The sequence below is a fragment of the Styela clava genome, chromosome 3 (genome assembly GCF_964204865.1).
Source record: "Styela clava chromosome 3, kaStyClav1.hap1.2, whole genome shotgun sequence".
Lineage (NCBI taxonomy): Eukaryota > Metazoa > Chordata > Ascidiacea > Stolidobranchia > Styelidae > Styela > Styela clava.
The window spans coordinates 19178634-19239581 of record NC_135252.1 but is presented as its reverse complement, the minus strand read 5'-3'; the positions used below and the strand labels follow the sequence as shown (position 1 = coordinate 19239581).

General features: G+C 33.5%; 6 protein-coding genes and 1 long non-coding RNA gene across 20 annotated transcripts; 4 read left to right on the top strand and 3 right to left on the bottom strand.

The window, feature by feature from the left end:
• Positions 1 to 3062: 3062 nt before the first annotated feature.
• On the bottom strand, positions 3063 to 16574 carry LOC120343471 (heat shock 70 kDa protein homolog). 2 transcript variants are annotated; one of them, XM_078110985.1, is made up of 19 exons: positions 16207 to 16573; positions 15640 to 15769; positions 14989 to 15095; positions 14187 to 14438; positions 13367 to 13493; positions 12681 to 12807; positions 11653 to 11800; positions 10846 to 11034; positions 10182 to 10217; positions 9572 to 9769; positions 9151 to 9234; positions 8394 to 8456; positions 7940 to 8023; positions 7697 to 7798; positions 7119 to 7175; positions 6327 to 6428; positions 5905 to 5976; positions 4501 to 4572; positions 3063 to 3926 (listed from the first exon to the last, which is right to left on the bottom strand). In XM_078110985.1, the coding sequence occupies exons 1-19, from the start codon at positions 16270 to 16272 to the stop codon at positions 3891 to 3893; spliced, it is 2052 nt and encodes a 683-aa protein (XP_077967111.1). In that variant the 5' UTR covers positions 16273 to 16573; the 3' UTR covers positions 3063 to 3890. The 2 variants fall into 2 exon arrangements, with proteins under 2 accessions (XP_077967111.1, XP_077967112.1); XM_078110986.1 differs by lacking the exons at positions 3063 to 3926; positions 4501 to 4572; positions 7119 to 7175 and adding an exon at positions 4588 to 5360 and having other exon boundaries at positions 16207 to 16574.
• A 2260-nt stretch (positions 16575 to 18834) lies between these two features.
• Positions 18835 to 23494, bottom strand: LOC120343194 (uncharacterized). Its single transcript, XM_039412329.2, has 3 exons — positions 23116 to 23494; positions 22578 to 22619; positions 18835 to 21149 (listed from the first exon to the last, which is right to left on the bottom strand). The coding sequence occupies exons 1-3, from the start codon at positions 23426 to 23428 to the stop codon at positions 20974 to 20976; spliced, it is 531 nt and encodes a 176-aa protein (XP_039268263.2). The 5' UTR covers positions 23429 to 23494; the 3' UTR covers positions 18835 to 20973.
• A 1758-nt stretch (positions 23495 to 25252) lies between these two features.
• Positions 25253 to 29652, top strand: LOC144421035 (uncharacterized). 6 transcript variants are annotated; one of them, XR_013474896.1, is made up of 7 exons: positions 25278 to 25439; positions 25718 to 25767; positions 26224 to 26277; positions 26446 to 26505; positions 26785 to 26838; positions 27922 to 27981; positions 28353 to 29652. It is a non-coding gene; the product is annotated as an uncharacterized LOC144421035 (long non-coding RNA). The 6 variants fall into 6 exon arrangements; XR_013474900.1 differs by lacking the exon at positions 26446 to 26505 and having other exon boundaries at positions 25258 to 25439; XR_013474899.1 differs by lacking the exon at positions 26224 to 26277 and having other exon boundaries at positions 25261 to 25439.
• A 3449-nt stretch (positions 29653 to 33101) lies between these two features.
• LOC120343255 (major heat shock 70 kDa protein Bbb-like) lies at positions 33102 to 35907 on the top strand. The gene is made up of 5 exons (XM_039412391.2): positions 33102 to 33224; positions 33672 to 33801; positions 33996 to 34102; positions 35044 to 35295; positions 35755 to 35907. Exons 1-5 carry the CDS (start codon positions 33159 to 33161, stop codon positions 35905 to 35907), a joined length of 708 nt encoding a protein of 235 aa, XP_039268325.2. The 5' UTR covers positions 33102 to 33158.
• Positions 35908 to 36802: 895 nt separating this feature from the next.
• LOC120343254 (uncharacterized) lies at positions 36803 to 41455 on the top strand. The gene is made up of 4 exons (XM_039412390.2): positions 36803 to 36930; positions 40290 to 40437; positions 40777 to 40965; positions 41393 to 41455. The coding sequence occupies exons 1-4, from the start codon at positions 36827 to 36829 to the stop codon at positions 41453 to 41455; spliced, it is 504 nt and encodes a 167-aa protein (XP_039268324.2). The 5' UTR covers positions 36803 to 36826.
• Positions 41456 to 48538: 7083 nt separating this feature from the next.
• Positions 48539 to 53048, top strand: LOC144421034 (uncharacterized). Of its 8 annotated transcripts, XM_078111118.1 has the most exons (7): positions 48539 to 48839; positions 49538 to 49587; positions 50058 to 50111; positions 50358 to 50411; positions 50848 to 50907; positions 51209 to 51271; positions 51695 to 53048. In XM_078111118.1, the coding sequence occupies exons 1-6, from the start codon at positions 48802 to 48804 to the stop codon at positions 51238 to 51240; spliced, it is 288 nt and encodes a 95-aa protein (XP_077967244.1). In that variant the 5' UTR covers positions 48539 to 48801; the 3' UTR covers positions 51241 to 51271; positions 51695 to 53048. The 8 variants fall into 8 exon arrangements, with proteins under 8 accessions (XP_077967244.1, XP_077967248.1, XP_077967247.1 ...); XM_078111122.1 differs by lacking the exon at positions 50848 to 50907 and having other exon boundaries at positions 48556 to 48839; positions 51215 to 51271; XM_078111121.1 differs by lacking the exon at positions 50848 to 50907 and having other exon boundaries at positions 48567 to 48839.
• Positions 53049 to 53197: 149 nt separating this feature from the next.
• LOC120342945 (uncharacterized) lies at positions 53198 to 55759 on the bottom strand. The gene is made up of 3 exons (XM_039412002.2): positions 55403 to 55759; positions 54824 to 54865; positions 53198 to 53511 (listed from the first exon to the last, which is right to left on the bottom strand). The coding sequence occupies exons 1-3, from the start codon at positions 55713 to 55715 to the stop codon at positions 53351 to 53353; spliced, it is 516 nt and encodes a 171-aa protein (XP_039267936.2). The 5' UTR covers positions 55716 to 55759; the 3' UTR covers positions 53198 to 53350.
• Between the last annotated feature and the right edge of the window lie 5189 nt (positions 55760 to 60948).

Below are 60948 nucleotides of genomic sequence, written 5' to 3'. Positions count from 1 at the left end.
TACAAATTAACTTAAATCCGGCTACGATCAAAAAATTGAACCATGGCAAATTATTGACTCTCAATGGCATAGCAATATCATTAGGAAGTTTTTTACGTTTTTCTCAAAACTGCTGAAAATGACTTACGCAATTCGGTTATTAGCGTGACGATATGCATTAGAAATATATGGTCGTTATTTCTGTAATATTAATCTTTGAATATTTCATTGAGCAAAGTTTTATATTTATTTTTGTCATGGTAATCCTTGTCTTATGTAAATGATTGAATCTGACTTGAATTAGTATTAAAATAAGTATTCAAGTATTATTGAGTATTAGAATCCAATGATATTGAGTATATGTGAATTCAAGATAAGAGAAATGTGGAAAGATGTTGATAGGAATTTGTCTGTCTGTCTGTCTGTCTGTCTGTCTGTCTGTTAGATGCACGCGATATCTCACGAAAACGAGATTGAATCTGCTCCAGATTTGTCATGTGCATTTATCATATCTCGGACCAGAAACCTATTGATTTTGGGCGAATTATGCAGTATAATTAGCGAGTTAATTAGTGATTAATTAATTAGTGATGAGACACAAGGTGTCACTATGGAGTAAGAGCGCTGTTTTGGGGGATCCCCTAACTTTTGATCGATATGTCCTCGGTGTCTGAGCAATATTCTTGTTATTGCTTTGATTGGTCCGGCAGAACCAAGGCATCAGAACGCACGAAGTTGTCGTGTTCTACGTTTTGGCTGAGACCAAGTGAAAGTTGATTTGCGCTTTGATAAGAAAAGATCTTTTCGCGTGATCATTTTATGTCTGCTGTGTCGCTTTATCTTCTATTTGTTGTTTGATAAAAATAAAAAAGTCGAACCTTGAGATCTTCCGAAGTTCACCGTAGTTGATGACGTTTTAAAAAAATATAAAAGAGGCTGCATCCTAATTGGCGAGCACGCCAGGTTCGATAATTCGGTGTGAATCATAGATATAAGTAACGGGGGAAAATGAAGTTTTTAGTGGCACCTCCACGATGATTTTGACGAATTTGTGAGGGAGTTATTTATAATTTCAATATTTATAATGTCTTGTCATAATAATTTATTTGAGTTCACCGTACTCCAGTTGCGATTCACATTACTATAACTGAAATAAAAGATTACTATTCTAAAATATCATCAAATACGTGCTAAACTGCCAAATATAAATAGATTGGAATCGTATTTTTGTCGAATTTTTTTTTAGCTCTCAAGTTTATTTTTAAGCAAGATATCGCCATTACACAAATCCCAAGGTCGGCGTGAAAATCTCAATGAGTACAATTTACATTTGAGCAATTCATGACCGATGCTGTTCATTGTTCATTGGTTTAATTGTGTTCGATGTAGATGCCAAACTTTTTACGACATAATTACATGGCCCCCCAGCCTAGGTGGGCAAAATGTTTGGCCCCTAATCCAAAAACCGTGCCTACCCCTGGTCTAGCGTATAAAGTGAAGTTCAAATCAATTTACAAATATAAATTGTTGATGTAGGGAAGAAATATGGTGACAGAGAGACCTAAACCAGCAGCAACATCGACGCCATTGAGAAATGATGCAGATTATGATAAAAAACGCGATCGACAGGTTTGTGGATAAATTCTTTGTATATTTAGTGACTCTCGTAAGATGGCGCATGTTTCACACTTTAGTTGATTAATAATCCAACCAAGAAGCAACTAATAGGTAAAAAGATGCTACTGGTTATACCCGTTTTTGGAACGATCCGGTGTATAATCCATTAAATTTATTGATATAGGAGTGACGACTGTGCTTGCACCCGAGACCTCCTAAATCAATGTCTTGCTAAAAAATTTCTTACTCAAAATCTTTTTCATGAGAATAATCTGGTAAAACTTATTCCCGCCTTTTCCAATCAACATATTGCATTCCTAAAAAAAACTTGACAATTTTATTTAGAATCTTAAAAAAACAATATCTGTTATTGAGGAAAAGTTAAATCAGTACGATGCTGCAGATAAACGAAAACTTTGGGGGAAATGCGGTCAGGCCAAAAACTGGCTCACGAACGTAAGTCATATGAAAATTTGATTTGAGTTATATTAATATGAAACTCCACTTGATCGTTATCGTATTGCGTCAGAAAAAACTAAAAGATTTTACCGAACAGTGGAACAAACTCCACAAAGCTTGGCAAACTGTCGAAACAAATTATTCTGAGTCGCAACCATCACTGGATGGAGAAAATAACGATCGTACTCAACGAATCCAAATATTTCATTAAGACAAACAAATCAAGCAGAAGTTTTATATATTCATTTTCTTGAATGATAATAATTTGTCTTATGTACATAATTGCATCTTACTTGGAATAGTATTAAAATAAGTAATATTGAGTATTAAAATAACAAGGTACCGTAGTTTGTAAATTTAAGATAAGGGAAACGTGAGAAAGAATTGAAGGCGTACCCATGTGATGGGACTTTTTCCTTGTCCTTATTTGAGTGGTATTATTGCTTTGATTGGCCCAGCCGAACCAAGACACCAAGAAAGCAAGAAGTTGTCATGTTCTACGTTTTGGCTGGGACCAGACGAGAGTCGATTTGCGTTTTGGTAAGAAAAGATCTGTACGTGTGATAATTTTATGTCTGATGTATCGCTTCAAGTTGTTTTATTTGTTGTTTGGAAAGAATAAAAACGTAATCGAATCTTGAGATCTTCCGAATTTCAGCATAGTTGATGACGTTTCCAAAAATAGTAAAAGATGCGAAGTAATTGGCACGTCAGGATTGATAAACCGGTGTGAATCATAGATATAAGTAACGGGGCATAAATAAAGTTTTTATTTGCACCTCCACGATGATTTTGACGAATTCGTGAAAGAGTTCGAATAGTACCCACTTTTGTGGGTATTCCTGAAGTATGTGAACCAAGATGACGGAGACCTGATAGTAGTATGTGTACCAGGTTAGGGTTAGGCCGTAATTTTATTCCAATTGTCCTTATTTTAGTTCTATTACGAGTTCGAGGACTGGCCAAGTGATTCCTGTAGTATTTGTAAAATTATAGCCTAACCCTGACCTGGTACACATAATAGGTTTTTAGCATCTTGTTTCACATAGTATGCGTGAGTACCTATTTTTGTAATGCATATTTCAAATCTGTATTTCTGTATTGAAGATCACTAGATCAAATATTTATTTGAAGCATATTTAACAAGATAAAAGTATAAACAATGAATTAATAGTGGAATATAATATAGGGTATGGAAGTCACAATATAGCGATTACAATTACGAAATATTTTACACATAGCACATTTACACATAAGATTTTTGTAAATAGGAGCAACTGCATATATTAGATGACTTTTAACACTAATCTGTGGCGGCATTGCAGATTACAAATCGTATGTTCAAATTTAATGCCCACCACCTTACACAGGTTGTAATAAACTGAGTAGGCGATATCGGCCCGGAAAGATTCCTCCAAATAATAGTTTTTGTAAACTTCTTATATATTAGTGACTTAGTGACGGAGACTGTCTTTGTTAGCCAAGTGAATATCTCCCTGCCCATATGTTTCAGTTCCTTCACACAAATTAGTTACCTTCATATAGGTACACATACTTCTAGAGCGCCGCAAAAATACCTATACATGCCATATAAGCAGGTTTTGTACCTTCAGATTGCTAGAACGACACTTAGTTCAACATGATTAACAAAGTGACCTAACCAGAAAACAATTTACGTTTGCGATGTAAATACGATAACTTTATATATTTATGTGCTTCATAATTTTAGTCCTATTTTCATCGCTTTTTCTTGTCTCTTGTGTAAATTAACTCTCCCACCAAGGATTGCAATATTAATTATCGTTGTCTGTATTGGTTTAATCTGCATCAAGCTGCTATACCAAATTCGATTGATCATCTGACTCGACTCTCTAAAATAAAAATAAATAAATTCGTTCAAACTACACTAACTCGTGAGTTCGTTTATTACAATTTTTAAAAATGGTGAATGTACGCAGCCGTTGAAATTGCATGACCTACCGGCTTAGTCATGGAAAACGTTCCATGGAATAGGATAGGACAGCACCATGAAAACTTGATTGTATAGAACTACCCTTAAGTTTCATACTTATACCTCCCATGAGCACTTTGTATTTAATATTTATTTCAAACCGAATTAATAAATACACATAGCTTTTTTTTATCAATTAATAATAGTTGTGTCGAGGTAATATCAGTTACCCTTGATTTTCAGATTTTTTTTCATTGCAAGAGTTTTTATTTTGCTGCGAGCACCGGATACAAAAATCAATTCACTTGGCTTTTTAGATTTAATATTAGTCACCAGGCTTGGCCAATGGGATTGACATTTCCTTGGGATCCCATCAGAAACGTTCTGGGATGATATGAATCGGGCATAAATTACTATTGGATTGAATGAAACCGATGGACAAGCCTGAATTAATTTCATTTCGATCGGTCTTGTTTAATAATAGATGAGCTCACCGGTCCAAAACAATTCCGATTTAACCACTCCACAAATCTATCCCATAATGATGGTCCCCGTATCTCTCTTGTCTGCAAAGTATATATACTTTTTATCTGGCGACTCAACAAAAAGAGAAGCCAAGTTCATTAGAAGATATTCTATCTCATGCGAGGGCTGGCTGTGACTGTACTTCAGCTAATATGGCCCAAAAACAGAACTCAGGTTATTTGAGGAATTTTCTAGAGTGAACATTACTTTTGCGCTAAGCGTCCTATATTTAGGAAACTTTAGGGTACAATCATATACACAAACAGAAGTTCAAGCACAAAATTATAAAATTACTTCTTCATTTTCGTAAGAGTTATTAAGATATTTATGAGTTCAGTATTGATTGTTTAATTGCCTACATCTTTTATTCTCTCAGTAAATGAGATGTTTGCAAAAAACAAAATTCTATTTCCGTGTTGACAATTAATTATGTACAAGTTACGCCTACATGATCTTCAGTTGAGTAGTTTTGACTACATGGTTGCTGAAAGACAAAACTAAGAGACTTATATTTATACATAAAAAGTGATAAATATAACTATCAGTAGAGGATACGCGAGACTAAATCCCAATTCCTCCTGAATGCCTTTGCGCCAATAGGTCCGTATGCGTATAATGCAATGATGCTGTGGCAGAAATAAACATGCCATACTACGCTTTTCACTAAGTATTCCAAGAGAATTTTATGTATTCACAGAAATACATTTGTGTTCGTGTGCAGCAGGACTCTTGAATTGTATAGACCAGACATGGGCAAAGTGCGGGCCGCGGGCCAAATCCGGCCAGCTGGATTATTCAATTTGGCCCGCCTGATGCTGCCACAACCAAGCTGAAACCAAATTTTGATGATTTAGTTAAAAATAGCTCAAGGATATTGTTGAGATTGCTGTTAAATTTAATTTTGGCACGAGGTTTATTGTTTTCCACTGTTTCTTTTAAAACACTGTAAATATTGTTCATAAAATGTAACTCTTTATGTCATACTCACATGGCCCGCCAGTCTAGGTGAGGAAAATTTTTCGCTCTCGATCCAAAAACCGTGCCCACCCCTGATATATACTGATAATTATAATAGCTAAAGTATGATTCAGTTACCACGTTCGCCTTTTTATGCAGTGAGTATAAATAAAAACAAGCAGCAACTAAATGTGGAATAGAACTAATAGTGATATTAATAGGTTACATTTTACATGTCATTTGTCAAATTTAGTGGTTTAACAAATTTAGTGGTCATAAATTAAAAATCATTGTTACATGATTCAGGAAACTACTGCATTCAAAGGGTGTTTTAAAATATGCTACAAAACATAAACAAAAAATTTGAACGGTTATCTAAATTGCTGTGTTGACAATATTTAAACATATACACTTACTCCGACATGATGTCTATCACGAAGCGAATCCATTCTACTGTCACGAATCGGTTGCGACATTACAGGCGTCGACTGTTAAAAGATAATTCCAGATTGAATTGAATTTATGTTTTCTTACAAACATTTCATCATTAATTAAGATGGCTGGATGATTCTATATTAGGTAGCTTTGGGGGTTAGGTTTTGAGAAGCGCACGAGAGGAATGCCATTGTCTGATCGAAAATATTCAAGACAATGAATCTGAATGAAAATCAACTGCTATTTGGTCCCACTATTTCCCCTCAATAGTTGAGTTTTATCTTTGCGGTAGCGTTTGCGTTAAGGGTCGATCACTTGTAATGTATTCAATTTGTAATTTCATGACTTTCCTAAATGATAAAGGTAAAACGAACACTGGTAGCATAAAACAAATAGTATTTACGGTTGGCGTATTCCATGTTCCAAACTTAGAATGAGTATTATCACCATTTGTTTTCTTGTTTGGAGTTGCATGATGTTTCACTTCATCGTAATCAATCTCCCGCTAAACAAAAATGTTGGGAAAAATCAACAAGTGGATATATAAAAAGAAACTAAAAATTTGAGACAAAAATCGACAAAATTAAACGAGAGGGCAATGCTCAGATATATGGACACGAAAACCAATATGAAGTGGCTTCAAATATTCTACAGTACAGGTAGCTTTTCTTATATAAACACCCCAACTTTGCTGACCACCAGATTACTGAAATGCAATCGCGGAACCGCCGCGTGGTGTCAAAATTTTTATCTTTGATGACGTCATCACACAAAACTTCAAAAGTGAAAAACGAATCACATAGAGCCCACAAAAATTTTTGGAATAAATAAAAAGCAATTTCTTTTCACAACAACAAGAGAATAATCACGACAACATAATCCCAAACAATCCATAGGTCCACCTTGTGCCCAATGAAGAAAATGAGAAAGAAGTAATCCCATAGCTAAAATAATTAATCTTGAATTAAAAAAAAACTTTATCTATTATTCTTTTGACTTCTTCAATTTTCTTTGGATTTGTGATGATTTATGTAAAATATTTAAATTTTTACTTAATAATCACTACTACTTAATAAATCATTTTTTTAAATATTGTACATTGACTTATTTTCGTTAAAACTGTCGAACGTTTTTCTAAAAAACAATCTCGGTCGCTAGAAATTAAAAAAGACATTGCTTTATAGACAATCCACACCTGAGATTGCATTAACGGCTGCCTCTCCTTTTCCCCTGCAGGTCTATATTTGTCATTCTAAAATTATAGAGTGTGACATTTACCTTTTTTTAATGTTATTCATTATACGAAATCGCACTATACATTTTTTTAAAGAAAATTTGCTCAAAGCAAGGTCACGGGAACTCACTTAGAAATTAAAGATTATGATCTCTGAGAGAACACACGGGCGACCACTTGAATGACGGGAGCTACTGACAGAATTATCTTTTTAAAATTGCGCGTTCGTAAATACTGATCGGCTCGAGACTGGAGGCAGTTTGTGTCAATACCATCGTAAAATAGCTTAGGAATTCCACTAACTGAAGTTCGAGTGCCAAAGATATGCTACTTCGGTACATTTAGATTTTCTATTTGGTAAAAGCTTTTCCAGTGCTATAACGGTAACGTTTTCGATATCGGTAGTATTGTATCTTGCGATTCAAGATTGCGCTATTGGAATTGCAAAACAAAACCCCGGTATCACGGAACCTGTGATATCAACAATCACGAAAATACAAATGTAAAGCAAAATGAGAGAGATAAATAAAATTATTTACGTTTGGTAAGCTCCGTGTTGATACTCTGGATGTGGAAGGATGATTAGTGCTTCTATATTTTCGAATTGGTCCTGGTCCCACAGTCTCGCAATCAGGCTTTCTCTAAACAAATGATCAATGTTTGGATGATAAGAAACATCAGTAAGTGGGGGGTTCTAAAACGCAAAAACAAGAAAAAAAATAGCGAACTGAATAAGCAGAAATTGCAAAATTTATAAACTAAACAAATGATGTAACACTAACCTTTTTTGCTGCTTTGTTTGCTTTTGATTTAAATGATCTCTCAAGATTCTGACCTTTTACTTTGATTTGTTCTAAGTTTGGATTCTGAATAGAGAAACAAGGAAACATCATAAATATACATAATTGAGCGCACGGTGTTCTAGATTTAGCTGAGTTTTTGCCACCCAATCCTTTGTTTCACCACATTCTTCTAGGAGTTTCTGTCTCTCTTTATCATTGATGTTCAATGAGTTTTCATATAGGCTTATCTCTTATGGTTCTTTTTAGGCCTCTCAGATCGGCCAATGCTTGTTGAATTACGAAACATGGCTTGAGTAAAATATTAACATTTTGATATAAAACTATTCATTTATTATTAATATAACTAGACGCTATTGGAAATTGGTGAACAATTTCAATGTTTTAATAACAAACTCCCTAGCTATTAATAAAAACTATTATGGATAATCCATACTTGTCGTTCTATGAATGGATGAATCTCTTCGTTGTCCAATTGTCGATTGAAGTTAATGTCATTCTAAAATTATAAAGTGATATATTCAATCGATTCCTGGAATCGCACACGTCATTTTTATAAGAAATATTATGAGACTTGGTCGACAAACTCTTTGAGCACATATGTCATTTTCGTCAGTTTTTCTATCTTAGTGTTTTATTTTAATGTAGGGATGGCAACGTGCGTCCCGCGGGCCAAATGTGGTCTGCGGGGAAGTGCCAATTTTGCATTGTGTTGGGCCCACGAAACATGTTTTTAATTTAGTTCAATTTGGTACGAGCGAGTAATTCCGATCCCTTTGCGTTGTAAAGCCAATTGAGTCCAAATCATTATCTATGGCTATATGACGTTAAAATACCCAAACAGCTAGCTTGTGCAAAGAAAACAACGCATGTCATAAGATCAGTAACAAAAAATTTCGTTTCTGCAACTACTAGAAAGGATATGTTTAGCAAATGTGCGGGCCGCCGTTACATCCAGTTGTTTGTATCCGGGCCTCCTGTATTAAAGGTTGCACATCCTTGCTTTAATGCACTTGTTAACAATTTTTTCGTCGGCTATTCATAATATTGAACGGACCCATTGTTACGCTATAGAAGCAATCACTGAGATATAAGAAATTAAATACCCTGGTACTTTTCTGTTTATTCATATATTCATGATCAGTCAGATATTCACCATGCTACATATTATATAATTATTCGAGTCATAATACCTGGGCGGTCTGTCTGTGCTTTATGTTGGTAAATGACGTTTTGAGCCCCTTTCTTGTTGAATTCAAATGGTCAGTAGTGGCATTCTAAATATGAGTGAAATGAGCATATGAGCGACATATTAATTTAGAAATGACAAAATTGCGAGAAACATTCTATATTCTATGGCTTATGGTACTTAAAAAGCAAAGGGTCCAGTATTTAGGAAAATAGTGCTATTATAGCCCTATTTGCCATATTAACATTTACTGTATCATGAATCGAATATGGGCTGCGAGTAGTCCGGTAACTGTATCCCAACTGATGAAACAATTCGGCAAACGATCTATAAAGCGTTCAAAAACGTTCAGAGTAGCAGTAATATTTTTATTTATATACCTTAGAATTCAAGCTTTGAATTTATATAGAATTGTTAATTTTCACCTCGCCATTTTCTTCAAGCCACGATATAGTTGAATTACATTCTTCTAGAATGAGTTGCTTTTGTTCATCGTCGAGTTTACTTGGTGAAGCTTTTGCTCGTTGCATTATTTTGTGAATGTAGGCTTCTAAATTGTTCCTTGCTTCATTAAGCTCCCTCGCTTGCTCGTCTTCTTGATTGAAAATCGCGTTTTTTTTAATCTAAATTGCATGCCAAAATGAGGAATATCATGAATATCATGGCTATATTTACAGTAGGACATTTCGATACATGTCCTTTCAATGTTTGAAGTTATGATAATATATATCTTCAAATTGTTTTGAAGGTCTATGAGGTTTCATCTGTTACCTTATTCGATCCGAATAAAAATATGTAACGAAAAAAAAAGAACTAGTTTTCATTTTTGGTAAATAAAACCCATGCGCAAATAAAGGGTTTTCATTTGTCACTCTAACTAACCAGGGTTGGAACCCGGAATCATCAGCGTGTAGCTGTTTGTATCTTATGCTTCGATTATTGATATTGCGTTAAAAAACCAGCTGAGACTCGACTTTGTAATTGCCCAGTCATAGTCAAGCCATTGTTTCAAATATATGTATATTGAGGTCTTACCATTACACGTATTTCCTGAGTCAACTTTCTTTCATTCTAAAATAAGAAAAATTGTATTATGAGATTCCGTAAGTATGCCATTTTAGTTACCTTATAGCAGGGGTCGGCAACCTACGGAGAACTATAATCCGGCCCGCGACGCTTCACTAAATTATAGTAACAAAACATCCGTTTTGACAAATATATTCTTTAGACTGAATATATTATAACCTAACAATTATATATTTCACAATTATTCGTTTAAACAGCATATAATTTAATTTTAATTAGGCAAATGGCAACAAAACGCAGAAAAGTTGATTCTAAGTGCAAAAAGTTCAATGACGCTGAAAATAATGAAATGGAATTTTATGAGATGCAATGAGAAAATAAATCTATATTCTATTCGAGAAATGTATCACTGCTTGCTTTTCATGATAAAAAGTACCATTCGTTCGGTTTTTTTCCTTTCTAAAAATATGTGCGGCCCGCCAATGACTTGCAACCCTAATTTTGGCCCGCGAGCGACAAAAGATTGCCGACCCCTGCCTTTAGAAATGAGATTTATATTTTCAATTCAAGATTGAATAATTTCTCATTGTTAAAATTTATTTTTTGAAAATATTAACTCAATCTTATCAACACGGAAACGTATGATTATACATTTATGTATATATAAACTAACCTCTGCATTTGGATGCTCATGTCTCCTATCGTTGTTGAAGACTTGTTCCGCATAATACGCTGCACCACATGCCACCGCCTCGTCAGGATTTATTGTTCTGTTCAACACTTTTCCATCAAAAAATTCTTGAAGAAATTCTCTGATTTTGGGGATTCGTGTCGAACCTCCAACGAGTACAATGTCGTCAATCTATTAAAGTAACAATCGCATCTGACTGTTGTTGCAATTTTTACATGGCCGAACTTAACCAATGCTGGGAGATATATCACGGTAGATAATAACTGAAAATTAATATTTGGTATAATACAAACTAAATTCGTCTTTGAATTTGTTTATCTTCCACCTAAGTACATAATATCACGAATTACATATTATAGATAAAATTGAGGCAATAAAACTAAACTAAACAAGCTTGATTGAGCTTGTACAATCCTAATTATTTTAGTTATTCATTAATTGAATAAGGTAATCAATTTAAATTCCTTGTAATTGTACGGGATTCACTTGATTCGATTTCATAGTGCTACCATAGGATTAACCTCAAGTCAGTACTATAGCGCGAGGCCTGCCGTTGCAATTTCTATCTCTATTGTATATCACTTGTTTCTGTATATTCAATTTAGCGATAAAACCTTAATTTACACATTTGCTAAAATCAGGGTAGATCTTAGATCGCATTTGGACAGGGAACATATGTTGGTTGGAACATATTTGCGAAATTGACGTGGTAAATCTTACGCTATGCTGGCACCGACTTTGTTTGTTCGAATACCATACAAAATTAAAGGTAAAAGTAATATATTTTACCTGGTTGGCGACAATCTTCGCTTTTGTTAAAACATTGCGAAGAACTTGTTCGATACTTTTAAAACTCTCTTTGTTTATTTCTTCGAATTCGGACCTCGTCAACGTTGTGTTGTAAGGTTCATTTCCATTGATGCAATCAGCTTGGAGTCTGCAAAATATGAAATTAGCCTTCCTAGATGGTTGTATAGCAGGCTTCAATATTAGAAAGATTGCTTCGCGTATTTGCTAAATGTTTTAAACGCAGCAGATTTATCAATTTCTAGATTGCTCTCAATCGTCCTGGTTTATCTTATCAAAACTTATCAAAATGTAGTATCTATTCTGCCGGCGAAACAGATGTGCATGAAGGAATTTGTTTGCCAAATGTTAAATACAATGTTAATTTGTTTGACTCCAGTTAAATAAATATTTGGAATGCTATATCTCCACCTGATTACAATTTCAAATATTTTAAAGACAAAATCAAAAATTATGGTAAATGCGAAATTGACTCCAAAAACGAATCATTATTATAAAAAAATCAAGATTTATCGCATAAAAAAGGCAATGCTTATGGAAAAGGAAATTCTTATGTTAGGCACAGATAAAACAGAAATAAGTATAGCAGAATATTTGATGTATGATGGATAAGTCATCAATGTGAAGCTAAAATTGAAAACTAACAATGTGTTACTCGTTATCAAGCATTCCACTTATCCAGTTAAAAGCTATGTTAACTATCTTCAAGCTGTTTCAAGACAAACGTGCCAAACATAGATATTGACAGACAATCACTAATGTGTAGGCGTGTTTTGGAATGATAGAAACCGCTTTAGTTTTGCATGTAGTCTCATTTTTATTATATGACGTCATCATAGTCATATGTGTACTGTTTACCTTTTTATTTAACTAAAATTTTAAAATTTGTTTGTATCTGGCACAACTCGTTTGTATCTATCGCGCTATTTTAAGTAATGAATGCTCTTGTATGTATATTAAAAGCATAAATTATAACGGAATATATCTTTAATTTTATTTATTTTAAATACCTGGCTTGCTTCGAAGCCGAAAATTTTTTCTTTGCTTTTTCACAGGCCACTCTCAGTCGGAACATTCCCTTCTTATTACCAGAACATACGTTTATGTTATTCATCATGTTAATGTCAAAATCGTCTCCTAGAAATCAAAAAAATAATGTAAAATACAAGCTTAAAATTTGTAAATTGAGATACATGATTCTCATATCATCGATATACGGATTAAACGACTTCAAGTCTGAAGTGAGAGGTCAAATAAAATATGCACCCCACCTCACCCAGGGTGTATAAAAGGGTGTCCATGAAGTCTTGAAAAATTTAAAAATTGCAAAGGAAATTCATCGATACCATATATTTTTTTAAAACTCACAGAAGTATTGAATGAAGTAAAAATGAAGCTAAAGATAGAGTTTCAGATATTTTGTGAAATATTAATCTTTTTTTTAATCTAGGATTACCTATTAAATGATAAAAATGGATGACCCATTTTTGAACTCGCCTTGCTTCATGCTTATATGACAAATTTTAGTTTTATTTATCCCTATATACCCTCAAGATAATATTAATTGTTTGTAAATCTATCGTTTTTGATCAATTAATTTAGAGGCTTCTCTGTTTGATTGAGTCCACAACAATCGGAAATTTGCTATTTGATTTTTGAATCACATTTCATCAAATATGGAAAATTATGTTCTTGCCTCCAAAACTGGGATTTCCATGTGCGGCCAAAGCTTCAATAACATTGCTTCCTTCAATAACGTAAATGGCCACATCAAACTTCCCTCCTCCGATGTCGAATATTAGAACGTTACGTCTGTCAGATATCTGGTAAAGGAAAATACAAATAAAACTTTTAAAAATTGCAAGAAAGATATGATCAAATATTTTATTCATAAAAGTAACAAAATAAAACGATTAATGGCACTGGGGTGCTATGAAAGCAATTGATGGCGATGAAGTGGCTGTTATACGGATATATAGGTCACTTCCAGATGAGATCAGGTTTTCTGACATTTCTTTCGAAACGAGGTAAAGCAGCCAATATTTTCAAAAATATCAAAATCTTCGAACTTCTGCAGAGCGAACCTATATTATGGAGGGGGTAAAACTATTTCTCAAAATTTTTATTCATTTACAGATTTTGATTCATTTACAGGTAAATCCGTCTGTCATGCGAAAAATATTGTAAACTTTAGTTTAGACCAATCAAATTTTGAGACGTTAGGAGTTTTGCTATGTGAATCTATGACTATATTGAATTGTTAAATTCATCTGTGCTTCCCAATATTACGACCTTTACGTGAACATAAAATACCCAAGATCCCTAAATGTTGAGATTTTGGAGCGAGTTTTGCTTTTCGAGGTCGTGACAATACTGGAGCCCAGGGATGCGCCGAGTTTTTCCCCCATTCAGATTTTTTTTTGCGAAGAGTCACATTGGGAAATTAACTGTGACGTCATTATTCCTATCTGCGAGCCAAAGTTTGCCCCACCCGGAATTAGTATATATTTTCGTACATTACGATTCTCTGCAAATGCCCTTGCTGCAGCTGTAGGTTCGTCAATCAATCTGACATTCTTGAATCCCGCTATAAAACCTGCGTCTTGAATTGCATTACGTTGTTGATCAATAAAACACGCAGGAACAGATATGAAGGCGTTATCGACATTCTCGTTGAGATACTCCTCGGCGATATGTTTCATTTGCTCGAGCAGCATTGCTGCGATTTGTTCAGGTCGGAGTTTGTATTTCTTCTCCCGGTAGGTTATCTGTAACAAATCAATTGAAGTCAGTTTGATCTTTGACCTTAGAGATTTATGAAGGGATGTACAAACTGCGGTCCAAGGGCCAAATGCGACCCAGGAGGAAAAATTGTGCGGCCCGCGGAGATGAGCCAATGTTAGCAATTTTAATGAAAACAAATAAACCAAGATAACTTTCCACATTTGAAAAAAATCAAAAATGGCACTTTTTGGCTCAACATGTTCGTGCAAACAATTTTTGTTCTAAAGTGGGCGTCATGGAATCCACCCATCGATTGGAAAATGGACTTCGAACTGCTAGCACTCCATTATTGCAAATTTGGAAAAACCTGTATTTATTGGCATTCTTGTCGAGAAGTTCATTCCAATACAGCAGTGGTGATTTGCAGTAGCTTTCCCCCTTCAAGTTTAGTGGTGGAAACCGTGCTTTCAGTAAACTTATATAACGAAAACTACTACAAACGATGGGATCGAGATTTGAACTAAGTATATCAACTGCTCTGATAGAATTAAAACCACCCTATTAACTTTTTTTTTTTTTTAAATTGAAAGTTACCGGTATTCCAAGATGATTGTCGCTCACGTCAATGTCGAAACCCCAATATTGCTGATATTTTTGTACAGCTTTGTCATCCACTGTCCGACCTATGAGTCGTTTAATTTCTGAAATAGAATAAGACAAAATAATTATTTAAATTAAATTTTTGAATGCTGTCTTAATGGAAGCCCAGTAAGGATCAATTCTTTCAAAGAAGACCATACAAATAACGATTATTTATCTATTATAATTGTTAATGGGGAAACAAAATTACTGATATCAATTGTATATGTTCTCTCAATCTTGCCCTCTACTTTGCCTACTGTGTTGGGTGGGCAATGCCAAAATAACCAAAACAGTTTCCGATTTTTCTAAAGTAAAGTCGAGATCTCTACGTAGAAGTACAAAACTTTGTTTCGAAATGGGGAAATGTATAAAAAGTCGATTAAGGAAATATATCATCTATCTATTGCACGAAGGGAAAGGCAATGCAAAAACGTATTTTTATCATCTCAGCTACAACCAACGATAATGATACTCGTTGTGCATTTCGATACAACGACATTATTTCTCATTTGTTTAAGTAAACATTTACCGAGAACTGAATTATAGGCATGCAAAAAAGTAATCATGATTTAGATTGCCCAACCGGAAGAAATAAAAGCTTACGATATACAGTATTCTTTAGATTAACTGGAGCTTGGTTTTGCGCTGCATCTCCGAACAATCTCTCGTCTTCGGTAAAAGCGACATATGAAGGTGTCAGTCGATTGTCGAGTTTATCGGATATAACTTCAACCTAAGAGGTAATAAATTGATATGCTGATGATAAAGTAATAAACAGTAGAAGGTGCAATATGGAAAATTGAAAAAAAAAAATAGAAAAGATAACGAAACAACTAAAAGCTAGAAGATAGGAATACCAACATTACAAGGGTCTGGAAATATAATTGGATATCCAAGAAAATTTGATGAATCTACAGGAAGAACTTCAAAACATTAGTTGTGACAAGAGATTACTTCTAGATAAGAAGGTAATTTTGAGAGAAACTAGTTAAAAAGGAACGGGGGAAGCGACGGGACAAGACAAAAAGAGTAATAAGTGAGATCAGAGAAAAAAGTAAAAACAATAAATTGAATAGTCGTAAAAAAAGTGTGCAAAAATAATTTAGAGAAAGAATAGAGAAGATCTAGAAAAATAATAAATAGAAAACTAGAATGAACTAAATAACTTACTTTGCCATCAATACAAGCAGCAACGCAGCAGAAAGACGTTCCAAAATCAATTCCAATACTGGTCATAGTTTTTTTCAGTTGTTAATGTCCAAAAGTCAGATACTGATGTGGGGGAATTTTGATGTCTTAAATTTACATTTAGAAACAAACTGAATTGCATTAACTTTAGATACTATTTCTTACGACAAGAATAATACCTTTAACTGTATAACATAATGTTTAGCATTTATTTTCTTGTTTAGCACAAGTCTGTGTTCATAGATTGCGTTTGGAATGCTCAATTTCTTTTCTACAATGAATTTCTGCTATCTCTGAAGAAACATCTCCAGGCTTAGGTGGTTCAGAATTCAACAAACAATCAATAATATATGTAATTTAATTTAGGAGGATTTGCTTACTGTTATCGGCCGCTTACACCCACCAAAGATCTTTAAAATCAAGTAGTTTGCAAGTCGTACATTTCAAACCAACGATCTCAACGCAATATAGGTTTAAACTTGACTGAATGAAAAATAAAATATTGAGAATCAATAGCAAAGGCTTATACGTGAAATGATGAGCTTGAGCGATTGCAGTCGCTGCGTTATTGTTTGTAATCATTCGAGTATGACCCGTTTGTACGCAATAGAGTGATAAATATCGAGTTTTCGGTGCTCTCGTAGCATGTGTACAATATTAGAGTTAGGTCATAATTTTATTCCGATATTCCTTATTTTAGTTCTATTACGAGTTCGGCAACTGTCTGTGTTAGCCATGTGAATATACCCCCTGTCTAAAGGCTTCAGTTCCTTTACACAACTCGATGTAAAATAGACGAACAAAATTAGTTACATCCATATTGGTACACACACTTCTGGAGAGCCGAGTTTTGTACATAAATGCAGACTTAAAATACCATATCGTAATGGGTATATATGTCAAGTTATCGCTGACCTTTTTGAGGTTTCTCGAATAGTTAACATACAATATATTCCAAACAATTAAAGTTATAGCATTATTATATGTAATAACAGCAAAATTCGATTTTATTATTGAATATATTCAAGTGGTTGGAAGTTTTTCAAGTAAGGGTTTAATCTTTGCTGTGGTACTTGTTACTTAGAGTTAAATCGACCTGCCGTATATCAGTACAAATGGTTGCAGTTTTTAAATATCTACAGACATCTCAGTACACTCTTTCAATTTGCCTTCCAACCATTACAATATGTATTACAGCAGTCCCAGTGGCTTGGGATCATTTTTGGGAGAAACTTCAAACGTATGCTTTAACAGAGTCATACTCGTTGATTGCATTCTGACTACTTAGTAATACTCATTTTTGTTTCTACAATGAATCCCTACTATCTCTGCAATTACATAACCAGACTTAGTTGCTTTAGAATTCAACAAACAATTAATATGTGTAACTTGATTAAAAAGATATATTTATTGTTATCGGTCGCACACATTCACCAAAGATCTTTAAAATCAGGTAGTTTGCGAGTCGTACATTTCAATCGAACGATCCCAACGCAACATTGGTTTAATCTAGACTAAAGGAAAAATGAAATATTGTAAATTACCAGCAAACTCTCAGTTTGTCGTGAAATGACAAGCCTGAGCGATTGCAGCCGCTGCGTTATTGTTTATAACCCTTGGAGAATGTCCCCGTTCGTACCCACAAGAGTGATAAATATAGTTTTGTACATACATGCATAGACTTAAAATACCATAGCGTGATGTCTTGGTATTTATGTGAAAATATCACTGACCCTTTTGGGTTTTCTCGAATATTTAGACTACGTGACATGCTAAGCAATTAAAGTAATAGCTCCATTATATGCAATAACGGCGTAATTCGTGTTACTTGTTACTTTGAGTTACCTTGACCCGCTGTATATTAGTGTGGATGATTGCAGCATAAAATTACTAAAAGAAAAATATAGACATCCCAGTAAACTCTCCTAATTTGCTGTCCTACCATTACAATGCACATGCATCTGTAATTTCAATGTTTTTATCCAGTGAACACAACTATGGTTACAGAGTCGCTTCTATCACCTTTACTGTTTTTAACATGTAGTTCTACAGCAAAACACTATGTGTAGCGCAATTTTTGGCAATCACTGTTACATCTAAAGCCCTTTTATGAAATCACTAGTCCATTTGAGCATTTGCGATAAACAGTCCCGACTCGCTTCAAAAATAAACTTCCTCTTTTCTCACAAAGCGAACTGACACCCACATACATTCTAAATAAGCGAAGCATGTCGCCTATGAAGCAGAGGTTTTCATTTTGTGAGTCATGGATTACCTATTGTGTATGTCCCAACACGACAAACAATTCATTCAAGCGACGCGCTCAGGTATTTGGTGACTGCTCTTTTGACAGTAACTATCTCTGAGCCGTGCCGTGTCTTTATTTAACGAGCAAACAGGCCTCCGTATGTAAGTCGTCTTTGTTTGCACAAATTCATCTTTATTTGCCTGAATTGGGATTTAAAATTTAATGGTGCGTTGTACAGCATTTTACAGGCAATTGCAAACGACTTTCTTTAGTAGGCATTGCTGGACGAACTGCTCACGAAGCTGCCAATAATAGTGTGTCGAACACAAACACCAGATCAAACTTTGAAACATAAATGTGAATTCAATTTTTATATTTTATTATAATATATTAGCGCTCCAGAAGTGTGTGTACCAATATGGAGGTACGGTAACTAATTTTGTCCAATTTACACTATGTTGTGTAAAGTGACTGAAACCTATGGCAGGGGCTATATTTAATTGGCTAATACAGACAGTCACCGAACTCGTAATAAAACTAAAATACGGAAAATCGGAATTAAAATATTGCCTGACCCTAACCTGGTACACATACTTCGGGAGTACCGATATATTTAATTCGAACATTTCAAAATAAAAAGATATATAACAAGATTATCTATTGGGAAAATTTTATACAAAAATGTCACCTTATTAGCGCTAAATTTCATATGATAAATAAGAGAGCAATGCTCAAATATATAGACACGAAATCCAAAAAGAGGAAACACGGCTATGCAATCTGTCACGATGTCATAAAACGTGTTCCCCTTAATTAAAAAAATTATCTAGTGCATTTTATATACAATATCAGACCTCACAGAAAATTTAGGAACTAAGAAAAGTAATAGCCTTCTAGTGATACCCACTTAAAATTATAATCTTCATTCATTTAGGCTACTTTGAATATGCATACATATATGAACGGGCGGAAATCTCCTAATCTGTCAAATACACAAGCGCTCAGCAGCAATCACTTTACACCATCGTACATCTTCATGATACCCAGCAGACTGAGCTCGTTTATCAACCCAAAATAATTTTATGTGTGTATTTTAGCGCAAAAATTGTGGTAAAGTGAATTGTGTTAAGTTCAGATTTGCAAACTTACGATATGGGCAATAATATAATATTTATCGATATAAATTTGAACTACAAATCTAAACTGCCAATAAAATATTTCGAAAAAGCACGTATGTAATTCCCAATATTTTTTGTATAATCATAAGTTTCTGATCTGCGTATGTCTTGTCCAACCAATTTATATGGTAGACCAGCTCGCCGGATTTCATTCTTTGGCAGACTACGACTTCTGTTATGGTTGTTTTAATCACTGTTGTTAATGTATGCTTCAGAGAGGTAAACAATTTTCATTCACGATCGCCTATTATTTCGTCTTTGGGGGTTTTATGCGTCACAATTTTCTAAATTATATTACCTATTTTAATATTTTTAGTTTGTGTTCCACACGAGGTTCTTCGCAAAATGTTACATCTTGTTGATCTTCATATTGTTTTAATCAAATATATTCTTGAAGACATATGTAATAGCAATATTATTCTATGTCCTTTTTCCAATATAGCACAGCAATATTGACATTGTATGTACAATTCTAAATTTCAATAACTTTCATGCATGAAAATATTGATGAGTAACATAATATGCTTCGTTGTTGTTTTGAATCTTTCAGATTTAGGAATTGCTTGTGAATTAATTTTAATGTTATATTCATATATATATATATTTCACGAAAGGTTAGCCGACCAACAGTAAAGAGCTTTGCAGATCACAAAACCTGGGCTTAATGATCGACTAAGAACGGTGACGAGTATGACGGTGTGTAATTAACTTTTCATTTTTCCGTCAGAGAAATGGGTATCACACAAGACTGGTGCATTAGAATGCTATAAGCTTAAATTTAGCCTGAGTGCAACAATATTACAATTTGGTCATCAAGGTCTATTATTAGTGTAAATACGGTTATCAATGCACATATGCGTCATAGGTATATCTCAAGGATGGCAAACCACGGACCAGTGGATAACAAAGTGACTCACCTTGTTATTCTCAGTGATAAAAAATTATGGGCAGTCTGCTTAGTGACAGTCAGTGCTGCATATTTAAATCCCAAAACGTAATACAAACCCAGAATTAAGATATTTGCGGAAAAGACGCTACAGCCTGTTTTTCATTGATGCTAACACCAATTGAATCTACGGCCCACAGTTTTCTTCTTATAATAAAAATATTTTGCTCGACCCATTCAGTAAATAATGAGCAATTCCTGTTATATCTCATTGCTATTTTAAAATCTAAATCGGTATATTTTCATTTTAGGTATCAGCATATTAAAAGCAATTCAATTTAATATTTATAGAGAAGAAAGTTTATTGTGTATTTTTTATTTTATATAAGGCTAATATAGTCTTGCAATTTCTGCTGTCAATGTAATTTCTGTTACTTCTATCGGAATGGGTTTCTTATACCGATCGGGAAATTTGGCATTGGCCTCGGGAAATTTGGAAAAGGAAACTTCGTCGGAATTGGTCTTCTTGGAGTTATCGGGATTGGACGTGTTATTGGAACCGGACGCTTTGACGGAAATGGTTTGATTATAGGAGTCGTGAGGCACCGGCATTCTGAAAAATATAAGAACATTTGGTGACTCAAAATAAACAGAACCCATACATTTGTTAGTTTATCCAACTAAAGTGGAAAGAATTTTTAACTCTTGAACTTCTGATTGTTTTTAATTGTACCTAAAAGATTTAATAATCTTGGACGATTTGTACAGTATTTCTCTGTAGAATGTGTTTCAAAGGACTTGGGATTTTGGGATTCTGGATTTTAGGTATTATCGCTATCATTATATAAAACCTGTAATGTCAATATTCTGTTGCAATATGCTTATTGCAAAACAATATATATTATAATATGACTCAATGTTCTAGCTAAATGCAATTCTAGTTTAATTTCAGGAGAGATTTGCAATTGTCTGTGGAAAAAATTTAGCTCGTAAACACAAAGTAGGGCATTTAATTCTATCGAAAAAAAACCTAGTTGAATTGCCATAAAGAAACGTGTTTGTGTATTTATCTAATCAAATCAAAGCAAATTTTACTAAGACTGCTAAACCATTACGACACAAAAAAAAACTTCAATTATGATACAAATAGTCAGTCATTTATCAATTACTGTCCATTTTTTTTTTTAAATTCGTCTAACTCTAATTGATTCAAATTGTGCTTAAAGAACTACTAGTTATTTAATATATATATTATTCTGAAATTTTAAGTCACTGATGGCAACTTCCTGGAGATTCGAAATGATCTGTTGAGTTATTAGTTATTCTACATAAGTCATAGTTATATATTATATTTATATACGTCGGGAGGCAGGAAGAGGAGCTATCGAAATATTTCTATTATGAGAGCATTTCGTATTGGAAATAACCAATTGGTTTTTGTTCGGTGATGATAATTGCCACACAGAAAGAAGAAACAGTGATTGGTTGATATGGTCTCGGCAAGACGGGATAAATTCAATCAAAATCCAAATTTGGGATCTTCAAACTATAACAATAGGAAACAATAAGAAATAATAGGATATTTGAAATATAAGGATTAAATGTATATCAGTTGCGAGTTGTTCAGAATGTTTATACCATATACACATTTTTTATGTAATCGAACAGTACCTGATGTTATTCTATTTTGCGCAAACCTGATTATCGCGGATTCATTTTCGATTGTTATTTTTGATTTTTTGATTTTTAAGTAATTTTTATTTTATAAAGTTAATTTTCTATTTTAATAATTTCATTTTAATTCAAAATATAAAATTCGATATTTTATCGCATTATGAATTGTGAATATATAAACATATTCCCGGTATTTACAATTTAATTTGCAGAGGTTTTTTAAATGCAACATACGCCTAAACAGGTCGGGTAAGTCATATATGTTAAAATAACATTGAAATAGCCCAATAATTCTGCTTTAAAATTGAAGTTGCATCATTGATATGCCAGTAAAATTTGAAATCGTAATAATAAATATAATACTTACTTTCAAGTTTTTCGATTCGTTTTTTGAGTGCAGAATTCTCATCTGAAAAAACAAAAAATCAGTGGTACTCTCGGAACTAATAAAAAACAATATATTGCGTCTCTTTGAAATTTTTGAATAAGTATAAATTTATTATCAAATAATGCTAAATTATAAGTTTGTCGACAGACCTCAACTAGTGAAAATTAAATGCATTGGATTCATTGTGCATTTGTCGGTGACAGAGATATATTTTTGGAACCACTATTTAATATAGCCAATTTTATTTTCAGAGTTGGTTCGGATGGGGTAAGCTAACCTAGATACACATACATACTCATTATGTATTTAATGCGAGATAGCAATTGAATACCTGATATAGGTCGATGTATAAAATTTTAGTTCTCGTCTAATAAAACCTATTCATCCATTCATTTTACGCTATACCATTTTATAGCATGTACAGATATATACAAAAAAAATGCATTTTCATTTTCAATTTTAAAATTATACATATTGTTATGAGCAACATTGAATTAAATAATCTTAGAAAACTTACTTCTCAGTGAAGCTAATTTTGCATCAACCATTTTGATTATCTGGTTAACATCGACTGACTTTCCCGGAGAACCTGAACTGCCTCTGTCCCCTTTTGGACCCGGACTTCCACTACTTCCAGGCGGTCCTGCTGGCCCCACGGAACCTGGCGAGCCATTTTTACCCGCTGGTCCCGTTGGACCTTCTGGCCCCAGAATTCCTCTTTTACCAGGCCTTCCTTGCTTGTAGTTAGGACGACAGCAATAATCATCGTTGCCAGCAACACAGTAGTTTAGGATTAAAATAATGAACGCAATACTTATCAACTTAGACATTTTAGCAAAGACTTCAAGTATCTTTCTCACAAATTGGTACTATTAGTTTGCCTACAACTACAAAAATATGCAAAGGAATCACAAGTTTTAGACTACCACCGTATAAAACGTTAAACGTTATCCTTACGTTTTACTTTAGCCTCATTTTTAAAGATTTTGTGTCCATTGATTAAAAGTGTTTGAATTTTAAAGTGAATGGGTAAATTTAGCCAAATTCAGGCCCTTCACCTGAAAATAAATTCTCTCAACTATACGAGTAAGCGATCGGTTTTCGTTCATCGCATGCTCACTTTAGTCATATACGTGTACATATCTACATTGATATTCGATTCATGAGACATCATAGGTATTTGTAAAATACGTAGAGTGAAAATATATTAAAACTATAATAGCAATTTTAGGGGATTCAATTGACTTGCTTCACACTAACACAAATATATTTCTGTAACGTTAACGTTTCCTCAGACATACGTAGTTCAACTAGGAGCAACCATAGCAGTTTCACTCTTGAAATTTTAAAAGGGTCATTTTCAAATTCGTACAAAATCAAATGTTTGGCGGTTAAAAACTTAGCTCGACGTCGTTTTAAACTAATATGCACATTTTAGCAACCTGCCATATATAACTGCTAAATGACAATAATAATGCATTTTGTAATGAAGAAGTAAAGTAACAAATCCTAATTTTTCCTAAAAACGTTCACGAAACACGAGTAAGACATAACGATATGTAGAGCAACAGAACAACGTAACATTTCCTGCAAAGCGGCTATGTCTTTTTTAATTAGTCACATAAGTATCACCTAAAGACTGACAAACAGTTTAATAGATTATATACTTATTGCTTGAACTCGTTGTTGACATTCATTCACATAAGTTTTGGCGCCTCGGGATAGAATTCGTCACTGTGGCAATTAGTCATGCGACATTTAAATATCGTAGACATAAACGACAAACGATATTTTTCAAAAATAAAAACATCTAAAAGTATTTATCGGATATTTACATCTATTTCTGGCATAGCCTGTAAACATGGTAAAGGGCTGGGTTGGCCCTCTTATTGGTTTTCTTTACCCGCGAGATAACATGAAGAATCGTATTTTTATAGAGTGAATTCGTAACGTAAACGTAAATACAGATTTGTTTAAACGGGCTCGGTTTTCAAATAGCGACTGTCAGAACAGCGACTGTCAATAGAGCGACCACACGACAGTGATCAATTGAAAACAGCGACTGTCAATAGAGCGACCACACGACAGCGATTAATTTAAAACAGCGACTGTCAATAGAGCGACTACACGACAGCGATTCATTTAAAACAGCAACTGCCACAACAGCGACATCACTTCCTTTATTAAATCCAAGTCTTACGCGCATACGCACTCTTTCACCCCCCCCCCCTCCACACACACACACACACAAACACCTTCCATCCCCCACACCCTAAACCTAACTTTGTTTTGTCATTCCAGTACAAAAAGTTAAGTCGCTATCATAACAGTCGCTGTTTTAATGCGTCGCCATTATGACAGTCGCTGTTTTGACAGTCGCTATCCGGCTTGGATACCGTTAAAACGTTATTAGCATTCTGATTGTCATAGTTTGTGAAATATCTGCTGAGCCTTTATAATTTAAGATTTTTGAGATCGATTCGAGTATTCGAACATCAAAATCTTTAGGTCAAAACAGGAATCTCATAATGAATAATAAATAATTAATGATCGATTTATCAATCATATCAATAACAGCAAATTTATACAAGAAGTTACAAGTCAGGATAAACAACAACGTATGCACATTTCCTGTCATAGCAACATTCAGCTAGAGTTCCGAGACTTAACGGCTGGCATGTTGTGCGCAAGCAAAATTAATTAGGAAATCGGAATCCGTAGATAATTTCCTACCTTTTCAAACATAAGTACGAAATGAACTCAAACATTTCAGTTAGATGTTTGAGATTAGAACGATTGCAATATGGTTCAAAGGGCTCTGCTGCTTTTCGTTGTGATTGGGTAAGCTACAGCATTTGATTTTTGTGCTTAGTAATATTATTATGGATTTGTATACTTTACTAGTATGAGGATGCTGTTTTGTCTAAGGCCAAACTACATTCTTTCGTTATATAGCATGTAAATTTACACAAAGTGACTCGTCTTTAGACAATAGGAAACGCAGACGAATAAACGTAATGCTAACGCACATGTACAGTGTCAAAATTTTCCCTGATAAGATTTCATCAGTTTATTTATAGCTTTTATTGACTTAATCAAAGTTATGTTTGATTTTTCAGAATAGTTTCCTGTCTTCCAGTAGAATATGAAAATATATTTCCCGAACCAAGTAAGACAATTTTTTAGTTTGTTACAAAAAATGTTCACACTCTAAGACTCTTGCTATGGTGCTCTAACTATTTTTGACCTCCAAGAGTCTTCGTTAATTTCTACACTCATATAATTTGTCATAGCTTACACTACTAAAGGTTTATAATTTGTTACGTTTTAAATCTTTAATTAAAGATATTGTTGATCTATAGTTATAACAGACATATGTCAAATAGCAAGAGATAAACCAAAATTCAACAATATTGTATTTTCAGCATTCATAATTCATTCGCTAATGCTCTCTCCCGTGACATTTGCTGAAAAACCAGGTTTTGTTATATTTTTAAGTGAAAAGGATTTTAGGTTGCTCAGAAATGATATTGCGAAATTGCTTTTTTACGCTTCAAAGGAAATTGTTTTAAAATAGTATAAGTGTCATTTTATAAATTTATTTATATATTTGTTATTGTTTTAGACCAAATAGAAGATATTGTGCCAAAGCCGACAGAGGCCTTTGAAGTACCAGAAGGTATTACTTTAGCTGGTTGGAAACAGTGAAAATACTTAAAACAAACAATGAAATTGCTCGTCTTATTTTAATAAGAAAATAAATATATAACTGAAGGCGGTAATTTTAGTTGTTGAATTTTTTAAAATCTTCATTATTCATTATATTTTCGTATTTTAATGTTTTTAGCCCAAATAGAAGATATTGTGCCCAAGCCTTCTTCTATGACGTCTCTTGAAAAACCAGAAGGTATTACTCAATTATAAATAGAATAGTCAAAAATCTAATATTGAAAATACTGTTTTATACTTTTATAGAGTATATTATTTCAGAAGTCATGAAAGTGTCATTGTTTGATTTAGTATATGTATTGGTTATTGAAGACAGTGAAAATATTTTAAAACAAGCATAGTATTACTCGACTTATTCAAAAGATAAAAACAAAACTATAACTGAAATCATGTTCATGGATTTTGAATTTTATAAAAGTTCCATTTTTTGTTATATTCTTTCATTTATTATTTTTAGCTCAAATTAAGGATATTGTGATAAAGAAGACAGCTGTTATTGAAAAATCAAGAGGTATTGCTTAATTTTAACCAAAATAGTATAAATGTAATGTGAAAAATACTGATTTAGACGTCAGAGCAGATTGTTTCTTAAGTTAGAAATGTTTCGTTTTTGAATATATTTTATATTCATCATATTATGGCCCAATTTGAAGATATTGTGTCAAAGTGTATATTGTTTATTTTAAAAATCTGCCAGAAAATTTTGTATTGTTTTGAAAGCTATTCAAGACATTCAAATATTTTCTGTAAACAACACTAATTCACCAAAGAGTTGCATCAAGTCCATTTTTTATATTTTCCACAAATAACCACGAATGATTCGCATATAGGCAATTGAAATAGAATCTTGGTATTTGAAAGAAATAAGTAATATGTTAGCCGCCAATATCTCAAAACATTTTCATTGATATATAATTTATATATTATATAATATAAACAACACTGTTTACACTCGTTTACTTCTATTTTCACGATTTTCAATACGAGATTCTGAGTTCAGCCCAATTAGCTAAATCAGATCTTCCTTCCAAACGTTTGTTGATACATTACTCCGTTAGCATATTTTAAACCTTCTTCTTCCTTCCTACCTACTAAGCATAAAAAGCCTGTTTTCATTTGTGGGTTAATAAATCATTAACTAGCGATCCGCGCAGCTCGCACTCGGCTATTCCGAATATATTGTAAAGTGTGCATAATTATGTATTACAGTGATACTTGTGAGTAAAGGATATTAGTAATACATGCAAACACATAGTTAAATCGCTACCTTAACAGTAAAAGTCCTTCGTGGGGCGGAATTCCCTCCCGGTTGGGAAAACCGCGCTAACTACTGGGCGCAATCACCACTAATACTTTCATACTTATGGTTACAGTTTCAAAGCATGGATTTGGCGGTGGCGCGTAAACACATTATGTCGTGAACTGAGATTTGCTCGATTAAATAATTGGCTGTCCTGACGTTGTATGATTGAGTAATTAGTGCTGTTATTGTTATGAAATTTTCGTATTTTTATAAGATCAATTTATCTCTTCTCCGCCTACCCCAGTGGTCGTAAACACCCCTTTTAATGCTACCGTACTTATATCGTTACAGTTTTTGCGAACGGATTTGGCGGTGGATAAACACATTCAGTCGTGGACTAAGATTTTCTCGGTAAGATGATTGATTGGCTGTTTCGACATTCCCGAGTTAGGGTTATTCTCAATACTGTGCTACCAAAATTTACCAAATTTAACACTAAAGAATTTTTAAGCAATCGGTCCGAAGTCGGATAATTCGATCACGTTATGAAGTGCACATAACTAATTGTGTAATTAGTGCTGTTGTGGTTATGAAATTTTGTTATTTGAAAATGATTCATTTTTCTCCTCCCGCCAATTATCTCCAACCTTTTCTTGCACTGTATAAACACTACAAGTTCATTATTTGAGAACCAAATTTGGTTAACTTGTACTTATTCTGCTGCAATATTTGTTATATTAGCTTCACGACTAAAAATTCAGCAAATACTTATTTATTTCCAGATATTACCATGCAATAAATAGAAGAAGACTAAAGAATTTTATAGTTTATAGGATTTACAATATTTATAATGAAAATGTTACACGGATTTACTTTGTATTAAAATGAATATTCTCATACAATAAAACTTCATTTCGTGCTCAGCAATTATCATCTATCTAACAGTAGTGGGACAATCAATATATAATAAAAGTTTTTTTCACGGTTTGGAACCAGTTTTCATCTTTCAACTTGAATTTATAAAAATTTTAAACCGATTTTCATATCTAGCAGTACTGTGACGGTTTTGACATGTGTTAACTTATAGGTAACAATCGCTCACCAGTGATATTTTTATCGAATAGATCAATTGGTATACATAGCCTTTATCGCAAATAATCATGTTCATTCGAATTAAAGTTCAACCTGTATATTAACACCCGGTTGATGGCGCTTTCATCTTCTATCTGATCTGACCGCAGTCGGGTGCGCTTCTGTTAGTTAGCAAGAGCCGTGGAGTAATTCTCGCGGAATTCAAGGGATCGGTTTAGTGACGCATAAGTTCTATGCCCAAGCAAAGCAGCCTAAGTACTAGATATATTAGTAGTAAAATGACTTGCTGATACTTTAGAGAACGACAACGAATAGTTATTGCTACGTAACGATACACGACGCGGTGATTTTTTGGTTCGCGATTCAAGTTCGTCCTCCCATCTCCCCAAAAATTATGGAAAGTGTTCGGCCCTGGTTGTCTTGCGCACACACACTCTCCAAGTGCTGATCACACATCTACTACCGCCCCATGGTAAAATATGATAACAAATTCTACTTTTATTGAACAAGCCTGGGAACTATGTCAAGTATCAGTGACATTGTTAATTTAATCCAGACTGTAAATAAACAGTTGCTGAGAAGGTTCACGGCGTAACCCGACGTGAGTAAGCGTTTTCAGTGCTTGGCTTACAGGATGACTAACATTTTGTTTCCAAGTTTCAAATTGAAATGCGCGTCTGTAAGTCGAGGTGCTAACCTTCAACTGTCTATTGAATAATATAGAAATAAATTCAAACATGAAATCTTTTCGCGGCAAACCAATAATCGTTCCTTTTCTGTAAGTAAATGGTTCCCAAGCGGTATTGCGTGCCCTACAAAAGGGGCGAAGACAATTTTTTGAAGGCCTGGAGCTAATCAAAAATAAAAATAATTGTTAGATTTAATCTTACCCGCCCTATTTTGAATTTTTAAATTCTTTATTGTTCAGAGATTGCAATTCCATCAACATATCTTCAAAGTGTATTTTGAATAAAACATACTTTCGCCTTACTATCTGTTATTTGTAGCCTATTTTTAGCTAGTTATTTATAAGGTGGGGTGCTCGACTTCACAAATTCCATCAAGGTGCCTAAGTTTTGTAACAATCAAAGACTGTTTTTTTGTCAGCTAACTTTTCGTGAAATTATGATGAAATGAATATACCAATAAAATTAATTCACAAATAATTCCAAACCGTAAAGCTTTAAAATAACAACGATACTCATAATACAAATGTTACTAATCAAAATTCTTGTCTTTGAAAATTATTAAAATTTAGAATTGTTCAGATGTACATACAATGTCAGTATTGCTGTGCTATATAGGAAGAGGTACATAGAATAATATTACTATTACATAGGTCTTCAAGAACATATTTGATTAGAACAATATAAAAATCAACAAGATGTAACTTTTCGTGAAGAACCACGTGTGAAACGCAATCTAGAAATCCTTAAACGAATAGTGTAATTCAGAACTTTCTGAAACTGTTAATTTCAATGAGTTTTCAGTTATCAAACTCGTTTTACCGGGAGCTCTCCTTCGTTTTTTAATTGTATATATATATATACTCAAAAAAAAATTATGCAAATAGTTTCTGAAAATAAAAAAAAATCATGCAAATAGTTTCTAAAATAGAAAAAATTTGCCAAATAGTTTCGCATAAACTTCAGATATGTTGAATTCACATCTCCACATCTGCTTTTCCGATTGCATAAACTCGAGAGGTTTCAAGTTCTGCGTCATTCTACATTTACTAACGCACAGTTCTCATTATTAATATTTGTTGTCTCATTTACATTCCAGTGGTCAATCGTAACTTCGCTTAGAGATCGGTGTTTTTACTTCTGAGTGAGCGCACGTAAATTTGCCCACAGCAAACATTTTTATAAAACAAAGTCTGCTAACTGTCAAACATGTATTTGTGTTTAAAGTCAATTCTTTGAATTTGAGTCAAACAATTACTAATAATGTAAAATTTATTTGAGTTTGCAAGACTCAGTTTTTTTTTAAAATTAACCCATTCGTAAAAATCAACAGCTGATTAGTACAGTCCGTTGATGACGTAATAGGAAGTAAGTACCCCTGAAAGTGATTTCGTTTTATAAATTCAAGACAGAAGAGCTTTTTATGTTCTTGGATACTTCCGTTGTATGAGTGCCAGGTTAGGGTTTGGCCATTTTTTATTCCGATTTTCCTTATTTTAGTTCTATTACGAGTTCGGGAACTGTCTTTGTTACCCAAGTGAATATCTCCTTGTTTCAGTCCCTTTACACAAATTGATGTAAAATAGGCGAACAAAATTAGTTATCTTCATATTGGTACACACACTTCCGGAGCGCCTGTTCTTGTATTAGACTTTCTGTATTCTGTTGTATTGGGCATTGAGACTGACGAACGGTGTAGCATGTTCAAACGCATATAATCCCTAACGACGAAGTAATAGGCGATCGTAAATGAAGATTGTTTACATAACTAAAGTATACATTGACAACAGGGAATAAACAACCATAATAGAAGTCGTAGTTCGCCAAAGAATAAAATCTATGGTCTACCACAGAAATTGGTTGGACAAGACATACGCAGATCAGAAACTTATGATTCTACAAAAAAATATTGGGAATTACATACGTGCCCTCTCCAATTGTTATATTGGCACTTCTTGATCGGTCATCTAATTTATACCGATAAATATGGGTTTATTGCTATTGCTATTGGGTTAACTAAAGCAGTCACTTGTGTCTGTTAGTTCAGTTTTCCATCAATCCTATGTAATCTTGAATATTCAATTCACATTTATGATTTAAAGTTTGATTTGCTATTTGTGTGCGACACATTGATATTGGTAACCCTGAGAGCACTTCGTTCAGCAATGGGCGCGCCAAAAGTTTGTGTATCAATATGGAGGTAACTAATTTTGTTCGCCAACTTTACATCAAGTTGTGTGGAGGGACGGAAGCCTATGGGCAGAGGGTATATTTATTTAGCTAACCTGGTACACCTACTACGGGAGTATCCAGAAATGCCTACTAAAGAAATATCGGTTTCAATTACCAATAGATTGCTGTACAACACACCATATTTTAAATCTCAACTCAAGGCCAATAATGATAAACTTGTGCAAACGAAGACAACTAATGTACGAACGCCTGTTTGTTCGTTAAATAAAAACAAGGCACGGCTCAGAGATAGTTACTGTCAATAGAGCAGTCACTGAATACCTGAGCGCATCGCTTTAATGAATTGTTACTTATCGATGTCGATCGGTAAGTATGTTGATAGGTATTTGTCTGTTAGTCTGTTGAACACTTTTGTATGTTACGCGATATCTCACAAAAGCGATTTTGCATGTGCATTTATCATATGTCGAACCAGAAGCTTGTTGATTTCGAATGAATTATGTCGTATACCTAGCGAGTTATTATTTAATTAGTGATGGGACACGTGGTGTCGCTATTAAGTCAGAGCGAAGGATACACGCCGCTAGATCAATAAGTCGGCGGTCTCCAATTGCTTTCTCGTTTATAGTGTTGGGACATACACAATAGGTAACCCTTCCTGAATCGTATAGTTTTGCTTAGTAGTGCTAGTTTTGCTGTGTCAGTGTTTTCTGTGAGAAAATAGTAAGTTTATTATTGAAACGAGTCGGGACAGTTTATCGCGAAAGCTCAAATGCACTAGTGCTAGTCATACAAGAGTTAGATGTAACAGTGATTGCTAAAAATGGTGATACCTAGCATAGGGTTTTGCTGTGGAGCCACAGGTAAAGACAGTAAAGGTGATCAGAGCGACGCTGTGGCAAAAGTTAGCATCATTGATCGAAAATAATAAAATTTCAGATGCATGTTCACATTGTAATGGCTGGACAAAAATTGAAAGAGTTTACTGAGATTTCCATATTTTCCTATTAATAATGGAAGGCAATCATGCGTACTAATATAAATCAGGTCAAGTAACTCCAAGTAACAAGTAACACACCAACGATTGAACAATGAATAGATAAACTTCAACTTTTAACCAAAAATATATCTAATTTTGCCTAACTTTAAAAAACTAAGTCTTTGCTAGTAATTACAATATCTTTTTCATATTCTAATGATTATAAACAATATCGATGTTTGGTGGATGTATGCGGCCGATAACAGTAAGCAAGCAAATCCGTTTAAATCAAGTTACACGTATTAATATTTGTTTGGTAAATTGTAAAGCAACTAATGCAACTAATTAAATGCAATATATGTATATGACCATTTTAAAACTTACGTGAAATTTTCACCCAAAAATGCCCACCAGCCTGAGACTGAGACCACTGGAAAACACGGCATTTCAAGACGTTAAATTTAACACAAATTTATGCCAAACAAGACAAAAATATTTTGTTCTACAGTCCTTGTCGTAAGACTGAGTATTCAAATTTATTGAAATTCAATTCGCTTTTAAATGTAATGTTAATTTAGGTCATCAAAATTCTCACACATCACTATCTGGCTTTTAGAAATTAACAACTTAAGAAAACTATGGCCAGTATTGGAATTGATTTTGGAACGTCTTTTTGCTGCGTTGCTACTTGTATTGATGGCAAAGTAAGTTATTCAGTCCATTCTATATTTCTAGTTATTTTTCTTCTAGAAATAGATCTTGTCTCCTATTTATCGAAATTATTTTTGCACTTTTTCTAATTTCTTACAGCCTTTCAACTCATTGTTTTTACTCCTTTTTCTCATCTTATCTTTTACTTCTTTTCTACTTGTCCCATCGCTGCCTCTGTTTCTCTTCGAAAGATTGTCTACTCTCAACCTGACATTCTTGTCTAGTAATCATCCCCTGCCACAACTAATTTTCAGGAGTTCTTTTTACTTGTTCGTCAAATTCGGATATTCTATTATATTCCCAGACCTCTTTTAATGTAAATATTCCGATCTTCTTGCTTTTAGTCGTGACGTTATTCTTTTTATTTTTCTTAAATTTTCCATATTAAAATTCTATTATTTTCTACTATATTACCGATTTACCAATTTAACACTACTCAGGTAGAAGTTATATCGAATGAACTCAACAGTCGACTGACACCTTCATATGTCGCCTTTACTGAAGATGAAAGGTTGTTCGGAGATTCAGCGCAAAACCAAGCTCCAGTTAATCTAAAGAATACTGTATATCGTAAGTTTTGATTTTCTTGGTCATGAAATCTGTATTTTGGTTACCTTGTTGACACTTTTTTTACGACGCTTACTCGCACCTTTCGCTCCAACCAAGGAACTGTAGAGATAGAAAACACGTTGGGAATAGGACTTGTGGACTACGTTCGAAGGTTACACTTTAAAATAATTTAATCTATTTTTATCCCATCCCAGAAATTAAACGTCTCATAGGTCGAACGAACGATGACGAAGCTGTACAAAAATATAAGCAATATTGGGGCTTTGATGTCGACGTGAAGGACTATCATCTTCAAATACCGGTAACTTTTTTCTTTTCAAGAATATTAATCCGATCAAAACCATGACTTCAATTTGAGGTAGAAAAAGTTTGTTAATCGATACAGGGTGTTAAAAAGTAACGCAAAATTAACAGAAGTTAAGATGAAATGCTACTTGAAACATTGAACGGCTGACTCCTTTTAATTAATAGTGTTAAATTACGATGAAATGCCATTTAGACATTTCACGACTGACGCTACGTTTTTAACGTTGCCATGACGAAAAATGATACCTCAATTTTGTGTAACTTTTTTTAACACGCTGTAGATGCGAGCGTATAATCTTTAATAAATTTATTACTGATATTTTCTAAAGCGAGACTTGTATCAATTTGAGCAAACACTACAAGGGTAATAAATAAGATAGGAAATTCAAAAAATTGATGGAACTTTGATAAACGTTTTGGATATAAATTCCACTAACAAGCAATACCTCCACATATGCTACATTTTGAAATCAAAAAAAATTTGGCCATCTAATGTTAAGCCAGTCATATTTATGACCTTCGTTTGAATTTGGTCAAGAACAAAACACAATTGCGCAAACTCTAGTCCAAGTTAGGCGGCAGGCCTAATGTAAAGAAACAAAATACATAGACTATAACAGCGGTTCCCAGCAAGGGCCATAATGCCGGGAGCAAAACTGGTTTTGCTTTGCTCTTGACAAGAAAACTCCCCGTTCTTCCCAGTTAATTGCTTAACAAGGATATTTCCAAAGGTTTTTCACTTTGTTGAGCATGAATGTTTGAACATAATGAGAATCAGAAGCTATCAATATAAATAACACTATAAACACTACTGTAATGGGAAACAGGGGACTAAAAAGTGGGGGCCACAAGCCAGAAAAGATTGGGAACCACTGGACCACTACAATATTCTATTTCAAATTTTATTCACTATTGGTTTCAACTGAATCGTTACAGATAACCTTCAGAAATAAGAAATATCGTCTCCGACCTGAACAAATCGCAGCGATGCTACTCGAGCAAATGAAACAGATAGCTGAAGAATATCTTAACAAAAATGTCGAAAACGCCTGCATATCAGTTCCTGTGTGTTATTATGAGCAACAACGCAATGCAATCCGGGACGCAGGATTCATAGCGGGATTCAAGGATGTCAGATTGATAGACGAACCTATGGCTGCAGCAAAGGCATTTGCAGAGAATCGTAATGTACGAAAATTTATACTAATTTCGAGTGGGGCAAACTGCCGGCGACCCGTCAAAGCATTTTGTGCACAGATGGGAATTATAAATGGGACGTCATGGTCAATTTCCTAATGCGACCTAATGATTTTCTGAATGTGGCCGTTGTAAAACAAAACTCTACGCCCCCTGAACCAATCTAATCAGTATGCTCACAGAATCGTAATGCAAAACTCCTTCTTAAATCTCAACATTGGATGATCTGTAACGAGTCTCGTTTCTAGCGGAATGTCAGAAAATCTGTGCTCATATGGGAGTGACATATATTATCCGTATATTTTATCAACTTCAGCGGCATCAATTGCAGTCATAGCACCTTAGTGCCATTAAATCGTTTTATATTTTTAACATTTATAAAAAAATGAATTTGTCCATATCTTTCTCGCAATATGCAAAATTGTAAAGTTTAGTATTTTCATTTACCAGATGTCTGACAGACATAACGTTCTGATATTCGACATTGGAGGAGGGAAATTTGATGCGGCCATTTACGTTATTGAAGGAAGCAATGTCGTTCAGATTTTGACCGCAAACGGAAATCCTAATTTTGGAGGCAAGAAGATAGATTTTGATGTTTGATGAAATGCGATTCAAAAAACAATAGCAAATTCTCAATTGTGGTGTGAAGTCCTTTAAACAGAAATGCTTCAAATTAATTAACTAAGAACGATTGATTAACAAACAATGAATATTATTTTGTGGATATATATGAAAAAATAAAATTCAATTGTCATATAAGCTTAAAACAAAGCAAGTACAAAAATGTGCCATCTATTTTTATTACTTAATAGGTAATCCTAAATAAATTGAACAAAAAGTCAAAATATCTGGAACTATATTTTTTGCTTCTAAAATATTCAGTGTTGATGTGAGAAAATTCCGATAATTAACTAAATTCCAGGCAATTAGGCTTATCATTCAGTTACGTTTCTACTTTCGTGCAATTTTCCTTTTATATATACGGTACTAACTCGCTCTGTATTGATCCCCCTGCAAGCAGCTTCTGATCTCTCACGACCTCCTCAATGTGCGCAACTGCCCCATTACGCACTACCACCAGGCCAATTGCGCAGTAACATCTCATTCTCGCTCACTTGCAACATTTTAAAGCGTGGCTCGTCATATTTTCTAACGCCTAGCTATAATGCTCATTCCATGTTTACGAGTTGAATGTGTACTTTGCTCAGTCTCAGAATATTCTTGCTCATTAAACATTTGAACAGTGTAACATTTTCTTAGACTTAGAGGGAACACTGACCACAATAAATATGAAGCTATACTGTTATTTGGAATGGCCGTAATCTTTCCGGCTTGTCATTGAGTTCTCAATGTATTGCACCCTGGGTGAGGTGCATATATTATTGAACCCTTTATTTGAGACTTGAAGTTTGGCTTCTGTATAGATGTTATGACAACTATGTGTCTCAAGTTACAAGTTTTAAACTTGTATTTCACTTTGTTTTATTGATTTTCAGGAGACGATTTTGACATTGATGTCATGAATGAGTTAAACGTATGTTCTGGTAATAAGAAGGGAATGTTCCGACTGAGAGTGGCCTGTGAAAAAGCGAAGAAAACATTGTCCGCTTCAAAGCAAACCAGGTATTTAAAATAAATAAAATTAAAGATATACTCTATTATAATTTATGCTTTTATTATACTTACAACAGCATTCATTACTTAAAATATTGCGAAAGATATAAACGAGTTGTGCCAGATACAAAACTTTATCAACTTTTAGGAACATACAAGGGTACAAGTTATAGAAATCAGTACACACATAACTACGATGACGTCACAGAATAAAAATTTATTCTGGAGTCGTTTTGGGGGAAGTTTTGCATATACCATAATTCCTCATTTTGCTTTTGTAATATTTGAGATTGTAATCAGATGGGGATAAAAAATTCTAAAAAAATTTCAACCGGAGTCAAACATATTAACATTGCTTTAACACTTTCGATGCCAAGGACGTATATATACGTCATTTGGCGCCAACCGTTCCGTGCCATCAATGCAAAATGACGTATATATACGTCATTCGAAAAGGAAAAAGTTTAATAGATAGAAGAAGGTCGAGTTCAGGTATTTGCCGTCTTTTTTTCTTCTCTCTCTCTCTCTTGTTGTCAAGTTGGGGAGAAAGAATGACGTCGTCAGCCAATCGCGTCATTCAAGAAATACCAAGATGGAAGGAGGGTCTGCCATGAAGTAAATTATCAACTTATTTAGCATGGCCGAGGTACATATTAGCCGCAAATTATCATCAAAAATTTGTACGAGACCGACTGACGCCAACACACGGTTTCAACTTTTTACGGTGAAATGATTGAAAGGTGTGAGGAGAGATGATAATATTATCAATCATGTTACGAAGATGTAGAAAAACATTACTAAACCGGGAAATAATTCGAATATTTTTATATGCATGATCGTCGTCTTATTGGCAGGACGATGAAATGATTCAAAATGTTGGTATTTTTGAACGTTTTTTTAATTTTTTATCATTTTTGGGTAACGGATTGACGGACATCTGCAACGAAAGCAAATTTTATCGTCCTGAGAGGTGAAATGTTACATTTTGAAATAATAAAGTGAGAAATTGATATTATTCAAAAATATTCAGAAATATATATTTTTCTACTTGTCAGTGAGATATGATCCGAGATATAGTAATTTAGTGGGAAATATATTACCAACAACACAGAGCCCCTCGTATGCTTTCAGCTCATATTGAATTACTTCCGTAGCTATTGTATAACCATAATTATAGCAAAATATGCAATCCTACGACTTTGTGTCGGATGAACAAGTTCAATAAGCAGCCATGGCGTACTGATTACGTAGCTACGCAATAGCGATCACGTGTCTGGCGCCACGAAGACGGGACTACGTGCAGTCGAGACGACTTGCGTAGCAAATTGCGTGAGATGACAATTTCGGAAAATCGTGTTCTTGACAGATCAACTGACGAATTTCGATGAAGCTTTAAACCTTTTTATTATGTCAACTTAGAGACACCGGATGCGTATAATGAATATTGAAATTGCATTTGGAAATACTTCATTTGCACGCCAATATTAGTTCAAATATCCACACAAATAAGTATTTGCTCGCTATAAATACCAGATTGAATGAAATGTTTGCCGAGGCAAGTAAAGACTTCGAATTTCATCGTTTACTGACTGAACCCACCAAATCTGGAAGCGCCCGACGAAAACTCAGGAGCAATACTAAGATACAAACGCACCTGAAATGTATTACGCATGTTTCGGTATTATCCGACACATCAGTCGTAGGTGAAAGAACTCACCTACACATGCGTATCTTGTCGGAATTGCTCTCTCATGCTATTATAACATAAGTTGGAGATAACTTGTCTTGATCTCTCATTGCGATAAAGATTCAATTCGAACATTTTATTCAGCAATCAGAATCATTTTATTTTACGAAAATATCAAATTTGAACAAAGAAAACAAAATCGTTTACTAGCATAAAAATATATCCTTCATTCGCTATATATTCCAATAACATTAATAATGGCCAATTATTGTCACTCACAAGGACAACATATTGCAAAATAAACAAAGTAGTCACATTGCATATTCATACAACTGTAACACATATGTATCTCTATGACCTCGTCACCATTACAATACGTCGAAAGTATTGAAATCGGCCTCTTATCTTGCCATAGTAGTGCGAGTGATTCAACAACTGGATACATTTTCAATGTAAAAATAGATTATGGTAATCCAAACTTGGAACAACTTCCACCCGGCGTCACAAAAACTTCGAATTTAGTTTTGCAACTAATGGAAAGTCATCTGGATAGAGGATATCACGTATTTGTTGATAGGTATGTTGATTATTCGGTATTGATAAGACAAATTAGATAATTTACGTCTCGGCGCCATACTGCGTTCTATTTTAGATAACGAATCATTGTCGGATATATCAATCAATTGCATAAACTGTTTTATCACAACCAATTTTTAATAATAATCATTTTTAATTTAGACTCTATAACTCTGTCGCATTAGCCGAGGAATTGCAGCGAAGGAAAACATCGATAACGGGAACAGTCATTGTAAACCGGAAGGGACTTCCAGTAGAAATAAAAACAAAACTAAAGAAAGGGGAAATCATCTCACTACGAAAAGGACAATTACTCGCACTACTATGGCAAGATAAGAGGCCGATTTCAATACTTTCGACGTATTGTAATGGTGACGAGGTCATAGAGTTACATATGTGTTACAGTTGTATGAATATGCAATGTGACTACTTTGTTTATTTTGCAATATGTTATCCTTGTGAGTGACAATAATTGGCCATTATTAATGTTATTGGAATATATAGCGAATGAAGGATATATTTTTATGCTAGTAAACGATTTTGTTTTCTTTGTCCAAATTTGATATTTTCGTTTAATAAAATGATTCTGATTGCTGAATAAAATGTTCGAATTGAATCTTTATCGCAATGAGAGATCAAGACAAGTTATCATCAACTTATGTTATAATAGCATGAAAGAGCAATTCCGACAAGATACGCGTGTGTAGGTGAGTTCTTTCACCTACGACTGAAGTGTCGGAATGAACGATAACTGATGACACCGCTGGGTTCGCCCCTTTCCCGATGAATCAAAAACTAAATACGAGAGGGAATGAATAGGAGAGAACTCTCTCGTTTTCACCTTGGCACGGAACGGTAAAATTGAAAAAACTGATCTTGGCATATAAAGTGTTAAACCTTTGGCAAACAAATTCCAACTCCATGAAAATATGTTTCGCCGGCAGAATAGATACTACATTTTGATAAGTAGTTATAAACCAAGACGGGTATGAGTAATCTAGAAATTAATAAATCGGTCGCGTTTAAAATATTTAGCAAATACGTGAAGCAACTGCTGAGTTGTTCAATCTTACCTGACACTACTCTAACTCCTAATATTTTGCAGACTCCAAGCCGATTGCATTGATGGGAATGAACCTTACAACAGAACATTTAGAAGATCCGAATTTGAAGAAATAAATAAAGATAGTTTTGAAAGTATCGAACAAGTTCTTCGCAATGTTTTAACAAAAGCGAAGATTGGCGCCAACCAGGTGAAATATATTAATTTTATTCAATTTCGTTTTCGTAGCTTAAAACGCCATTTAGATTCTCAAGACTTTTGAAAACTCACTCGGAAAAACCCGGAACCGCTAACTGTTCCGATATAAATTGTCAATTAGAAATTTCAGAACCGCCCTGCCCTTGAAAATTTCAGGCTGAGCCCTTGTTCAATACAATATGTATCTTTTTTAAATGCGATCTGAGGTATCTGGCATATGTGTCAATTATGTGTTTGTCGCTAACTCTACCGTGATATATCTTCCCGCATTGGTTAAGGTTGGCCATGTAAAAATTGCAACGAGACTCAGATGCGATTGTTACTTTAACAGATTGACGACATCGTACTCGTCGGAGGTTCAACACGAATCCCCAAAATCAGAGAATTTCTTCAAAAAATTTTTGATGGAAAAGCGTTAAACAGAACCCTAAATCCGGATGAGGCGATTGCATGTGGTGCTGCTTATTATGCTAAACAAGTCTTTAACAAGGCTAAAAGTAATGCGCATTCCGCTGCAGAGGTACGTTTATATATACATAAACGTAAAATCAGGTGTTGTAGAGCCCATAACATTCAGTTTTTTTTAATTGAAGTAGAAAGACATAGGTCCTATATAGTTTGTGTGCTACAATAATAATAAGGCATTATGTCGGAGCTAAAAAGTAGTTAATTTTAAAAAGTAAAAATGTGATATGAAGATACGCATACATGTGCTTACTCAGAAATTTACAATTCTTTAATTGAGGACACAAATACCATTATTATAAACTGTCTACTACAATAATATAAATTGATTATGTGAGAGCTAAGAATCCTATTTTATTTGCTATAAAGTACAATTAACTGTAGCCCAGCTGAGGTAGTCTAAAATGTTTTGAAATGAGACGAATGCAATCAGCTAATCTACGTAACGCAATTGCATAAACATAATTTTTTTATTATTTTAGAATGAAGACATGTTGACTTCGGAAATACGTGCAATGGTAAGAGCCAGATTTTATATATTTTAAACAAAATCTTGACTATGACTAAGCATTTCGAAAGTCAAAGCAAAACTATAACGTACGAACGACTCTGTGATTGCACGCCGGGTTCCAACCCTGATTAATTTGAGTGACACGTGATAACCTCTATTCGCGCTTTTTATTCAACAAAATTTAGAAGAAGTTTTTTTTTTGTCGTTATATGGTTTTATTCTGATCGAATGAGTGAGGTACCAAAGCAAATCTTATGGGCCCTTCAAAACAATTTGAAGATAAATATTTTTAAACTATATAAACTAAAAGGTCAAGTATCGTAAAGCCAAGGTTCGCTGTAAATAGAGCTATATGAAATTCCTGATGTTGAATATTACCAACACATGCATTCTAGATTCAGGAAAACATGGTTTTTAATCAAGAAGACGAGAAAGCGAGACAGCTTAATAAAGCAAGAAACAATTTAGAAGCCTACATTCACAAAATAACGCAACGTGCAAAAGCTTCGCCAAGTACACTCGACGAGGAACAAAAGCGACTCATCGTGAAAGAATGTGATGCAACTATAACATGGCTTGAAGAACATGGAGATGTAAATGTGAACAATTTCTTATATATTTAGAGATTAAACTCTAAAGTAGAACTCTGAACGTTTTTGAACGCTTTATCTATCGTTTGCCGAATTGTTTCCTTGGTTGGGTTAAAGTTACAGGTCTATTCACAGTCTATATGAGAATCATGATACCAGAAACGTTAATGAGGCTAAAATAGCACTATTTCCCTAATTACGGACCAATTTCTTTGGAAATACCAACATTGGTTGAATATGGAATGTTTCTCGCAATGTTGTCATTTCTAAATTTATATGTCGCTCATATGCTCATTTCACTCATATTTAGAATGCCACTACAAATTATTTGAATTCAAAGAGAGCGGATCTTAAAACAGCATATGAGAACATAAAGTGCAGACAAACTCCAAAGGTACTATGACTCGAATTATTATATATTATGTAGCATGGTGATTAGTTCACTGATCTAACGATGCTGGCATTTTTCTTTCAGCATTAGTTATTCTTGGGTACTTGATTCCAAACGACAACATTAACGCAGCATTCCGATAACAATGGTATAGGACAGGTCGTAATGTATTTGTAGTTGTGGATTTTACATTATTTGCGCATTAGAAAAGAATGTGAGTTAGCATTAAGATCTTTTCAATCGATCGTTCCGATCATTTCGTTTGAGGAATATGTTTCCTAATAATGATACAGCCCTTGATATATATTGAGTGTGACTTTGAGTGTGACTGAAAGTAACTTTTGTTATCACAAATGCCAAATTTTTTTGTATTTTCAGAATGCGATGCCTCAAAACTCCCTTAATCAAACCTCTTCCATCTAAGATTCCTGTCCCAATAACAAGAGGATCCATTTTTACAAGATTTCCGTTTTCTGATTTCCACATTTTCCGAATGGTGGACCGAACCCATTCCAAAAGAACTAACGTCGGCCGAAAAATAGAAAGAATATGTTGGGCTAAGAAATGCACAACATACTTTCTTCTAGATTAAATATTCGAGACCGTGAACTGCTTAGTAAACGTAACACTTTAGATTTAAGGACAGCAATGAGTTAGTATTATATTGCATATTTACGGTATTTATACTGATAAGATGGCCAAAGTTTAAGATAGTCACAACCAAATGAACCTAAAGCGTTCATGTAATTGTTGTATGTGTTTTATATTTCAATTGATTCCTTTCATTTTCCATTCATCCATTTCCATTCATTTTGATTCCTTTAATTCAATTGATTCCTTTCATTCCTCCAAATTTGTCTAATATCCACGAGGTTTTTTCGACCACTTTTTGATGGTGGAATAAATCTATTACGATAAAATATACAATGAAAATTGATTCACAAACAATTCATAGACCTAGAATAGAAGATTTCAGCTTTAAAATAAAAAAGCGGAGCACATGTTATTTATAATTTTTTTGTCTAAGAAATGTCTCGAATTTTAGAATGATACACTGAATAGCGGCAAAAAATTCGCTAAAAAAAAGAAAATAATATTCGTCCTGTTCACATTTATAGTGAATTAAAATTGTTGACTGGTCTGATTAATTCAAGAAATTATTTCTTTATCGGCAGCGTGGAATAATTTTGTTATTGTCTGTAGGCCCAGTTTCAGCGGCTAAAATTTTTGAGAATAGATCTGATTAAGTAAATATAAATCTCAACAATATGCATGGTAATATTTTGTAAACCACCGCATGTGGGATGATAACCATAGATTTTATAATTTATATTGCTATTCTATACTTTCCGAACTGTTCTCTTCAAATATTTTTTTAGTCGTTATACTCGTTTGACTGAGAGTTCTCGTTCGTTTTCTGTCAGTGTATACTCTACATCAGTGGTTCTCAAACTTTTTAAAATGCCCAGTCTTTAGATCATGCTTATTGTTAAAAGATAGATCGCCACAACAACTTGGTGAATTTTGTTTATATAAAGATTTTGAATGAAAACATCAATCATGTGAACCACCTGTTGGCGAGTAATGACACTTTTTATTTTTCCTCACACGTAATTTCCAGCCTGGGGGGAAATAGGTCAAAGCCTAGGTTTAATTAGTGAACAATTATAATTTCGATATCTCTAATCTGTTAATTCAATACAATATTCGGTCAGTAAGTATTCACCACCAACATCCTATGATCAATCGTTCCATAAATCTGCATTTCGAACAAAAAGGTATAGCAATGATTTTACCTGTTCGTCTTTGTTGAAGTTGACACAGACTATGAGTGAGAAGTGAATGTTTTTTCAAATTTAAGAAAATTATGAAATGTTCATCACATTTCCTCCTGCGGGATCCGATATAAACCCGGAAATTCGCCGCAATTACGCGTTTGTTAAAAGTGCCCAATTTTTTAGTGTATAAAATGGCCTTTTCTGTCGCACAATATTCAATCCAATGACGACGACGAGAATTTAAAATGTCCTTTTATTTTATTTTAATTGTGTTCATGGTAACTCGCGGTTGCTTCGATGAAAGCATTACTGCTTTAAAATGGCAAGGCAATCTTGGACTATGATGAGATGAGAATATATTGCCCGATTATATTTAGTTTGGATACATATTTTTTGCGATCTTGCGAATTTGTTATCGCCGTTAGAAAAATCCTACTATCTGCTATAAATTTCCAGAAAGTGCAACTTGATTTAGTACTTATTAAAAATATATTTTGAGTATATTAGTATATCAAAAATACACATTTATCGCCTTGTTTTAATATTAGATTAATTGTGATCATTTTAATCTGCGGACGTGTTGACGAAATAAAAGCAATACTACTCAGAAATCATCATGACAATGCGTGGACACAAAAATGCGTGAAAGTGTCTGACTATATTTTGTTTTGATTCGTATTTTTGTGAATTCGACAAATCTGAGCTGTTCGTACCAATGTGGAGGCATCCTGAGGGAAAATTCAAAAAATCTTGAGGAATTCTGAGGGAAAATGCCCTGGTACGTATATTACCGCACACCCGAAATTTTGCGATTCGTAGTGTCTAAAAAAGCGTTTTTAATCGCGGACCATCATAAAACAAAACTTAAGGTGTTCTCCGTTTTATTTCTAGTATTTCCGCTTTTCAATTTAAATAATTTGGGTTACCACCCTTGACACTCAGCATCAGAAAAAAAATATATTCCTCGTTGTTCGAACTCGCGAAACACCATTTAGGTATCTATCGAAGCGTGTGCAGACTCGTGTTTTCGTCGGAAATCCGTAGATGAATTGGGAAATACGATCGTTTGATTAAGCGCGCGCAAGTGACCCGTCGCGTCACTTGTTACTAAATTTTCGAATAGTAAATTTATATTCTAATAGTTGAATTTTAGAATATATGAGCAGCCCTACTTAGTAACCAGTAATTATTGACTCGATTAATGTTATGTGAATGAACTTGCTTATTATGTTTTATGTAAATTCTAACTTAAATCGTAACTTGGCTGATAGTTAAGTTTCGCAAAAACGTTTGCGACCCGCAGTAAATTTCTGGCTCGTTGCGGACTCATTCAAACGCTCCGCGGACTCATTTGAGACCGCGGACTCGGGTTGGAAAACACTGTTATAGACTAAAGTTTTCGGGTAACAATAAATGATTCTTAGTTGACCATTCATTAGTTGAAACTTAAGGTTCCTTTCAACTCGTCTTCGTTAACCTGTACCATTTGAATAACACCAATAAACTAATGCGATTTTGAAAGAAATAATTCAGTCAACAATTAATTCGTATTAAATTTGGCAACCTTAAAACTATTGGTAAAGTGGGGCAGGAATTTTTTAATTGTTTATGCTTATAGTTATTTTTCTATTTTTTTGTGTACCAAATTATTTATTCCAAGTTTTCTTATATATTTTTATTTTATTCTATGTGGTTGTGTGTGTGTTAATTTAATATGCATATGTGAGATAACACGTACCACTTGCCTTTGGCAAAACCTTCCAAATCACATTTTGTACGCTTTAAACATTACTTGAGATTTTGTTTGCTATCCTGATTTTGTAATCAGTTTGTAATCTTGGTTTTCATTAATTATTTTATCATCTTTACATTATGCTGATTATGGAGATGAAATAAACGTTTACTTATATATTGTTACAGTAATGATGTTAATTATTGTCAGCCACCAGACTCGGTGATTGGGCATCGTGCTTAGCGCGATTAGGAATACGGTTCGCCTGCCCACGCGCCTCTCATTGCGCTGGGTTGTTTCGTTGGTTCGAATTCCGCGGGGGATTATTATGTGCGAGAAGATTGCCGGACTTCTCACCGCTGGAGGCTGGTATGCGTATTCAATTGACCCTGATCGGTTACGGTCTCCCTCACTACCAAGATCGTGTATCTGAAAGAAATAACTGTTTACCTAATACCATACCGGTCATGGACTGGTAACCGGATGAGATGCTATAGTACACAAATGATTAATTAAGTCGTCTTATCGGCTTCTCGCTGGATCGAATTCCACGGGGACAATTATGTACGAAGGATTGCTGGACTACTCCTCATCGCGCCTTAGGCTGGTTTAGTAATTGAGTAACTGCTGATCGGTTACGGTTTCTTTTGATAAAGGCTATGTATCTTGATTGATCTATTCGATAAATATATCAGTGGTTACTGCTTGTTACCTAACTTGAAACAAGTCAAAAGCTGTCAAGGCACTGCTAGATATGGAATTCAAAAAAATATCCAATTCAAAAAGACAAAGGCTAGTTCCCTACCATAAAACAAACTTTTATTATATATTGACTGTACCCAATACCACTAATATAAGATAGATAACAATTGCTGAGCTCGAAATAAAGTTTGTATATGTATTCATTTTAATGCGAGTTAAATCCATGTAATATTTTTATTATAAATATTGTAAATCCTATGAACTATAAAAGTCTTTACTCTTCTTCTATTCATTGCATGGTAGTATCTGAAAATAAATATTTGCTGAAGTTTTAGTCGTGAAGCTAATATAACAGATATTACAGCAGAAAAAGCATAAGTTCACCAAATTTGGTTTTCAAATATTGCATTTGTAGTGTTTATACAGTGCAAGAGACGGTTAGGAATTAGAGGCGAATAAAAAAAATTAATTCATTTAAATTAACAAAATTTCATAAACAGAACAGCACTTATTATACAATTAGTGATGTGCACGTCCTGGCGTGGTTGAATTATCAGAATTCAGACCGATTGATGAAAAGTTCTTTTCCTTCAAATTCGATGAATAAGTTAGTTCAAGATAAGTTGATGATGAAATAGCAGTGGAATAGAAACCTAAATTTTCACAATATTTATTTATGATTTAGGTTTGAAACATTTTGCTCGCACAGTAGTGGGAATATTTCCCCACTCGGGAATGTCAGAAAAACCAATTATCTCACCGCGGAAATCGTACTTCAGGACTGACTGTGTTTACCCTCTTCCATATCTGTACCAAAAAACTGTAACGATATAAGAACGGTAGCATTGAAAGTGATGTTTGCGCCCATTGGAGTAGGCGGAGAATATAAAAGTTAATCCTTTGAAAATAACGAAATAATAGTAACACCAGAACAACCAATTATCTCACCGAGCAAATCTCAGTTCACTGCTGAATGTGTTTACCCACCACCGAGAAATCAATGTTTTGAAACTGTAACCATATACGTATGGTAGCATTAAAAGTGGTGTTGTGGCAGTGATTTTCCTCCCCCCCCCCCCCCCCCCCCCTAAGGAGAATGTTAGTGCAGTGTTTCCCAGCCGGGGAGGAATTCTTCCCCAGAAAAGTCTTTCACTGGTAGCATTGTAACTATGTGTTTGGATGCAATACTAATATATTTACTAACTTAGTATCGCTGTAATACATAATTAGGCAGACTTTACATTCTATTCGCAGAAGTCGAGTGCGAGTTTCGCGTATCACAAGCTATTGACTTACAAAAGATTGGACAACAAATGAAACAGACTTTTTACGACTAGTAGGAAAGAAGGGAGGAAGGGAGAGTTTGAAAATAGGGAATATTGTATCAAAAATGTTATGGGAACCACTGATTTAGTTAATTTGACCAAACTCAAACACCTTCGTTCAAGATCAAGAAAAATAAGAGTAAACGAGATTCAGCGTTCAGACAGTGTTGTTTATATGTCGATGGAAATGGTTGAAGATATAGTCGGTCAAACAAATAATCATTTCTTTCAAATAATACCATTTTATTTAATTCCTAAACTTTCACTTTAGTTAATTAAAAATTAGTCATGGATCATTTGGATCTTTTCCTATACTTAATTATTGAAGATATAGGGAAGGAATATTGGACTTGAAGCATTGGTGGATCAGCATGGCATTCAAAATACATTTTCCAGATACATCTGATTTCAAAAAATACTGGTCTTTTTATAAAGCATCACTCGACTAAATGTTCATGATATTTCGTGATAGACTTCTGATAGCCAAAGATTACCGGTTCACAACAACGAAATAAAAGAAAAACGAGTTCTCACCGGGAATCACAAAGTATTCAAACATTGAAATGTTCAGAACAAAACAGGGATCTTATTATGAATAATAAATAATGATCGATTTGTCAATCATATCAATTACGGTAAATTTCTACACGGAGTTAAGAGTCAGGATACACAACAACATATGAATATTTCCTGTCATAGCAACATTCAGCTAGAGTTCTGAGACTTAACGGCTGGCATGTTGTGCGCAAGCAAATATAATTAGGAAATCGGAATCCGTTGATAATTTCCTGCCTTTTCGAACATAAGTACAAAATGAACTCAAACATTTCAATTGGATGTGTGCGATTAGAACGATTACAATATGATTCAAAGGGTTCTACTGCTATTCGGCGTGATTGGGTAAGCTGCAACATCTGATTTTTGTGTTTGATAATATGAATATGGATTATTTCACTGTTCTATTCAGATGATGCTGTTTTGTCTAAGGTCCAACAAGATGTATCAAACTGCTTTTACTATAATGATTTGAATGTAAATTTAAACATGGGACTCTCCTGTAGGCAACGGGAAACGTTCAAGATAGTTCCGTAGACCTTCATTGAATACGAACCATGATATCTACAATTTAAATATAAGTTGATAACCGAGTTTGGAAACAACATTATTCTGTACCATTATAAAAATAATTATCTCAAGATTAACGTGCTCTGACGTAAGAATAAAAAAGTGAAAAGAAGAACGAAAAAACAAAGAGTTAGATTTGTAGCAGTTACTTACACGATTCATACTACGTTCTTTTAATTACGGAAAAATCAATGTTCAAGCAATCCTGTACAAACCTCATGTGCTAAAAAGACAAATTTTCGAGGATTTATTTATCATTATGATTCACAATTGTTGAGGCATAAAAAGTTAATAAATATTTCATTTTTACAATATGATACACAGATAATTGTCTGCTATATGCTTCCTTTGTAAATCTAATACTAACACACATATACAGTATTAAAGCTTTTCTTTCGATAGGATTTCATAAAAAGTTCATTTATATTTCCAAATTTTCTTAAATTAAATAAATTTATGCTTGATTTTTACAGAATAGTTTCCTGTTTTCCAGCAGCAAATGAAAATGTATTTCCCGAACCAAGTAAGATAATTTTTTACTTCTATCCATCGGAATGGTTTCGTTTGCGATAAAAATGTTCAGACTCTAACACATGTGCTATGGCGCTCTAACCGTTTCTGTATACAATGCCCAGAAGAAGTCTTCGTAATGTTACATAGTCATATAATTCATCATTGATTTTACTACTGGAGAGTTTTATTATCGTTTTGCGTTTTAAACCATAATTCAAGATGTTGGTAACTATTATAACAGACATATGTAAAACAGCGAGGGATAAATCAAAATTTTCAAATATTGTATTTTCAGCGTTTATAATTCACTCGCTAATGCTTTCTCCTGTGACGTTTGCTGAAAAACCAGGTTTCGATATATTTATTTCAAAGTAGCTCAGAAATGAAATAGCAAAATTGCTTTTTTATACTTCAGAAGAAACTGTTCTGAAATAGTAAAAGTCTCATTTATAAATTTATTAAATATACGTTATCTTTTAGACCAAATGGAAGATATTGTTCTAAAGCCGACAGAAGCCTTCGAAAGACCAGAAGGTATTATATAATTTTAATCAACAATAGTAAAAAATATAGTAATAAAAATATTGTTCCATACTTGAATAGAGAAAGTGTTTCTGACGTCATAAAATTGATATTTTTTGATCAAATATATATAATTGTTATTGAGAATAGTGAAAGGTATTACTTGTATTATTTTGAAGAATAAAATAAAATTAAAACTGAAAACGATGTTTTTGGTCTCATTATTTTTATAATGTTCTTGTATTTATCATATTTTAGCTCGAATTGAAGATATTGTACCAAAGCCGACACGTCACTTTGAAAAACCAGAAGGTATTTCACAATTAAAATAGTCAAAAATCTAATAATAAAAATACTGTTTGATTCTTGTATAGAACAAATATGTTTTTGAAGTCATAATAGTGTCATTTTTTTAAATTTTATATAGAAATTAATTATTGGAAACAGTGATACTTGTATAGAACAAACTTGTTTCTGAAGTCATAATAGTGTCATTTTTTCATTTTATATATGAATTAATTATTGAAAACAGCGATACTCGAATAGAACAAATTTGTTTCTGAAGTCATAATAGTGTCATTTTTTATTTTATATATGAATTAATTATTGAAAACAGTGAAAATAAATATTTATAACTAACATGGAATTACTTGTTTTATTTCAAATAAATGGGTTACGCTGATTTGAGTTTTTAAATTATATAGAAGTTTCACTTTTCATTATATTCCTGTATTCTTTATGTTTTCCGCCCAAATGGAAGATATTGTGCCAAAGCCTTCTTCTGTGACGGCTCTTGAAAGACCTGAAGGTCTTACCCGTTTACAAGTGAAATAATCGAATATTTAATATTGAAAAATACTGTTTCAAACCTATATAGAGAAAAAAACTGTTCAATAAGTCATAGAAGTGTTATTCTTTGATTTAATATATGTTGGTTATTGAGAACATTGAAAATATTTAAAACAAGCATGGTAATACTGAAAATTTAGGAATTAGTTTAAATTATTTTTTGCGAATTATTTCTCTTGTCAGTTATCTTAATTTTGTCTATCCCCCATAAAGCCCAAAAGTCTAATTGCACGGCCAAAATCTAATGTCGATATTTACAGTTGCAGTTTTCATGTTTCGCTTTGGTGGATAAACACAGTCAATTGTGATCTGGAATCCGCCCGGTAGGGAGTTTGTTTTTTCTTTCGTGAGTTTGGGTCAGTAATTCAGTTTAGATATTTAACTCGAAAATGAAAAAAAGACTATTAATGAATGGTTGTAAACATTAAGTCGATTAAAATGTTTTAAAAATTTTATTATTTTCAAAATCGGCCAGAAAATTCATTTTGTTTGAAAGAGCTATACGAGACATTCCAACATTTTCTGTAAGCAACAGTAATCCACCAAAGATCTTCAAATTCATTTTTGATATTTTCACTCCAATATTTAAAGTACAAACAAAATGATCTGTGACTAATTAGTAAAAAATGAATATAAGTTTAGGAATGAAATAAAAACCAAATTTGGCTAACTTGCGCTTTTTTTCTGCAATATCTGTTATATTAGCTTCGCGACTAAAAACTCAGCAATTATTTAATTATTTTCAGATATTACCAAGCAATGAATAAAAGAAGACTGAAGACCTCATAGTTTATAGAATTTACAATATTTATAATAAAAATGTTACATGGATTTAACTTGCATTGAAGGAATTAATTTTACACATTAAACCTTTATTTTGTGCTCAGCAAATATTATCTATCTCACAGTAGTGGTATTGAGACAGTCAATATAAAATAAAAGTCTGTTTTGTGGTACTGAACCAGGTTTATCTTTTCGATTAGATATATCAATTTTTTGAAAACTATTACAATATATTGCAGTATTCTGACGGTTTGACTTGTTTTAATATAGGTAACAAGCTTCCACTAATATCTTAACCGAATAGATAAATTGATAGACATAGCCTCCATCGCAAGTAATAATATTCATTCGAATTGACGTTCGACCTGTATATTAACACCCGGTTGATGGCGCTCTCAGCTCATATAAACTGAAAGTGTATAAGGCCGGCAGAATATGGGCGTGCTCAGAGCAGATTCTAGGCAAAATAAATTCCGGATTCGGAAACTTATCTCGGAGGAAGGGAAAGGGTATAAGACGACTTAAGCATATGATATACCATGGCCTCTTTCCGAATACCAGTCCATGTCGAGTATGGGATTACTTAATCAGGTATTTGCTTTAGATACACGGTCTTGGTGTGAAGGAAACCGTAACCGACCAGTGGTTACTTTTTACGTAAACCAGCCTACGTCGGTGAGGAGTCAAGCAAAATTTGAACCAGCGAAACAACACAGCGTTATAAGAGGCGAGATGGGAGGCGTACCGTATTCCTAACGCTTAGCATGGTTCCCAATCACCGTGTCTGATGAAAGACGATAACTAACATCTGTAATCTTAGCACAGAATAGAGATGATAAATAAACAATAAAAACAAAGTATTGAAACTGATTATGGAATCAGGACAGCAAACAAAATCCCAAGTAATGTTTAAAGCGTACAAAAAAGAAAGGTTTTGCCAAAGGTAGTGGTACGTTTTCACTTCATTATGTTATGAATATTAAATTAACACACACACAACAACAGAGAATAAAATTAAAAATATATAGCAGGAACTTGGGATAAATTACCTCGTAAACAACATAACTAGAAAAAGAGTATATGCTTTTAAAGTGAAAAAATTTCTGCCACACCATACTAATGATTCTGTAAGGGTTGCTAAATTTATTAGGGAGTTAATTGTTGACTGTATTATTTCTTTCAAACGCGCATTATTTCGTTGGTGGTATTCAGATGATACAGAGTAACAAAGACGAGTTGGAGTGATGACACCTTAACTTTTCACTAATGGAAATTCTACTAAGAATCCTTTATTGTTGTCCGAAAAATGTCCGAAAATATATTTAATCGATTATTTGGGTCCGCGTCGATTTATTGCGTTCCAAATAATCTTCTCAGTACATCGATAAATTTCCTCCGATGACAAATATGATTTTAAAACATCACCATCGAGTGAAAGAAATTCTTTCTCATCTGTGATTTGGGTAAAGTTTTCGACCAAAAACTCATCCACCGCTTTTTCAATTTCCTTGCAATCAAAAGTTTTAGTAAATTTAAGCAGTTAACGGTTTCAAATATTGATATATATAGAAGAAAATATGTTATGTATTTCTTAGACTAATATATTCATTCAGTCGACATTACTTCTTTTGGAATGGGATCCGTCCACCATCCGGAAAGTGTGGTATTGGACCGGGGAAATCTGGAAGCGGAAATCTTGTAAAAATGGGTCCTCTTGTTATTGGGAAAGGAACCTTCGATGGAAGAGGTTTGATTATGGGAGTTTTGACGCATCGACACTCTGAAAATACAAGAAATTCAAGTATTTGTCATAACAAAAGTAGACTTTAGTCACACTCAATATATCAAGCAAAGGCTGCATCATTATTAGGAAACGTATTACCAAACAAAGATATAAACGCTAACTCACATTTTGATCCAATGCGCTAATAATTGCAAATCCACAACTCAAAATAATTACGACCTATTTCATTGTTAGCGTAATGCTGTGCTTATGTTGTCGTTAGAAATAAAATACGCAAGGGTAATGCTGAAGAAAATTGTCAGATCGTTAGCACAGGGTATGTGTGGTCATCTTATTCCACCCATGCACTCGAGATAGCGCTGTCGGGCCACTTTTATTGTGCTCTCACGAGCGTAAAATGTTTATGTCCTCTGTTCACATGCCATCAACTAAGATTATACATATAATATATTTGTATTTCACTGATTAATATACTTTTAGACATTTAAATACAAATCATAGTTTTAATTGCAATTACTTATATAAGAAGCACCGCGGAGACCTATCTTCATACGAGGTTGTCTGCATTAGTATGATCATTGTTTTTAGTTGACTTACATAAAATCACAACTCTAATAATAATTTTCCTCAATTAATTACTAAAGTATTAGTTGTTGAATTTTGCGGTTACAATAGAACTTTTCTAAATATAGGGTGTCCATAAAGTCCTAAATTTTTTAAAAATTGCAAAAAGAATTTATCGATACCATATATTGTTTTGACCCTTACAGATGTATCAAATGAAGTAAAAATGCTTTAACAGTTACTGAATAAAAAACAACAAACCTGGTTAACATATATTGAAAACTGACTTCATAACAAAATTGAAATTGTAAAGAGACTTATGTATGTACATCCCGTAGTATATAATATTCATATTTGTATTTCAATAAACCTAGGGTCACCAAGTAGAGCTTTTTAAAGTTTCCTACAATGCAAACTTTTCGTGGGAGGGGGTATACCCTTTTGATGAGTGTTGATGTGTTAGTCATTGAACTGTATGTAATTATATACTTTTTTGCTCAATGCTGATCAACGCGGCTTGTTTTTGGTTCCTAGTTATTTATGATAAATACAAAGATCTGTATTTTACTATATTGTATCACAATAGTAAATATTGTAACATTTTTTCTGTCATAAAATACTAAATCATTTTAATTAAACAGATCTCATAAATGTAAAGTATGCATATGGAGACAAAGGTCGAGAAAGCCACATCAATAAATATAACGAAAGAATTGTCCAAAACCTATTTTTAGTTGATATGCCAGTCACAAATTTTGAATGTAATATTAATTATAATACTTACTTTCAAGTTTTTCGATTCGCAGTTCAAGTGCAGAATTCTCAACTGAAAAAAGTGTAATGACAATCTCGTTATGAATAAAAAAAAAAAATTTGTCTATTGATAGAATTTTTGAATAATAAGTTTTTTATTAATATTTTTTTTTATTCATAAAAATGAAATCTTGAAATATTAATTTGTAGGATAGTGGACAATCACAAATGAGCACAATTTCCAGTCTTAGCTGAGGTTATGAAAACTCAGAGCTGAGAGCTCACCAAGGTATACCAACTAAGGCACTTTTACACAAAAATTCAACGCGAGAATGAGAATTTCAGACCTATACTTGAACTCAACAATTAAAATTAGGTTTTTGTTTCAGACGAATTAGAGACAAAACGATAGAAATTTTATTTCGTTTAATAGGCAGATAAGCTTTGTAAACTTGTTCTTGTTGAGGACAAATTAGAGATATGAACGAAACAAACCTCAATTTGTTTAATAGGCTGATAGGATGTATAAACTTAAAAATTTCTACTGCTTCGGGATTCCAAGGTATTAATATGGAAAACGATGAAAATTAAATAAATCTAGTTCACCCACTTCTTAGTGAAGCTAATTTTGCATCAACCATTTTGATTATCTGGTTAACATCGACTGACTTTCCTGGAGAACCTGAACTGCCTCTGTCCCCTTTTGGGCCGGTACTTCCACTACTCCCAGGAGGTCCTGCTGACCCCACGGAACCTGGCGAGCCATTTTTACCCGCTGATCCCGTTGGACCTTCCGGCCCCTGAATTCCTCTTTTACCAGGCCTTCCTTGCTTGTAGTTAGGACGACAGCAATAATCCTCGTTCCCAGAAACACACAAGTTTAGAATTAAAATAATGAATGCAATACTTATCAACTTAGACATTTTAGCAAAGAATCTTCACGTATCTTTCCCACAAACTGGTACTATTATTTACCTACAACAATAAAAATATGCAAGGAATCACAAACTTTATCTTATAAAACATAAAACTTTATCTTCTTGTAGACTTTTATTTCGTCTCTTCACAGGTTTTCGAAGATCTAAACAAGTATTATTTCGTGCCAGAAAACAATATGCTAATGAATATATAAAGATATTTTTTCTGTGGTATTTCGATACCGCATTTGGTGCCAGTGGCTTACTTTATTTTATTCGGTATTATACAGAGTGGATTCCACATAATAGAAGCTCAAGTATTCGCGAATAAGATTTGATTGTCAACCTTCATTATTGTCTCTCCCTAACATTGCCATAATCCCCACTAGTAAACGTAATATGGCCTTTATAAATATATTTTCACATACCGCTCAATATGTTAGATTATTGCATAATTTGTTGGCTGGAGTGATATACCAGCAGTGCAGAGACAACAAATGTTGGATAAAAAAAAATTGCTGGGCGTCGTTTGTAATTAGAAAAACAAATTTACGCTACCTTGCATATAATTGACCAAATAACAAGCATTCAAAGCATTTCTTTGCTAGTGAAACGTTCATTCTTGGCCAATAGTCTTCACTGACTACAGTTCTAATGATTTTTAGTACAACAAAACATTTTCTGCAAAGCAGCTATGTCTTTATAATTAGTCCTATTAGTATCATCTAAAGATTAACTGACAGTTTAATAGATTATAAACTCATTGCTTGAACTGGAATGCTTGTAGACATTAATTCACATAAGATTTGGTGCCTCGGGATAGAATTTGTGACTGTGGCATTTAGTCATGCGACATTTAAATGTCGTAGACATAAAACGACAAACAGAATTTTGGAAATACATCTAAACGTATTTGTCAGAAATTTACATCCATTTCTGGCCTAGCCTTGAAGCATGGTAGAGGACTGGGTTGGCCCTATTATTGGTTTTCTTCTCCCGCGATATAATATGAAATATCGTATTTTAGTACGGTGAATTCGTAACGTAAACATAAATACAGATTTGTTAAAGCGTTATGTATACATGTTAATATTCCGGTTGCCATATAGTTTGTGAAATATCTGCTGGGAATATTTGGACATATTCCTTATATTTATATCGGAACATTTAACTTGCTTTGACATGGATACCTATGTATGAAAGCATCGCTGGAGTGAGTAGCCTCAGTTCTTTCAAACGTGAATCATTTTCTGCGACGAATGATTAAGTCTAAAGTTATGTAAGATCAGAAACATACTGGCTATTCGGAGCCAAACCAACTGGCTGGTTGTCTCCGAGAAAACACGGTTCGAACAGCATTGAGTAATTAGTATTTGTGATTTTGAGTGAAATTTAATGAGGACATAATATATTAGAAAACTAAAATCGGGGCAAAACGTTTGATAATGCCAAAGTCTTTCCGATCCAATTGTATAAATCATTGGAAATTTAGATTTTTGGAGATGCCAAGGTAGAATCAAGCATTAAAATGTCCAGTTAATATTAATATCAGTTACTGAAGAAACTGAAAATTCAGCGGAATTCACTTCGGTCGGGCATGCATGATATAAAAATCGTTCATGCCCAAGTCAGTTGCCAGAAAGGCATATTGTTCAAACACACTTACATCCTAACTGTAACATTTTGTGTTTGATAATACGATATGGATTATTTTACTGTATCAGTCGAAAGATTCTGTTTTCTCCAATGCTAAGCTAGATGTATTAAACTGCTTTTACTATATTGCTTTGAATGTAACTCTCCTTCAGGCAATGGAAAACTTTCAAGATAGTTCTGTAGAGTTTTTTTAAATGCGAACCATAATACCTATATAAGTAGAAGTCGATAACATATTTTAGAAGCACACATTATTCTGTACCATTATCATATTTTTACCAAGATTAATATCCCCTGACATAATAAGAAGAGAGTAGAACGAAAAACGAAATCGATAGAGCTAGGGCGGTCGGTTACGCGATTCATAATACTTGTAATTACAAAAATCAATCTTTAAAGCGTTTTCAATCCTATATTAACCCCATGTGCTAAAAATACAATTTTGGAGGAGCTATGTATTCCTTTTATTCAGCATTGTTGTGGCAAAATAATCTAAATTGGAATTTCGACGAACATGTTGATAGACAGAAGAATGTCTGTTATAATCTCCCTTTATAAAAGTAATGCTAGCAAACACTTACAATAATAGAACTCTCGTTTTTTCCGATATCATTTTATCAAAACGTTATTCATATTTTTTTACATTGAAATTTATTTGTGCTTGATTTCTACAGATTAGTTTCCAGTTTTCCAGCGGAATACCAAAATGTATTTCCCAAACCAAGTGAGATAATTTTTTACTTGTACCTTGTACTTTTTTACTTGTTACTTGTAAATCAAAATGGTTTAGTTTGCCACAAGAATGTTCAGACTCTAATGCATGTGCTTTGATACTCTAACTATTTCTGTTATTTGCGCCTCAAATAATTTTTTTTTATGTCTATTCAATTTGTCACAGCTTTTACTACTAGAGAAATTCATGTTGTTTTGCGTTTTAAACTTAATTCAAGATTTTGTCAATTTATAATTATAACAGACATATTCCAAATAGAAGGGGATAAAACAAAATTCTAAAATATTGTATTTTCCATAATTTTTATTTCATTCGCTAATGCTCTCGCCTGTGACATTTGCTGGAAAACCAGGTTTTGTAGTATTTTATAAAGTACAAAATATTTTAAAGTTGTTCAGAAATGAAATAGTCAAATTGTTTTTTTATACTTCAGAGGAAATAGTACAAGCCTAATTTTATAAATTTATTTTATATTCATTATGTTTTTAGACCAAATAAAAGATATTGTCCCAAAACCAACAGAAGCCTTTGAAATACCAAAAGGTATTACCCGATTTTAAGTAAAATAGTCAAAAATCTAATAATAATAAAAACACTGTTTCATACATATATAGAGAAAGTGTTCTTGAAGCCGTAAAATTGTCATTTTTTGATTTAACATATGTAATAAATAATGGGGGTAGTGAAAATATTTGAAACAAGCATGGAATTACTTGTATTATATTGGAAGATCAAATGGAAATAAACTGAAACTGCTTCTCTTGGATTTTGATTTTTATAAAAGTATTGAGGGTATTGAACATATTAAAAATGTGCATTGTATCCCTTGTCCTATTTTATAGAAAAAATTAAACTGAAAACGATGTTTTTTGTTTGTGATTATTATTAAAGTTTCATTTTTTCCTATATTCTAATATTTATCGTGTTTTTAGCTCAAATTGAAGATATTGTGAAAAAGAAGACGGTTGTTATTGAAGAACCAGAAGGAATTTTAACTTAAATAATATAAAATGTAATGTAAAAAATACTGTGCTACTTTAGAGCAAATTGTTTCATGTTTATTGAAGTTTCGTTTTTGGGTGTATTCTATATTAATCATAATTTATCCCAATTGGAAGAAATTGTGCCAAAGCTTTTTTCTATGACACATCTCGAAAAATTACAAGGTGGTTCTCAATGGTGATTGTTTCCTGGGTGATGTAGAACCACATATATGCTGTAATAGCAAAAGAAGTTGTGTTGGACTTTTGGAAAAAATCCGAGCAAAACACAACAAGTCACAAACCATTGTCAGGTTATTTGTTTTGAAACTCAAAATTAATGGTAGTTTAGGAATGAGTTATATTGTTATTGATTTTAATTTATATTTTTTTTTACTTTTCTCCAATCGTTTTCACTAAAGTCTTTTTATAATAGCTTTTTCCGGTTTTGAATTTGAGATCTCATTACGCAAACAAACTGAGGTTCGTCGATATTATTATACAGCTACAGTTTTACTGTTTTGCTTTGCCGGGTAAACACAGTCAGTTGTGATCTGCGATCCGCCCAGTAAGAAGCTTGTTTTTCTCATCTTTTTTTAGTGTAAGCCAGTAATTGAGTATATCTATTCCACTTGAAAATGAACAGATGACTATCAATGAATGGTTGTTGACCTTAAGTATATTAAATCCTTTTTATAAAATTCCTATTTCAAAACCCGGCCAGCAAATTTTGTTTTGTTATAAAAGAGCTGTTCAAGACATTCAAATATTTTCTGTAAGCAACACTAATCAAACAAAGAGTGACTTCAAGTCCATTTATTATTTTTCGCCCATTAAGTATATCAAAGAAAAAGTAAAATTATCAAAGACTAATTCACAAATAGGTAACAAGGTAAATGTGCAGAAATGAAATAAAATGTTGTAATTTGAAAAGAAAATCCGCCTATATCTCCAACCATTTTTATTGATATATAAACCCCACTGTATGAGAACCAAATCCCGTTTACTTCGATTTTTCAAGATTTTAAATACGGGAGTTTTTTTGGCCCAATGAGCTGAATCGATGATTATTAACATTGTTTAGTCCATTACACTCTTAGTATATTTTAAAACTCTTCATTAATTCCATAAAAAGTTTGTTTTCTTTTGTTGTCCGATCTTTGATGGACCCATAGTTCCATCTCGCACTCTGGCTTTTGCGAATATTTTAGAGTTTGTATAATTATGTATTACAGTAATACTAAGTGATTAAAGACCATTAATAATAAATGCAAACACATAGTTAAATTGCTACTTTCAAAAAGTTAAAGTCCTTCCCGGGGAAGATTTCGGTTGGGAAACACTCCGCTAACCACTATAGGCGCAGACATCACTTTTAATGCCACCATTCTTTTATCGTTACAGGCTACGTAGATATCTGGTGGGGGTAAACACATTCAGTCGTGAACTGCAATTTGCTCGGTGAGATAATTGGTTGTTCCGACGTTTTTTGATTGTGCAATTAGTGTTGTTACCGTTATGAAATTTTGGTATTTTTAAAGGATTAACTTTTCTCTCCTCCGTCTGTACTCCACTGGAAGTAAACAGCACTTTTAATGCTACCGTACTTATATCGCAACAGGTTTTGGTTACGGATTTGGCGGTAGATAAACACATTCAGTCGTAAACTGAGATTTGCTCGGTGAGATAATTGGTTGTTCAAATGTTCCCGAGTGGGAAGATATTCCCACCACTGCGCTACCATAATGTTTCCACCTTTATTCATAAATGAATATGGAGAAAGTTTAGGTGTCCTATTCGACAGCTATTTGATCATGTCAACTTATCTTATACTACCTTATTCATCGCATTCAACAGTAAAGAACTTTTC

Coding starts and splice junctions, on each gene's coding strand:
- LOC120342945 (XM_039412002.2), bottom strand. CDS start 55,715: ATGTCTAAGTTGATAAGTATTGCATTCATTATTTTAATTCTAAACTTG. Junction 54,866..55,402: donor AAAATTAGCTTCACTAAGAA/GTGGGTGAACTA, acceptor CACTTTTTTCAG/TTGAGAATTCTGCACTTGAA. Junction 53,512..54,823: donor GCGAATCGAAAAACTTGAAA/GTAAGTATTATA, acceptor TTGTATTTTCAG/AGTGTCGATGCGTCAAAACT.
- LOC144421034 (XM_078111116.1), top strand. CDS start 49,797: ATGTTGGTAACTATTATAACAGACATATGTAAAACAGCGAGGGATAAA. Junction 49,927..50,057: donor GACGTTTGCTGAAAAACCAG/GTTTCGATATAT, acceptor GTTATCTTTTAG/ACCAAATGGAAGATATTGTT. Junction 50,908..51,208: donor GGCTCTTGAAAGACCTGAAG/GTCTTACCCGTT, acceptor CGATATTTACAG/TTGCAGTTTTCATGTTTCGC.
- LOC120343194 (XM_039412329.2), bottom strand. CDS start 23,428: ATGTCTAAGTTGATAAGTATTGCGTTCATTATTTTAATCCTAAACTAC. Junction 22,620..23,115: donor AAAATTAGCTTCACTGAGAA/GTAAGTTTTCTA, acceptor TTGTTTTTTCAG/ATGAGAATTCTGCACTCAAA. Junction 21,150..22,577: donor ACGAATCGAAAAACTTGAAA/GTAAGTATTATA, acceptor TATATTTTTCAG/AATGCCGGTGCCTCACGACT.
- LOC120343471 (XM_078110985.1), bottom strand. CDS start 16,272: ATGACCAGTATTGGAATTGATTTTGGAACGTCTTTCTGCTGCGTTGCT. Junction 8,024..8,393: donor ATCCATTCATAGAACGACAA/GTATGGATTATC, acceptor TTCTCTATTCAG/AATCCAAACTTAGAACAAAT. Junction 6,429..7,118: donor AGCCGTTAATGCAATCTCAG/GTGTGGATTGTC, acceptor ATTTTTGTTTAG/CGGGAGATTGATTACGATGA.
- LOC120343255 (XM_039412391.2), top strand. CDS start 33,159: ATGGCCAGTATTGGAATTGATTTTGGAACGTCTTTTTGCTGCGTTGCT. Junction 33,225..33,671: donor CTACTTGTATTGATGGCAAA/GTAAGTTATTCA, acceptor AACACTACTCAG/GTAGAAGTTATATCGAATGA. Junction 35,296..35,754: donor CATTTGCAGAGAATCGTAAT/GTACGAAAATTT, acceptor TTCATTTACCAG/ATGTCTGACAGACATAACGT.
- LOC120343254 (XM_039412390.2), top strand. CDS start 36,827: ATGAATGAGTTAAACGTATGTTCTGGTAATAAGAAGGGAATGTTCCGA. Junction 36,931..40,289: donor TCCGCTTCAAAGCAAACCAG/GTATTTAAAATA, acceptor AATATTTTGCAG/ACTCCAAGCCGATTGCATTG. Junction 40,438..40,776: donor CGAAGATTGGCGCCAACCAG/GTGAAATATATT, acceptor TTACTTTAACAG/ATTGACGACATCGTACTCGT.